Source organism: Myxocyprinus asiaticus, chromosome 38 (assembly GCF_019703515.2).
Source record: "Myxocyprinus asiaticus isolate MX2 ecotype Aquarium Trade chromosome 38, UBuf_Myxa_2, whole genome shotgun sequence".
NCBI classification, from domain to species: Eukaryota; Metazoa; Chordata; class Actinopteri; order Cypriniformes; family Catostomidae; genus Myxocyprinus; species Myxocyprinus asiaticus.
The window spans coordinates 3,252,884-3,324,972 of NC_059381.1; the positions used below are offsets into that span (position 1 = coordinate 3,252,884).

At 38.2% G+C, this 72,089-nt stretch overlaps 2 protein-coding genes across 3 annotated transcripts in view; both read right to left on the reverse strand.

Moving 5' to 3' along the window:
• Positions 1 to 5,608: 5,608 nt before the first annotated feature.
• LOC127429262 (mothers against decapentaplegic homolog 7-like) lies at positions 5,609 to 26,770 on the reverse strand. The gene is made up of 4 exons (XM_051678202.1): positions 25,647 to 26,770; positions 24,267 to 24,320; positions 18,581 to 18,652; positions 5,609 to 6,514 (listed from the first exon to the last, which is right to left on the reverse strand). Exons 1-4 carry the CDS (start codon positions 26,110 to 26,112, stop codon positions 5,976 to 5,978), a joined length of 1,131 nt encoding a protein of 376 aa, XP_051534162.1. The 5' UTR covers positions 26,113 to 26,770; the 3' UTR covers positions 5,609 to 5,975.
• Positions 26,771 to 43,295: 16,525 nt separating this feature from the next.
• LOC127429243 (dymeclin-like) overlaps positions 43,296 to 72,089 on the reverse strand; it is an 88,215-nt gene continuing 59,421 nt past the window's right edge. The window contains exons 14-17 of one of the 2 annotated variants that reach the window (XM_051678164.1): positions 70,888 to 70,993; positions 62,748 to 62,930; positions 60,934 to 61,047; positions 43,296 to 45,653 (exon numbers count right to left, since the gene is read on the reverse strand). In XM_051678164.1, coding sequence (XP_051534124.1) covers positions 45,504 to 45,653; positions 60,934 to 61,047; positions 62,748 to 62,930; positions 70,888 to 70,993 — 553 coding nt within the window. In that variant the 3' untranslated portion in view covers positions 43,296 to 45,503. Of the gene's footprint in view, positions 45,674 to 60,933; positions 61,048 to 62,747; positions 62,931 to 70,887; positions 70,994 to 72,089 lie in introns of both variants that reach the window. The other variant, XM_051678165.1, reaches the window with a different exon arrangement.

A 72,089-nucleotide genomic window follows, 5' to 3' on the forward strand; every position in this document is an offset into this window, starting at 1 on the left:
ACATGGGTCATGCTCTGAAATCCATAAAACCATGTCCATCTTTTTTATTGCCTATATTACATCATATAGACTATATTAAGATACAGTGTCTATAAAATGTTTCAGAAAGTACAAAAACGTTTTCTTTAGTGTGTACCGAGCTATCAATGTTTTGTTCCCTAAACATTTTGGGAATGTTATATTATGGTTCCTAGAACATTCCCAGAATGATAACGAAATATTCCGATATCGATTCTGCTGTACATCAATAATAAATCTCCAATCCATGTCTTGTTCTGATCCATTGTTTAATTAATCATTAAAATAACTTAAGTGCATCATCACACATAATATGGAGGATTAAATCCATTAATATGTAAGATTTGCTGACCAGAACATGTTTTTTTTTTTATTTTATTTTTTTATCCATCATTATACCACAAATGTAATGCTACAATATAAACTAAGCCTTGATTTTATGTTTCCTAAAATGCTGCAGCATCAGGACATTAATCAATTATTCCAAATAACCAATGGTTTAATTTGTGGATTAAAAATAAAATGAAACAAAATGTATTAAAAATTATAAACTAGCAGACATTAAAAACTGAATAAACATTTCATTAAGTTAATTTGTATAAAAATAACCATTTAAGAATGTTCTGTATAAGTTCTTATTAGGTTGTCACACAAAAACGTCCCTGCAACATTCAGGGAACGTATGTTTATGGTTATTAAAAAATAAAACTTAAAGAGATGGATTCCTAGAACTTGAGGAATTGGTTCCCAAAAAATAACCAAATGGGAACGATATGCTAATGTTGCTTTTTATAAATAGAAGGAGGGATGAGTTTAAATACATTTTTGAGGCAATCAACATTATGGCACATATGCTATCGGTTGAGCTTGTATTGAACCCGGAATATTCCTTTAAAACAAGATGAATTTAGAGTATCTTGAACATAAGTGGATTTAGTCTCAGTCCATTGGCAGATTATCTTTAGTTTCTAGCATAAAACTCATTAAATGTATTATTCCATTTCTTAGTTTTTATCAGACATTCTTTGCATTGTGGGACTAAGCGTAGAGAAAACAGAAGCTGCGTTTGGTTTTTAAAAGATATTATGCTTTCCTCCACGTTGTATTTTATGAGCAAGTATTCCCTGCTAATTAGTTTTTGGGAAAGTGACTGTTCAAACATGTAATCTGTCACCATTTCTATGGAAACAGAAGTTTGCAAGTTTAAAATGGTTTTGTTGTTAAGAGAGAAAGCCAAATGAAGAGAGAACAAGATCTCGGCACAATAGGTGGTGTTTGTCTGTGTGTATCCTCATTGTAATTTATGGCACATGAGGAATTCACACAACTCAGCTTTTCCCCCACAACCGCCAGAGAACACAACTCTCTCGCTTTCTTGCTCTCTTCTTCCAAAAAAACAAATGCATCTCAGATTTCTCAGCCCAGCTGAATATCAGTGAAAGTGAAAGGTGACTGGGACTAACATTCTGCCTAACATATCCTCTTGTGTTCCGTAGAAGTAAGTCATATGGGATTGGAACAACATGAGGGTGAGTAAATTATGACAGAAATTGTAATTTTCTGGTGAGAGAGGAGGTGTAACTGACGCTACAGACAGTTGGGCTCCACGTTGGAGTCAGTAGCAGTTTGCAGTCTCCTGGTCGTGGCGTGTGAAGAGTGAATAGAAAATGTTCCAGCTCATGAGGGCAGCACAGTTATCTGATTTATGAGGAAGAAGAAAAAAAAATGTAATCAGATAAACTCTCAAGGTTTCCTGCAGCAGGTTTTGGCATGTGTGGTGTCAGGTCAGGTTAAGTCAGGTGAGGGTTGACCCCTGGTCACAGTCACGTGATGCTGCATGAATGAAATAATAAAACGTCTGACATGATTCCAAGATGAGTCCGTTTACTTGTGAGTTGCCCAAGGTAAAAGTGTAAATCGAAGAAATGTCCAGGTCATATTTCACCATTTGGCAATGTGTTTTGTAGCCCCCTTCAGCTAATTGCTGCCCCGTTTCACGGCCGGCCCACTAGGAAAAGTCCCGGTTCTCCCGATGGCCTGTCCGCCACTGATGGGGGTGTAATTGATGTAAAAATAATGTCAATGCAAAAAAATTGAATGCTCCTAAAAATAAGCCTCATTTTTGTTCTTCACATTTTTGGTCGGAAATGGACTGGACCAAAGAGTGTCAATTTACAAATATAAAAGTATTAATAACAACCAAAGAATTGTATCCGAATAGCCTATTTTGGGCTCAATACCCAGTTCAACACCTTTAACAAAAATTTAAGCTCAGTCGACACCATTTGTGGCATAATGTTGATTACAAGAAAGATAAAAAGCGAAAATTGAGATTACGGTGATGCACTTACAATGGAAGTCAATGGGGCCAGTTTTTGGAAGGTTTAAAGACAGAAATGTGAAGCTTATAATTTTATAAAAGCATTTACATCACCATTTCGATTAATGGTCCCAACCCATTTCAGAGCACAACCAATCATCATATAGAGAAGGCGGGCTTCCAGGCGGGACAAAAATACATTGATTGAGACCAATGTCCATGCTTTTCACATTCTCCAAATAGTGCTCATGAAGCTCCCATACACTGCTGGAGAAGCCCAGCATCCATGCGGGACCCAAAATGATGTGTTTAGAGCCTCTCGTCCAATCTTTACTCTCCTGAAATCTAATGGTGCAGGTATCTGCCTTAGTAGGGCATTATTGACTGTATGTTCTATGGACATTTTCATGTAGAAGAAAATGCAGATTACATTACTTAAATGAACAGCGTGATAGTGATGTGTGATTTCGAACACTGAAATATGAAAATAACTTTGGTAAAATTTCCAATTAAATTTTAGCCATGTTTTCTGTGCAATCTAAAGCATTGTCACTGAACGATGAAAGAATTTTTATTTTTGGATGAACTATTCCTTACAAAAAATAACAATAAAAAAAAGTACCAAATTAGCAAGAGTAGTACCAAAAGTAAGCCAAATTACATTTATTTTTACTAAGTAAAAAAATTATGTAAAAAACGCGGATTACGAAACTTGAACAACGCAATGGTGATGTGTGATTTTTAAAATGATATTTTCCAAAATATTGAAATAACTTAGCTAATTTGCATGTAATATATTAAAAATTTAACTGACGCATTTGCAATTACATTTTTGCGGAAGCCATGTTTACCGTGCAGTCTTAAAGCAATCAAGACTGAATAAAGAAGAATTTTCATTTTTGGGTTAACTATTTCTTAACCAAAAAAACTAAATAAATTACCACCAAATTACCAAGAGTAGTACCATAAGTATACATTAATGTGTATTTTTACAAAGTAAATAATTGAATGAAATTCCTTTTTATTCATTCATTTGTCCTTGTTTACTTGAATGGTCTAATTAGCTGATGTTGAGCTCATAGTTGCATGTCTTTGTGTAGTTTGTTGTTTATCAGAAGGGTATAAAGAAGCTCGCCATGTTCGTGTCGTGACATCTGTCCGGGTTTCCTGGCCAGCACAATTTTTAGATGCATTAGCAGAGTTTGGATTACAGCGACCAGGACAGCATCATGACACTAATACCCCAGAATACCCTTCAGACCACAACACACTCCAAACTGACCCGAGAGACAGACAGAGAGAAACAAACTAAAAATTGTGTTTTGTAACATATAAAATGTTTTTTTTATTTTTTTTTTTTTATCACGAAATAATCGCTGAACTTCAGGTCCATCTGCTCCATGGCTGTCGGGTTTGCCTTGTGAATTTAGGTCTCTCTCAGAGCTAGTCGGGTCAGAACAGGCTTACGGCCGTAATCCCTCCAGCAGACGGCCATATCAGGAGGAGCAGGAGGAGGTGTGGCGGTAGTCTAGACGGGGCCGTAGACTGTCCCCTTACACAAACGGCTGACGGGGCATTTGATTTAGACTGGAGGAATTTGCTCTCACAGAAACGTACTCGCATTCGTGTCATTTATAAAGCAGCCATATATTGAAATACTTGACAAAGGTGGTAGTACAATGTGAAACTGATTCAGTCACATTTATCTTGTCTATTCATTAAAATATATGAACAATTTTTTTTTTAAAGAATTTTTTAATCTGGGTTAATTATTAAAAAATTACATTGCTAGTTCATTTTTATAAAGTACATATTTAACATTAACCAAGACTAATAAGTGCTGTAAACGTATAGTTTCTTAACTAATGTTAATGAATACAACCTATTGTTACCATCGATTCTGAGAGTAAGAGTTATAAATTATGAGATTAGAAACTGATGTTCTGTCAGATTAAAACATCAGGTTTCATTTAGATTTTGACCAATGAGTTTCATGAACTTTTCAAGTCATAAATGATTGCTCGGGTGTTCAAATATCAGGACATTTAAAAAAAAAAAAGTTCAACGAGTCAACGAATCAGTCAAACCGGTTTACAAATTGGTCTAAATAATTCATTAGCAAATTGATCTGAATCAAAATTAATTTTTACAAATCATTATCCAGTAATCACACAGGAAACGTCATGGAAAAGTCATGGAAACTCGTAGGAACCCTGATTACTGGATAAGCATAAAACAAATAATCATAAACATTTTTTAATACATATTTCACTCACAAATATCAATCGAGATTAAAAAAAATTACAATACCGATTAAAAGTTTGGACACACCTACACAATGTTTATTACTATTTTCCATGTTTTAGAGTTACAGTAAACTCAAATCTATAAAATAACACAAAGGGAAGTAACAAAAAAAGTACATAAATCAAAATTCTTATATTTTATGTAATTTATATTTTTTTGAAGCTGTACTGAAGGAGTTCCCATGTATACAAGACACTTGTTGGCTGTTTTTCCACCACTAACAGGTTCAACTCATTAAATTAACTAAACTTACATGAAAAGACATTCATACATGGGCACAGTTTATATGTGTCTAAAAAATTAAGAATAAGCCTTTAATCAAAAGCTTTCTAAAAACATGAGAAAAATGAGGTTAAGTGTGTCCAGACTTTTGAAAGGTAGTATAAAGCTACTAAGGAAATTCGCATGGCATTTCCAAGTATGAAAATCCCAACTTTAAAATCGTCATTAAAAATGACCGGGGGAATCCCGTTAAAATAACATCTCTGTTGTCTTAATCAGTGTATTAAACTAAACAGTCAAATTGATTTTGTGTGTGTGTGATTGTTTATCACAGGGGCAGTGGTGGCTCAGCGGCTAAGGCTCTGGGTTACTGATCAGAAGGTCGGGGGTTCAAGCCCCAGCACTGCCAAGTTGCCACTGTTGGGCCCTTGAGCAAGGCCCTTGACCCTATCTGCTCCAGGGGCACCGTATCATAGCGGACCCTGCACTCTGACCCCAGCTTAGCTGGGATATGTGAAAAAAAAAAAAGAATTTCACTGTATATGTGCAAATGTATAATGTGTGATAAATAAAGAAAATTATAATAAAAAAATTATAATTAAAAATTTTAAAAAATTACATGTTCATATGTGTCTGTTTTTCCTTTCTCTCTTTCTTGCCTCAATTTCAGTTACTTTGCATTCATAAGCTACTTACAAAACAAGACTAACATTGTATAAGCAAAACCAGCACAAACTCATGTATTTGGTATTTTTTGTTTTATTTTGGCATGTCTTTGTTTGCATTTATATTAAGCAAAGTGCATCTTCTCTTTTTCTCATCAACACATTGCACAATACATAAATAACAATGCATATAAAACTTCATATTTACACGTAATAATATATTTATATTTAACATAAAATACATTTTAGCTTTTATTTCACTTAATTATATCTTAGTCATTTATTAAACACGTCAATGTGAGTTTTCTTTCGTAAAACATCCTCTGGAGAACTCTTCCGCTTCTCATGAAAACGGGAAAAAAAGTAGTCCATAAAAGGTAAGGGCTAGTCCATCTTCATAGCGATAAAGGAATGGGGGGCGTGGTAAAGGGCGGGACTTGCTGTTATCGGTTGTTAAATATGACCTCGAGCCAGCAGGGGCAGCTACTGATGAACTGTCTCGTGTAGCATTGCCCCCAGCCCTTTACGAAACTGATCTGTACGGTAAAACCCGTCCGCGGCTGTTGGCTAAACTCGTGGTCATTGGGTCGCTGCAGGCTTCCCGCCTTCTCAAAGTCGAAGGCCTTTATGGAAAATCCGGGGAATACTTTATGCACTAGCAGCGTACGTGAGTCCGGGTTGTCCAGAGTGGCTGACTTGATGAATATCGGATAGGAACTCCGGTTGTACACCCAAACACCGTCAGCTTCGCGGCTGAGCTGGATGCCATAGCCGATCTTGGCCCGAACCATTTGCACAAGTTGACTTTTGTTGTCGGAAGTGAGCTGGCCCAGGCAAAAGCCCGTGCCTTGAGGTAGGTCATAGAAAATGTCCAGAGATGACTCCTGGACAGAGTAGAGGCGTCCAACGCGGGTCTTCTCCTCCCAGTATGCCACTACACACCAGTGAGGGTGTTCTCCACGCTCTTGAAGAGCCAGGGAATCTGAGGAGAGACAAAGAGACAGTTTTTAATTGATGTCAGTTTATCCAACAGAACTGAATAAATGACTCAAATGAGCTTAATTGTATTCCTGCTGGAAAATACAGGTCTTAAAGTGGTCAAATTGGTTTTTGGAACATGGTAGCTAGAAACATGATGGTCCAAGGTGGTTTACAAGCTCTAGCTAGCTTTACCAAGATGGTTGACCAGGTTGAAAACAAGTCCACCAACTAGTAGTCCAGCTGATCAACCATCTAGACAAGCTTATGGTAATGAAAGACCAACTTGGACCAACCTGATCAAAATGGTCACGCAAGTAGAAACAGGTCCACCAGCTGGTTGTTGAGCTGATCAACCATATAGACAAACTAAAGACCATAAAAGACCAAGCTTGACCAAGATGGTCTACCAGGTTGAAACCAGGTTCACATGCTGGTAGTCCACATGCTGGTAATCCAGCTGATCAACCTTCTAGACATGCTTGGAACAACAAATGACCAACTTGGACTAGTAAGAAACCATGTAAAACCAACTAGCTTAAAAAAAAAAATAATTTAAAGTTGGAATTTCCAGCAGGGTAAAACTGAATAAAAACAGTTGTTTAGAAAGAAAAGAGATGGACGAGAAGACTTGAGCTTAAGCAATGGAGATAAAACTATAATAAATGATGAGATAAGAAAGGAGCTCTTAAGTACAAAAAGGTAAACACAGACAAGTTCACACACACAACTTCATGCATGCCTTCAGCCCAGAAAATCTGTCCTGAGCTCTGCCAAGCATATCTTACTTCCTTAATTTCAGTGTTCTGGAGCGACGGCGCCGGAATGCCAGGAATCTGCCGCCCCGCACAGAGCAGCGCCACTGGCCTCCATCGTCTGTTTACATTAGCAGTGCTGCTTATCATCTGTCTGACCGCCTCAGTTCCTTATGCTAGCCTGAACAATGTTCTGACGTCAACGGTACAATAAATCTGCCCCAATCACTGTGATTTGCCTCGCCTCCAACAACCAACTCTAGTTCTGAAACTGAGGATAGATTTCCTCTGTCAATGCCCATTCTGAGTGCTTGAATTGTGATGTCACAATGCCCTTTAATACAACACAAAAGATCTCTCTCTCTCTCTCACGGATCTGATTGCTTTTAGATTTAAGAAAGGGCTATAAGTTGTACATGTTGTAGCCTACAACATGTCCTGCCCAAAGGTGAAGCAATAATACAAGTATAGCATTTTCGCTTTCAGTGAGCACACAAAAATAACTTGGACACACTTTTACGCAAAAGACGGCAGTTACAACCCTCTGTACTCAAAGGGGAGATAGAATAACCTTGTCTAAGCTATTAATCAAGATTAGTTATTATTCAGGTATCTACATATAAACAGGTTGACAGTTTAACTAACTTGCACAACAAACTACTTGATGCAGTTGTGTCTGGTTAGGACACACTTTTATGCAAAAGATGGGGAAAAGGAGTCCAACTCCCAGTATCCTTTAGACATTTGGACTCTTTCTGCCAACCCTACCGCTCTTTAATCTCAGATAGGGCGAGTAGGCAGTAATTTAGCAGCACAGTTAATTACGCGTTAGCCCAGACTTACTCTATGACTGAAGTATAGCCTTCATTACAACCCTTACAAACATAGCTGTTTGGATATGGTACCATGGTAACACCGTGTTTTTGGAGACTGCTATGAAGGTTTAACCATTAAATGCTTTGAAGTGCTTACAGTGCCATTAAAGTACTATGGTATATGCATATGGTAAACAGTACCATAATATTTAACAAAATACCTTTGAATTATTGTCTGATACCATTGAAAATCCCATGGTATAAGAATATGGCATTCAAACCGTATTGTGGTATATGCCAATATGATACCATTACAGGACTGTGATACTTTTATGTAAAGGAAATAAAAGTATCATGGTATTACCATCTGAAGCATCACTATACCATGGTACTTTTTGTAAAAGGATCCAGAAGAAAAGGCCCATGTTGTATGACTATGACAATCAAATGGTGGTGGTGGCGTAGTGGGCTAAAACACAGAACTGGTAAGCAGAAGGTTGCCGGTTCAATCCCTACAGCCACCACCATTCTGTCCTTGAGCAAGGCACTTAACTCCAGGTTGCTCCGGGAGGAATTGTGCCTGTAATAAGTGCACTGTAAGACACTTTGGATAAAAGCGTCTGCCAAATGCATAAAAGTTAATGTAAATAATACCATGATATATCCCAAAATACCATAATATTACAATCGTATACCATAACTGAACCAAAGTATGCAAAGGCATAGGATAGAATAGAATAGTGTTTACCAATGTGTCAACATCCTGTTTTATTATATGTGGTATTCAGTTTGAACAACAGGCCCCAGACCTGCTCATGGATGCTTTTTAAGAAGATTTTACACTGGGACACTGATCTTAAATCAATCTTTAAGTAAAACTTCACTCAATTTTAGTGAAGTGTGTGTCTTCCGTTGCTATGTGTCAAACTGATGCTATTTTTGTCTTGATAGTCGACTAGTTTCAGTGACGACACCATGAACAGTGAGCAAACCTGAGTAACTCGCACTCGTGAAGACAAATGTGTTGTTCTGATAACCATATGTGTCCCGGTCAAACGGAGAGAGCAATACACACTGATAACTATAGATCACACATAGATTACTGAAGAGGTAGGTGTGTATATAGGTTATGGATTTACTACCGTATGTGTGAGGCGTCTGTGTGTTGGTCGGTTGTGTGACGACAGTGTCACCCCGTCTGACATGGTGACAGTTAGACGCAGAGAGTGTACCGAAATAGAGTGTGCAATATGACACATACACAGTCCTGGTTCATGTCTTCTGTAGCCTGTAGCTTTCAATGGACATCCTGAATTTTGTTCTCTCCGACTGTCTTTCCTATACTGCCTCTTCCGTCTCTGTCTATCTGTCTCTACTAGGCATGGGAATCGTAAGGAAATTAACAATTCTGGTCCCTAACGATGACTCCTTTCGGTCTTTTCCCTCTCCCTGAGAAGTTTCTTTGAGTCTTTCTCTTCTTAAAGGGGACAAAAAGAGACTCACACTCGTGCCTTTGTTTTGTAGCTGAGCTAAAGTCAAATCTCCATTTAGAGCTTTACTGCCTCAGGTAACAAACCATCAAACCGTCCTTCCTCTGTCCACACTGGCTCCTTTTGGTCTGAGCGCTCAAATACCAAACACACACACTCACACACAACACTCTGGCTAACGTTTTCGGAGTACGTTGGGGCAAAGTTTTCCATTTTAAGGAGACTTAGCTTTTTAAACAGACAATTTGTAAAAAAAAAAAAAAAAAAACTCGACAAAAGCGTCTGGACATCTAATGGAATCACACACATACACATACTGAGGCTTAGAGTCACTCAGCAGTCTGGAAAAGTTAATGATTATTTCTGTCTGTCTCCACACACACACACACACACTCGAGGAAAGTCAATGTTTTTATTGATCGGTTCGAGTCTGGCTGAGTTCATGGGAGGCGTCGGTCTCTTTTACAACCGGGCAGCGTTCTTATCCTCAGAGAGAGAGAGTGTGTTTGTGTGTACGTGGCTTCGGGTCCACGCAAGCGACACGCCTGCTGGAGGACGCGTGAGGTCAGGGGTCATAGGTCGGGTTTAGTTTAGTTCCTTGATGACATCCACAAGTTATTTAAACTTAAATACCACTAAGTCAGGACAATGTTGCAAATGTTAGGAATACACATTACAAGCGTGCGGTCCTGTTTGTGCGTTACTATGGCGGTAACAAACCTCAGTACTCAAGCGGGCGATAGAGTTATTTTCAAATGTTTGTGTCACTAAACTTGGATGTGTTATTATTCAGGTTTCTTGTTATAAAACTGTCTACAGTTTTACAAACTTTTACTAATTTTCTCTTCAAGCTGTTGCACTGCCATGATAGTAGTTGACCTGAAAGAGAAAACTGACGGTATAGACAATTTACAATATTGATCGCTATAGCGATTGTTGGGACAATGCTGACGGTTGTCTCGTTGCCATTTAATTTATGCACAAAATCAGAGTATCACAAAAACAATTAGCGAATAAATAGCATTTCCATCCCATGTGTTTTAGAGACACTTTTTAGCGCAAAATAAAAACGAAACTGTCTCTTTTTAAATTTAATGAATTTCTTGGGATTTAGAGCACGCAGATTCTAGCTATGCAAGCTCGCTTTTATGTCATTGTGCTCCAAAATGCGTCCGAATGCAATTTGTAACGCAACACAACTTACGTTTTACATTAGCTGGGTTTTTCATCCACAAATTTGTTTTGCGAATTTTAGGATATCACATTAAAAATACTGGATGGACACACCAAGATGATTATAAAATAAATAAATTCTATAGGAATACATTTGGTTTCCGTTGTTGTTTATTTAACCACCTCAAGTGAGCATATACGGTTTTTTCTTTATGTGCATTTTAGAGATTTTTTTCACATCTTGTTGATTCCATTAAGCATTTCTTAATGTGGAAACCCAGCTAAAGTTGTTCTAACTCATTTTGAAACACGATGCATGAAATCGAGTTTGCATAGCTAGAATCGATTGTGTTCATGTAACTGTCTAAAGTATTTGTGCATCGAATGGAGTGCTTTCATGCATCCACCAAGACATTTATAATTCGTCATGCAAACTTTCCAACTAAACAAACACATTTAAGGCAAAGCCTTTTGATGTGCATGTCAGTTATGGCTGTATAAATATTATCTTTTTCCTCAGGCATCAATATCTTAGACATCACAATCTCACATTCAACAGAGAGACATGCAGATAGACGGAGACAGACGGACAGAATGTTTGGCTGAGCTTCTCTGTTTGGAAGTCAAAGGAAAACTGAGCGAGAACCTTACATACACACACACACGGAAAACTCGCAATACACAGGAAATACTTTGTCCTCCATTGTGCACTAACACAATTATCAGACATTAGACTCGTGGTCGACCGATATATCGCAGAGGCAGATAAATCAGCAGATATTCTGAATTTTTTAATTATCGCATTGGCCGATATATTTTCCACCTTTGGCCGATTTGTTTCTGAGGGCACTGAGAATCACCTGCTTGCATGTGAAGCGACTGAGACATGTAAACAACCATTCACGGTTCATTTTGTTGTTACGTGCCATCGTGTTACTACAATTAATAAACCGGTGTGCAACACAGTGTCATTTAAACAGTCTGCATATCAGAGCCACGGCAGACACGTTTGAGCTCATAATGTTAAAGTGCTCGCCTGTTTCATTCTCCCTCTCACTCCTCAACAGTTCCCTGTCTTGTCTAATGATAAAAAGGCAAATATCAATAAAACTAATATCAAATACCGTCTGCAAATATGCGCATCTCTCGTTTAAACAGATGTAATAAACCAACCTCACAAAACTTCAGCAGATCCAGCATCCTGTGGAATGCTCATAAATCTTCCTCTGAAGCACTTATTCTAGCAGTCTCTCCTCAACAGTTCCCTTTAACCTTTCTAATGATAAAAGGCAAATATCAATAAAACTTCTATTACATACCGTCAGCAAATATGCATATATCTCGTTTAAAAAGATGTAATTCAAGAACCTCACGAAAATCCAGCGTTCTCATCCCATTGAGTGCTTGCGTGTATTCTATCAGCCAGAATCAAAACTTCAGGATCAAAAGTTCCTCTGATTCACAAATCAAGATGGTCAGTCCGTGACAATCCAAGCAGGCGATCCACGCTGTTTAAACTGTCAGGAGATTGCTGCTCACGCTGGATCCGCACAAGTGCGTGAGAGCAACTTCAAAGTAAAAGCACTTCATGTGCGCTATGAGTAAATGTCTTATTCACTATACACTGTATGTGCAATTGGTCTGATTTGATCTTTTTTGAGTAAATCCGATTGTTAATGCACACATGCCATCCATGGTTGCTGGACTACTGTGTGTGCTGTTATTTCCTACTTCCTAATATATGCACAATTTCTTCATGTGCAAATAAATTACAAAAATTACAGAAATCAGAAGAAATGTCTATCTACCATTTAAAATACAATATTATTTTTTTAGATTCTTTTTTACAAAGTTAAAGTTTAGTGTGAAATTGAGTACATATAGTGCTAAATAAGAGTTTATAAATTTTTTAGCAACTTTATGTTTATGTTATTTACTATATTAAATTGTGCGATATATCTGCACCGTATCAGCCACCTTGCTCTCTGGATATCAGCATCTGCCATTAAAAAACCCATATCGGTCGATCACTAAATTAGACCGCTCAAATTTTGTATTGGTTGTTTTTCATACCCATGCCTACTATATAGGTGTGTCAGCACAAAAATCAAACAAAAAAACATCTGTTTATGAAATCATTGAGCATACTGAGGTCAAAGGTCGGAGACACAACTCTCTCCACCAATAAAAAGACATTGTGTCTTCTCATGGATAATCATGCAACAAACAAAAATTAGCATTCGTCTCTAGTATCACAACTACTAATGATATCCTCAATGTTTGCCCGCTCACGGAGGTCAAAATGGAATAACTACCTCCATTGTTCCGAATCCAGTATGTTACCAATCGCCGTGGGAACCAAATCATTGCGCTTGTGTGTGTGTGTGTGACTTTAGACAGCCAGTTAGGCCAGTTGAGCAGAGACACCTTTGTTGTGGTTTTTTGTTGTGTTTTTTCTTGTTTAGATGGCAATTAATTAGAATCTAAATTTCAATCGCTCACACACCGGCAAACATGACATAAGCAGCCAGTCAGACCGGGGCAGACCTCCTGAGCGTTGATATTGTTTCTGAATGAAAAGATCACGTGTATGCATGAGAAAACGTCCCGCCTGTCTGTCTCTCTGTTAAGGTAAGCAATTAGATGTAGTTTAAGAACATTTTTGCGGTTTGAGGTGTCTGTGTCTAACATGTACGCTGGCAACTTTGTAGTGTTCATCGTTATTGCCATTTTATACTTCCATGTTCCTCTTCCAGCTGATTTGTACCTTTGTTTTTAACCTTTTTTTCCATTTCTCTTGGTGAAATGGATGGAGAGAAGCCAAACTGACCATAGCGTTGTTAGGGGAAGTAGTTTGAAATGACTAACTTCACCTATGCTTAAAATATGTCATCAAACAAAGTTGTTCTAGGCTGTTTTGGACGTTTAAGTAGCTGCTTTGTGTCGTTTTCTTGAAATGTTTTCTTTTCCGCTTCACGGAGGCGACCGGGAGGCCCTACCCATGGCTCAAGGAATGATGTAATTTCCTGTGCTGCCCTTTCCTTCTTGGCTAACCCAAACAACCCCGGAATGAGGCGGGAGGTTGTCACGGTAACAGCAAACTTTTTGGCTGCCTGTAGGCCACTTGCGGGGGGGGATTATATCTGTTGAGGAACCTACAGCCCTGGTTGGGTCTTTCAGCTCAAACAATAAATCAAGCAACGTTTATAAAGGGCCTGATTGTGGATTGGCGGAAATGTTTCGAGAACAGCGAAACGGCAGGCGTGACACGACAAGTTTCCAGTGTCGTAATTTTCCTGTCTTTTCTGAAAGTGAAATATAGCGCAAAACGGCAAAATCACAGCCAATTACAACTGATTGATGTGTAATATACAACTATGAAGAGCAGGTTTTGGACCAGTGATGTTTTAATGTAGGCAGAAATACCGAGTACGACACAACGGAAACAGAAACAAACTAAATGTTGTTGGGGTAAAGTCAAAACTCAGATTAAGAAGGCCACTTTTTATTGTGCAAATGGCGTTTCAATGTGTATCACGACACCGAGTGTGACATGAAAACACCGTTGCACATCACTTTTTGCATCTTGTTAGGACAAAATTCAGATTACGAAAAACTATATGTTGATTGGCATGTTTTACTGCGCAAATAACGTTTCAATGTGTGCAGAGATTCTGTGTACCAAAATAAGGTTGCACATCACTTGACAATTGATTAGGACAAAACTTAGACTAAGAAAAACTATTTATGTTGATCGTCACTTTTTATTTGCTCAAACTTTCACTGTGTGCAGTTATTTCGAGTATGACACGATAAAATGCCGTTGCACATCACTTGATGCACTTGGTTTGGACAAAACTCAGATTAACAACTTTTCAGTGTGTGCAGATATATAAAGTACGACACGATGAAAACAGAAACAAAGCATCCGACAAAATAAGGTTGCACGTCACAGCTCAGATTAAAAAAAACAATGAAGAGAGAAACCAAGTGATCGACAAAATGTTGTTGCATTTCGCAGCTGGTTGGGACAAAACTCAGATTAAGAAATATGATTTATATTGATTGTCACTTTTATTGCATGAAAAACGAAAAAACACAAATAAAAAAAAAACTAGGTACCATGCTCACGGTATAGATGGCTTACTGTTTATAATGCGAGTGTTGCTTGTCGTGGCTGGTTAAGACAAAAAAAACTGCAACATGGAAGACAAGTGATTTATCGTTTGTCGTGACAATAAGCAGGTTTACATGCACACAAATACACTGATTGCTGCCAAAAATCTACTTATTTAAAAAAACAAATCGGACAATCTGAGATTTAAAGTAATCGTGTTATTCTCTGCTTTTGACGTCAAACTGTGAAGAGACATGCGCTCAACATGTGCGCACATTGGATAAGCCGGTGAGAACACCGGTAAAGGTGTTTACATGCCACGCAAAATCGGCATAATGGGCAAAAATCTACCTGTTGACTGGTTTATTCTCACGGCGTTTATGACCTTGCACCGATAAAGGAACAAAGTTTATTGCGTTTACATGACCACACGCATTGTCGGCATATTAGGCATACTCGGCGTAGGAACGTGCATGTAAACACGCTCAGTGTTACCTATTTTCTACACTACAACTTAAACTGCGCGATTGCAGTGTAGACAGCTTCGTTGATTCAAACGAAACCGTTCTAGTGCTGTTGTGTCGTGACAGTGTTACGCTGAGGTGCTCTTTGAAATGTCTGTGTGACTGAGAGGTTAATAAATTTACTCATGGATGTCAGGCCTGTGTTTGTGACCGCAGACAGAGGCCAAGGGGGCTACACGGGTCAATTCAGGGGTGGCTGAAAGCATAGAGAGCCGACCAGACCCCCTACTGCACACTTCCTGCAAACATGAAGACACAGGACGCCCTGTCTTGTATTGAGTCACTGTACATGACATTAAATATGACCGTGTGAGCAGTTTCACAAACACAAACATCTTTTGATCTACTGAAAAACACATGATCCTTAAGTATGCACAATATATGAGTTATCAGACAATATTAGTGTTGTTCTTAATGAATTATATTGGTCTGATTAGGCACATTAAGAGACTGTACTACTTTATTAGGCCAAAGATTGACAAAAAATAGAACACAGAAATGTAAGCCAAAACTAATAGTCTCTCTACCTGTCTGTCTAGTTTAGTTCTATTAGGGTTAACTCTTAATAACTTTAGACAAACCAGGACAAACAATGCTCAGAGACTCTCATCCAATAATCCCACACACACACACACCCACACACTGGGGGAGGGTCTCTCTCATTTGCTTTCTTAAATATTGAACTAATGTTAATTATAATAATGAGTCCATGTACAAAATTGTGACTTTTCACGTGACTACCCAGTTTTAATACATAGTTTTAAGCTAAATAATTTTTTTTAGTTTTTGCCACAAGTAAACAGGCAGGGCATTGGTTTATATTCCGAACATGCGGTGAATAAAACGCAGGCTTTGTGTTCAGCGTTTTCCACTCACACAGCAACACGACCTCTGGCTAAACAAATCGGTAACACACTGTTTTGTTTGTGGTCACTCTGTTATAACTGAGGAATTTAATCATGCTTTGTTACATGTTTTTGGGTCAATGACATGACGCCAATTTTTTGTTGTTGACTAGATCTATTAAATCACACAAAAATGCATTAAAAATGCAATTCACACAAAACAATGACTTGACTACACCTCTTCTATAATGAACATGTTTTCACTTACTGACTGATTTTCAAGTCATTTAGATCATTTTTCTGGGGCTTAAAGTCAAAACTGTCAAGTGGTGTAACCATCCAAAGACAGAAAAAAATAAGCAACATATAAATTGTTTTAAAATATGAATAATATATGAAAAACTTTTGTCCACTGAATCAAAGTCATGTGGCGTAACCAACATGTTGGTAGCCATTTTGCCGTCATGTGCCAAAAAATCAAAATAATAAAAATACAGAGAAGATTTTTGCACATTATCTTGTGTAGAGAAAAACTGACTACAATGAATAAATATGATGTATTGACATTTTTACTCAATTTATACAACCATCAAAACACAAAATTGTGATTAAAGCAAAAACTGTAAAAATCAAGTTTATACCTGTCTATCTCACTCTGCCTGACTTTCTTTCACTTCATGACAAGATCAGAGAGACAGTTTCAATGGAAGCATGTTTCCTGTGTGTGTGATCAGACTTTTCTTCCACTGCCATAAAAACCTTTTGTACCCCTCCTCCTCTCCTTTGCACTCCTCCCTCATTCCTCCTCTCTCTTCCCTCACTTCAACAGGAAACACACACCTCAGTAGGAGAGCTGACAAACGAGTGAACGAAAGTAAAAAATGTGTGTATGGAGAAACGAGGAGCTGTTTGTTTGCAGTATGTTGAATAGGAGCAATCGTTCTTTCATCCTGCACACACACACACACACACACACACACACACACACACACACACACACACACAAACATAAAACAAATGCTGGCACACCTTCACACTGGAGGCCACTGAAGGGGAGCTACATACACACAGTCTCTGACTAACCCATGGCACGCACTCCGCTCTGAGCGCTGTCCATTTAACATGTGTTTATGTAAAGCTTCCATCATTTAACTGTTCTTATCTGAAAACCCATCTAAAGACCCCTCACACACACGCACACTCCACCCAGCACTGAATTAAACACCGTCATAAAAACCCTTTAAAGTCCCCATAATGAGAAACATCTGTATGAAGGAACCAGCCCAGACCAAACTAACATCCTCCCTCTCTCGCTCGGCTTCTCTCGTAAACACATTTGTCTCTGTTTGTGCGTCTTCAGAACTCAGAATCAGAAAAGACCATGGATAAACACACACACACACACACACACACACTTACACACATTTCCATTTTAAAGTCAACATAAAATAGTGTTCGCAACTCATTTTACTTCCATATTGTGCCAACGACAAAAAGGTAGGTTTGGGGCTTGATTGGATGGTGAAAAGTGGGCGTCTCATAGCAGAATGGAGCCAGAACTGAGGCAACGCCCACATTCATTCACAAACACATTAATTTCTCTATGTTCATGCCTTTCATCCACACTAGAACGCATATTCCTCCTCCAACAATGGAGCGTTTTGAAAACGCACGCCAAAGCAGTCGAACGCATTCATATTCACTCGCAGTCAGAAGAGTATAATCTGAAAGCCAACACAATCGACCGGGCGCAATCCTATCTGGAACGCAGAAAAACAAAGTATATTCGGACCTTAAAATGCCTACATAGCTAGTTGGCTATTGCTTAAAATTAATCAACAGACCACACAGCCTAGATGACATCAGCCAAAAAGTAAAGTTGTTTCTAGAAAGTTACAAGACATTACTTTTCTTGGAATGCCATGAATAAACTCATTTTTATTTCATGATGACTTTCATTCCCTTTGTCACTGTTTACTGGATTCAAAACAACAAATTAAAGTGCAGAGGCTCGGTTAAAGCAAATTTCCTCTCTCAACCTCCGTTTTTGTCTGTTTAGATTAAACAAATGCATAAGACCAGGAACATGAAGTTAAGAAGTAAATGGGGTACATTTTGAATTCATGCCGACTTCTTTGTCGCCGTTTATTACATTCAAAACAACAAATAAAAGTGCAGCGACTCCCTTAAAACTCATCTCCTTCTTCACAGTCCGTCTTAACCAAACAACTCCGTTTTGTCTGTTTGGATTGAATGAATCAGGACAGAGGGGTTTGCTCAAAGACCTCACATGCAGAGAACACACAGGAAGTGATAAAGAGGAGAAGATGAAGATGGTATTGAGCTCATACCTGAGAACCCCACAGGGGCCGAATACGTTGATCCCCCAGTTTCAGTGGAAGCAGGCACAGAACCTGGAGAATCTACGGAGAAAGAGAGTGACATCTGTCAATCACAGGATTAAGAGACCCGATTGGCCCATCTAACATGATGACACTAAAACAGATTGTTCTCCTTTTGGATAAAACGTTTAAAACCCGACGGACATTAAAATTTCCTGCTGCTTATACTTTTCTGTCATGCAAAATAAATAAACCATTTTTGAGGTTTAAGTCATTGCCAAGAAAGCAGTGGAGAAGGAGAGGGAGCGAGAGTGCTCTAACAGGAATATAGCGTTTAGTTTAACAGGATACACTTCATCATGTCAAAAACAACGAGGTAGACAGGAAATTGCTTCAGCCTTGAAGACCGTGTACAGTACATTTTCTAATTGCCGTTCAAGCACACAGGAAAAACACTGGCTTTCATGTTAACCCTTTCATCGACACTTCTGTCAGAATATTTTTGCTGTATACTCATGACAGTTCTACTTTTGGAAGAGAAATCAAGTCGTATAAGACAGCTGAAAGAAACAGTTCTTCCAATATGTTTTTTTTTTTTTTAATAGAACAATGTGTAGTTGCCATGCTGATTTATGGCAAAAATAACTAGATAGGTAAAGTTGATGTTGGCTTGATAGACTGTCCAATAGACTGTCAGATAAACAGACAGATAGAACGAGAACTTTCAACATAACAAGATGGAAAAACATTGCAACCCTGTTCCAAAACCTAGCATACTGCCTACATAGACTACTACCTTCTAAAGGCCCCAATATACTTCCATAGAAGTTCTTATTCGCTCTTCTTTCAGGGGTAAAAAGAAGTTCTAAACAGTCGAGCAACGGTATACTTTTGGCGAACATTCAGACACCTGTGGGAGGTGTTTAGAGGTACATTTAAATATGAGGATGCTACATGTAAAACATTAACTACTGTGATATTCAAATGCGTTATCAATGACTTTATGCCTCATTCTATGAGTAGAATTCACATGAGGTCAGTAAAAAGTTGTTTTAACCACTCGATGACAATTTAAAGTAATATAAATGCCGTAGAAAACATTTTATTTGTCTTGGTTACATGACTAATTCATGATGCGAACATGCTATATGTGGCCATAATATGTGCCGATTTCACTCTGTTATTGTAATTTATGATGACACTGATACTACTGCAAAGATGAGCGTATTAAAGTGTTAATGTGCAGAATAAAGACAAAAGAATGATGACAGAGGCATATCTTTGGGCAGATGTGTGAATGGCTTTCACTGCAGATGGAGTGAATGGACACTTGAGGGAATTTGAGTAGATTTGATTCCTTTTATAGACTAATAAAACAAACAAAAATCGCATGACATGGTCTTGGAAAATGTCTCTAAGCGAACGATTGTACAGATGTAGGCAAATATGCACCAGCTCGCTAATAACTCTACTCACCAATTGACCGATTTTGACTGACTAAACAACATAAACAAAATCAGCTGTTGGCCTCAAAGTTGGTGGAGTTCCAGGTCACACCTACCGATGACGTGGACCAATGGCAGTAAGTAGGTGTTCAGAAGCCGGGAAGAATTTTTCCTAAAAGTTTGCCCAGGCGCACTGTTACGAACCACCAAAACGAACGCAAAAACGCCTTTTTGGCTAGATTTTGTTCTAAATGACTTCACACCAGTTCGTTCTTCAATTCCATTGGAAGTATATCTGGGCCTTTAGGCAGCATCTTGACTGAAATAATAATAAGTGATTGGTTTGGAACGCTCTGTATAGGCAACAATACAGTGCACATACAAATAATTATGTATGAATAACTTCAACACTTCAACACTTCTCTGGACCCCACCCCCCTCGATTCGTTGCTTTATTCATTATTTGCAATGCAATCTGCGATTACCTTATCAGTGAAGGATACATGCAATGCTGCCTTAGAATTTGGCCTTAGAAGGCAGCATAATAATTTTAATATGCTGTCTATGTAGGTAGCTCACTAGGTTTTGGGACAGAGCCTTTAAGTTTGTTAACGACTGATATTTCTCAATCAAACATGTCTTTGTCATTTCAAGGGCGTTAGCTATTAGCATGAGCATTCTAGAATAGCACAGCCTATTGTCTTTCTTTTTCTCATTTGTGTCTCTTTGATTAAGAGCTTAAAGTAAACTATATGCAAATATGTTTCCATCAACGACTCGGCTCCTTGCGCCTTACCATCAACAATGTGTGAACGTGTGTGAGTTACTACGGTGACAGACACACGTGTGACAGTCACTGACAGACTTGACGTTATCGCTGAGACGCAGTTACTCAGCTTTAATGAACGTATCCTACACACACACACGTGCGTGCAAACGTCCTCGTAGAATCATGTCTGAGAGCGACAAATAACTTCCTCTGAGTGTTGAGCATCACTCTCTCTTTTAGTCCGGCCGCTATTGTTCTCTGTCGCTCGTCTAAGAGCCATCCACGGCTAATGGAAGTGTTTGTGCGCGCAGGAAATGTCCTCCCCAAATTGGCTTTCCTGTCCTCTACCACGGCGCCTCTCTTTAACTCATACCCTCTCTCTCGATCACTCGCTCTGAAAACCCCAAAACTGATTCATAAAACAAGAATGACTCAAATAGTGAGAGCCAATTCAGTCAAAGCTGTTCCCACACACACACTTTTTTATTATTATTCCTGCTATAAACATTACCAGGTGCACAAAAATTAGGGGTGGGCAGTATGACCAAAATCACGGTTCGAGTAATTTTATATCATGACTAATCACGATACAGTTCACTGTTAAAACTTAACATGCTTTTTTTCAGTAACATACTGCCAACACTGTTAAAACCTGATTACAGTAAGCTACTGCAGTTGCAATCTACAGTTATTTACCATTTACCGTAATTGAGTTACATTACTGAAAAAATTGAAATTGCACAGTAATTAGCTGTAATTATCATGGATTTAGAACAAAGAAGAAAAAAAGATTATGACTACAGAAAGACAAACACTTAACGCACCTATATAAAATTACAGTAATTTGCTGTAATGAATTAGATTAAAAGTAATGTGCTGTAATTGAGTGGTTAATTACAGAATATTTGCATATTAGAGTTAAATACTGTTTGATGATATTATAGTAATTATCTGTGCATTTTACAGTTATTTATATATAAACTACAGGAAGAGTTAACAGTGTCACTTTTTGCTGGAAATTTAACCCAGTAATGTTTATATATTAAATAACTATGTGGTAATAATTTTCTTTTTCTTTTTTTTCTTTTTTTTGGGGGGGGGGGGGATAATCCAGTGAATTTTGAAATTTACAATTGCATTTGATCTTTTTTACAAATTAAACCATATAAATTATGAATTGTGTAAATATGATTGGATGAGCCACATTTGTAAATATTTTAACCTTTAAACAACCATAAACAACCTTTAAAACAAATAACGCAACCCATTTTAAAATGCACCCATTATTATTATTATTAAAAAAACGTTCTAATCTGAAAGAGCCATCTGCAACATTAGCAGAGTAGGTGGTAGCATATATAAAACGTATATAAAAGTTTAAACATTATAAGAAAATGTCTACCATAGTGCCACAGTATATACAGTCATACAGGCCAGTCCCGGTCCAAATCTATACTGAGTGAATTTCAAGCAGTTCAAGCATTCTGGACTAAATTTCTCAAGTACGTTCTCGGTAACTGATACTGTTTGAGTGAAATGGTGTGAGGAGTTTTGGCCTGGATAAAGTAGGATTTTTACTCGAGTGATCAGCAGGAAACTTAGTCCAGGACTCTGCCAAAAACAATACACTCTCGACACTGCTTTTCTGAAGTGAATATACAAGACGCACTTATGCAGCAAACAGCATTATGGGTAGAGAGACAGAAAACTCAGAGGAAAGACGAAAAGCGTCACTCCCAAAACCGCAGATTAATTTGGCAGATAAATCAAGCTTTTCCTTTATGTGATCCATGTTTCCCAGTTAAGCATGTTTCCGAGTTTCGGCTCAACCCTGCAGCCAAACATTCAGGCAGACTAATCTTCCCCTCTCCAAAAGTGGCATTTGGCATCAAGCCATCTTATGACAGGGCACGGGCATGACAACTTCATTCTATCTAAACTAAATCACAACATTTCCCAGACCGAGTCCATCACACATGTGTTACGGTAATGAGAGTTGGGGGGTCCTGAAAATTATGTCATAATGCAACAAAATCTTGAGTCCTCAAAGTAGGCTTTATGACAAATATAATTTAATATATTTGACGTTTTGATATTTGGGTTAAATATGACCAGGACATTGTCTTGGCCATGCACCAAGGTTTTTACATCATACTTAAGGTACCTAAAAGAATACCATATTATCACCATACTACCATGCCTTTTACATTAGCCGCATTTCCACTATCTGGCCAAATGAGGGTGAGCTGGTGCATGCCAGGGCCAGTTGCGTGCCCACTGCCACTTCCGGGACTTCTTCGTGCCTCCGTGGAGCTTACTTAAAACCAGAGCTCCAAATAATAGTATATAATGAATATACTGAAGTATTAACTACTCTTTAGAAGTGAGTCTGCTGTATTCTGAATTGTTCATGCTTTAGAGACTGTAATGTTCTGCGTTTAGCCAGTTTAGGAAATTGCATTACGTGTGTTTTTACAGAAACAGCGTTATATATTATGACTAGCGTGTAATTCACCTGTTCATTCGCTTCATTGTCTGTGCAAATATGTAAGTTGTAATATTATATGTTGTGGATAGCGTGATTAATAGCATGTATAATTAGGATATGTTTGAGTGAGGTTATTAACCCGTTTTAAAGCGGTTCATTTTGCCGGTGTTCTGCACGTTCAACTCACGCAGGGAAATCACTAACATACTGGATTAATAGATCAGATGAATCCATACCTAAACCTAATATCTTCTTTTATAAACACATTTCGATTGATGTTTAATCTTTTGTTTGTCTTGCACAGTTAATATCTTGCAGTAATATTATTTTTCTTGTCATATTTTCATCAACGGTATGCTTTAATAAAATGTTTTAATTATCATGGTGATGCATCTTTTTCGTCTCGTAATGTTAAAGTTCTTGTTAATGTTGACGAAATCACACACGTATACACACAAAAAACACTTCGTCAGTGATTTCGCTGACGAGATTAACACTGCTGCCGAACAAAGACGTGATTAAGTCTACTGGCGCTGAACTTGTCAAGCTGTGTATCCATCGCACAACGGTACAGGGTCAGGAAAAAATAAAAACATTGCGGGCACAGTAAAAATCCATGTTTATATCAAGGGCTAGCTAATCTCCTCTCCAGAGTCTGATACCTCAGCTGAGTTTCCCTCTTGCTTGTGAAATGGGCGGGGTGTGTGACATTGGCACCAGGGTGGCGTATTAAGGGCAGGTTTTAGGGCAACGAGGTAGGGCTATTGGCCCGATGGTGGGAACGCAGAATGATTTTGGTCTCGAGGTCCGAGGCTATTGGCCCCGGCTGGCCAGTTGATAGCCCTGACTCACACTGGCCCAATAGTGGAAAAGCAGCCATTCAGTGGACAAAAACGCATGTGCATATTTTGACATCATCAGAACAAAACTACATAAAGTATGACTGTGTTCAGCTCAATATGTGCTTAAATTTAATATGAAACTTCAACTTACCAGGTGGTTTAAGAAAATCGGTGGGATATCTTGAGTACGGGGGTGGGGGGGATTCTGGAGGAGAGAGAGAGAGAGAGAGAGAGGCAGTGAGCGAGTGAAGTGGGCTAATGATAAGAGCTGGCATTCTCTGGGAAAAGTGTTTGTGTAGTACTGAGGGTTACAGGCAGGACAGCTCTGATAAACACAGGGCTGCCTGGCGCCAGACTCCACACACACACACACACACACACACACACACAGATCACTGCAAACTAACTTCAGTGGAAACACACAGGGGCCTCCGGTGGGTTTCACATGAACAAGCACAGGCTGGAGGAACAGCTGAAAAATCGGTCATTTTGAAAGCACAGAGACAGAACTTCTATCACTGTGTAAGAAATTCTCACAACTAAGCCTAAAACTACAATAAAAAACCAATGCAAACAGACAATAATCAGGTTAAAATATTCATTCTAATGTTACAAAATAACATTTTTTCTCAGTATACATGATCTTACACTACAGTATAATCTGGATTATATAACATAACAATTATGTAACAATTATGTATAGTTTTATATGTAGTCATAATAAAAAAAAATAGCTTATTCTTGACCCTTTAGGACTACAAGCACACTTTGTTTTTATTTCATGAGTCACATTGAGGATTTAGGACTAGTTAGTGAACAACCAATGCAAATAGACCAATATATGATATTATATTCCTGATATAATACTGCAAAACCTATCTGCCCTTTTATTTGTCAAATCTTATATTCTTGTAAACAAACATTGTTTTAGTGTACATAATCTTACACTATAATGTATTATGTTATGCATAAGTCCAAATATTGTTTAGTTCTATATTCTACTCTATTTTTACTGTCTATTATTAAAAAGTAATGTTAATTATGTCACGAGATAAAAAACAGCACTATATAAGCACTAAGTAGGGTATTGTGGAGTAAGAGCCAAAATGATGTTTACTTCCAAAATGTAATTCTTTTCTACTCTATTTTATTCGTTTATTACTAAGCTGTAAATGCATGTCACAAAAACCCACTGTTACACTGCAAGTGTTATTATAGTTGTATATATATATATATAATCACTATATAGGGGACATTTTGGAGCACAGATACAGTACTGATCTCAAGTATGCAAGAGCCAACGTATTCTTTTCTCATCTGTTATTCTATTCCATGAGTGTTTTATAGTACTGTATAAATACTATTTAGGATACTAGATATGATCTTTAGTATGCAAGAGGCAAAATAATGACGTTTAGTCCTATTTTAAAACTATAATTTGTGTATATTTGGAAACAAACCTAAAATCCCACTGATTTACCATATGGCTATTATTATATAATGAGTATATCAAATATAGAGGATCACATACCGAGCTCACAGAGTCTGCTCATATGATGCGGGTTGCAGCACACGAGCTCTGGGTTGATTTTCCCGTAAGATTCACAGCACGAGAGTCTTTTTAATTCCGAGGAATGCCGGAGGTCCGGCCACCGGAACACCTTAAAGAGCAGCAGCGGGAGCGGGTACGACTGTTGACCCAGTCTGGCGTCCACTTTCCCGGGCATATAGAGGCAGGGGCTCCGCGCTCCCCCCTTGGACTCCACCGCCTGCAGGAGCACCTCCAACTGCTTTTCTTTAATCTTTTTCAGGATGGAGTAGGTCAAGGCTTTCAGTTCGGCCTCGGTGCCGAGGTTCGGCTTAACGCCGCTCGATTTCCCGAGGCAGCAGCCCGCGTTGCTCCCGCGCGTCCCGGTATCCGCGTCCCCGTCGCCCACCACGGGCGCACGGCTCCTCCAGAGTCGCCGGACGAGCCCCGATCGTTTGGTCCTGAACATGCGGGACGACAAAAGGGTACCCCGGCTAAAAAACGGCCATTTTGTCCGCAAATCATGAAGATCCCGGGGTCCGAATCCACAACCGGAGAGGAGACGGCGGAGAATCGGCGAGCAGGAGAAGCACAGGCAATCTGTTTCATACGCCAGTCTTTAATATTTCACTAGACAAACCGACACAGAATTAAAAAAATACCCCTTCGAGATCCAGAACACCTTCAGACTGTCTGTTGATCACAAGCGCCGCTACATTCGCGTTTAATTCCTTACAAATGACACATTAACACTGATGTCACTGTAACGTGCAACAATGTAACATCGATAAAAGCGTTCGATCTTAATCCACACGTAACATCAAGCGTCTAATATAAAAGGTTCCTCCGGATACAATAATGCGGCTGATACATTTGAAACCAAATCTGAAGCTCTGATCCAAATGGCACCAGTATAAATCCACCTCTGACCGGACAGAAAAGACGAAAAACTATCTTAAACGCGTGTGTTTCCTGATGAATACACGCTGTAACATATGATAACGCTCGGAATTATCCACGAATATCCGTATTCAGATCGTTCCCGAACCATAAAGGCGTTCAGTTTCCGAGCATGGGAGACAACAAGCGAGTCGATCGCTACTAAACAGACTGCAAATGAGCAGAAGATCAGGCGCCTCTCTCTCTCTCTCTCTCTCTCTCTCTCTCTCTCTATGTGTGTGTGTATCTCGCTCTGTCTCTGTCATTGGCGCGCCGCGGGTCATGTGGTTGTCTAGACACCCTGTCGCTTTAAAAAAAAAAAAAAAAAAAAGTACAGGCAGGGGGGAAAAAAGTGATTGTGTTGCGCAAACATGAAACAAAGTAACATCAGACTGGATACATTTGTCAAAGAGTTTACAAAGTTACAATGTTGCAGACGGCGAGAGATGGAAATGGGTTTTGGTGCTGGATGTATTAGAGATATAAAGTCTAATATGAACCCAGTGTGTCTCTCTCTCTCTCTCTCACACACACACACACACACACACACACACACACACACACACACACACAGGTAAGCTCATGAACATTTCAAGACGCTTTTGGATTAGAACACAGAACAAACCACGTGAGTTCTTGTGGGTACATTTGTATAAGATTATGGTACAAATATAAATATTTAATAAAACATGAAATATAACACTTTTATTATATAAATACAAACTATATTATTATTATTATTAGTGTGTTTCTGAATGAGTGAACATGTTAGGTAGCTAAATAATGTAAATGTAAATAATTATATATACATTATTTTAGTTTTTTATTATATAATAACATTAATTTTTATTATAGATTATATTATTATTTTATTATATAAATACTTTTATGATTATATTTACAAAACTATTATTATTACTGGTGTGTTTGTGAATGAGTGAACATGTTAGGTTGTGAAATTTTCATACAGAATTTTGTACTAATAACATCAGATGAATTAAGGCAGAACACTATTATTAAAGTGGGAAGGGAACAAATATAGTTATTTAATACCAATGCAAATAATTATGTATAATGTATATTTTTATATAATAAATTAATATTTATTCTATATTATATTCATATTTTTATATGAATACTTTTATGATTATATTTATAAAAATGTAATTACTGGTGTGTTTGTGAATGAGTGAATATGTTTTGGTCTATGCATTAGGACACATGAACTGCTGCCGCCTACTGGTGAGGAATATAATACTTCTAAAATACAACAGCCAACAATAGGCTTATTTTCAGTTTTAATCTGCTTTACTGGCCTGCCCATTTTTTTTTATTTTTTTATTATTATTATTTTTTTTAACATTTTTCTGGCCAAAGCATTTATAGCTTAGCTATATCCAAATGAAATACTAAAAAAATAAAATAAGAAAGAAGATAAATTATTGTGATTAACAAAGAAAGACAAACAAGAGATTAAATGACTTTAGAAATAATAACAGGATAGAATAATAAAAAATGTATAAGGAAGAGACAGGGATGCTTTAACTGGACATTCACTCTAAAAGTCAAAACATCCATCAACCGCAAAAAGAAAAATAGTTATGCAGGGTTTGTAAAGAGACGAGAGGGGTTGCGCCCTCTGATACACAATGGCACGCACCTGGTGACTCCAGGGTGACAGACGGGCTGCGCGTGGACACTCTGTCTCGCCTCATGTCACAATGACCATTATGATGCAATAAAGGAATGCAGATCTGTGTGGCCTGACACTCCATGAGCACTTTAATGATGGAATGACATTATGACATCATCTCTGACAGTGAAACAGCTGCCATTCCAGAGTAAATTGTGAATGAATGAATATGATAAAGTGAATGACAACTAAAATAAATATGAATAAAAATAAGTGAATACAGTGGCAAGAAAAAGTATCTTAACCTTTTGGAATTAACTGGTTTTCTACATTAATTGCTCATAAAATGTGATCTCATCTTAATCAACACCACAAGTATAGACAAACACAATGTGCTTAAGCTAACAAGACACAAACAATTATAATCTTTCATGTCTTTATTGAACACATCTCATTAAAATTTAACAGTGCTGTGGAAAAAGTAAGTGAAACCCTAAGCTAAATATGACAAAAAAAGCTAATTAGAGTCAGGAGTTGGCAAACCTGCCATCCAGTTAATGAAACGAGATTGGATGTGAGGGTTAGAGCTACTTTGACTTATTAAAAGCACTCAAACATTTTGAGTTTGCTATTCACAAGAAGCATCTGCTGGCGTGGACCATGCATCGCAAAAAGAGAGATTTCAGAAGACCTACGATCAAGAATTGTTGCTTTGCATAAAGCTGGAAAGGGTTACAAAGTTATCTCGAAGAGCTTAGATATTCATCTGTCCACAGTTAGACAAACTGTCTATAAATGGAGGTGATTTAGTACTATGGGTACAGAATGCTCAATGGGGTAAAAAAAATATCCCTAGAGTGACAGATAAAGACTTGAAGGAATCATTGGAACTGGTTAACATCTCTGTTCATGACTCAACAATATGGAAAACATTAAACAGGCATGGTGTTCATGGCAGGACACCACAAAGGAAGCCGCTGCTTTCCAACAAAAAACATTGCAGCATGACTGAAATTTGCCAAAGACCACCTTGACACTCCACAACGCTACTGGGAAAATTATTTGTGGACTGATGACACTAAGGTTGAATCGTTTGGGAAGAACACGCAGCACTACGCATGGCATAAAAAGGTCACCGCATACCAACATGAAAACATCATCCCAACGGTGAAGTACGGTGGAGGGTGCATCATGATTTCGGGCTGCTTTGGGGCTTGGACCGCTTGCCATCATCAAGGGAAAAATGAATTCCCAAGTTTATCAAGATTGTCTACAGGACAATGTCAGGGTGGCTGTGTGCCAGCTGAAGCTCAGTAGATGTTGGGTGATGCAGCAGGACAATGAACCTAAACATCAAAGTAAATCCACTACAGAATGATTCAAAAAATAAAATCCACCTTTTGGAGTGTCCCAGTCAGAGCCCAGACCTTAACCCAATAGAGATGCTGTGGAATGACCTCAAGAGAACCGTTCACACCAGACATCCTAATAATATGTCTGAGCTGAAGCAGTTCTGTAAGGAAGAATGGTACAAAATTTCTTATGAACGTTGTGCAGGTCTAATCCGCAGCTACAGGAAATGCTTGGTTGAGGTTATTGCTGTAACAGGAGGATCGACCAGTTATTAAATCCAAGGGTTCAGTTACTTTTTCCACAGCACTGTGAATGTTTAATGGGATGTGTGCAATAAGGACATGAAAGATTATAATTGTTTGTGTGTTGTTAGCTTAAACACATTGTGTTTGTCTATACTTGTGACTTTGATGAAGATCTCATTTTATGACCAATTAATGCAAAAACCAGCTAATTCACATATGTTTTCTTGCCACTGTGCAGCACGCACATTGCAAGTGTGAAATTTCACAAAAATACATACAGGTAAAATATAATAATTATGCTGTAAGTTTTAGCGAGTTGATGTTTGGCACATTATGTCAGAAATGATGCAGTGATTGACAGAGGCTCAGGACCCAAGCACAGAGTTAAAAATAAAGATAATCAACATAAAATCTCACAAGGGGGAAAACAACAAACTACCCCGTAGGGGAAAAAGGTAATCCAGCGCTGGGGCAGAGGGTAAATGGAGCACAGGACCGACCAAGCTGGGACAAAACAGGGATGACTAACAGGACCGACATGGGAGAACAAACAAGAACGACTGATTACACAAGACGAACTGGCACTGGACAGCACACATGAGGAGACTAAAATAGGGAGAGAAATCAACAGGTTAACAAGACAGGGCAGGTGTGACTAATATACTAATAATGGGCAAACAATGAGGTGGGGTATGACGTAAGACAGAGAGACATGCGGCGATACAGAAAGAAAGCCACGTGTTCTTACAAGACAACAAAACACCCAAATGGCATGAGCACACATCGCAATAAGGCAATATACGCTCATGCCAACCTACAGAACAGATGAGAGAATGTGTAGCAACACCAAACAAAGCGATGCCACGCATTCCCACACTAAACAAAACCTGAGCGTACATCATGAGGCTAACGCCACGCGATGCACGCAACAGGCGACAAAAACAAGACAGGACACCTGTGTGAGAGTTAGGCCATACAGAAACCCGAAACCACAGACTGAAGTGACCGAACCTCAGCACAGTGTGAAGACAGCTCGTACCCTGGGCACGCAGCACAAAGTGTGTGCAACATGCGGTTGTGGGAGACAGACACAAAGACAGACAGAACATGGAGCATGAGTGTCCGGATCCCGATACAGACCGAAACTGAACCAGACAGGGAAGTCAGGATCCAGACACCATGCTCCGGACATGAAACACAAGACAGACCGAAGAGCACACGGCAGGGAAAAAAACCAAAGTTGTGCGCTCACACGAAGACAGACAATGAAACAAGACAGACATGGGACGATGATGCCATGGTCCAGTCAGACAAAAACTTAATATAATCAAAGAAGACTTGTGACTCGACTTAGACAACAATTACTTGTGACTTAACTTGAACTCGAGCCCTCTGACTTGGAAAGACTTGATACCTTCTACAACAAAATATCAGTGTTGCACATTTAAAAATGTGCAACAAATCAATGATTCATTTTGCCCAATAAACAATTAATTTGATTTTCAAATCTGCATTTCCACGCTCTTCATTCAACCAATCAGACAACCAACCAATCAACTTACACGTGAGTAGGACCAAGTTTGAAGATCACGCATTCAAGGACGACACCAAAATGATACCAAAGGTAATTTCATTTGGTATAAAGAATACAATATCAAAGGCAACAAAAGGATTGCAACATGTAGAACCTGTGGTTACAAAATTACAGATGCTTTATCAACAACGTCCAATTTTGTGAGGCATCTGAAAACCCACAGACTGAGATATGTTGGGATTGTCAGCTATTGTTCAGTAGCATTTAACTTATCATGTTAGCTGGGTTAGCTAGCTAGCTAATAGGGATGGGTCAATATCCCCCAGACACCACCTCGATGATACGAACAATTTTTGAACGTTAAAATACGAACTGTTTCAAAAGTATAGCAACAAGACTTAAACAATGTGTTTTAGTGCGATTAAAATCGCTTAAGATTTTCTGTTATAGCCAATAGTTATAGCCAACTTTACAACATCGTTGCCATGATGATGTAATGTGAACAAACCCTAAAACCCTAACGCCGGGTTTACACATCCTCCATGAGCGAGGCATGAGCGGCAAATAAGCGGGGCGGTTGCGTTGGACATTCACATTGGCCGCGTTCCTTCCGCGAGAAACAGCAGCGCCTCTGCGCAGGAAATAATGTTATATAAGGGGTCCTACGCCAAATCTGTTCTTTAATAAGGTCATGAGCTGAGGTTATTGCTGCTTCAAGGACAACAGTAGGCAGTCATGTGCACTTCATCTTTATCAGCACACTTGGTAGTGATTGGTTAATGTTGTATCTATACTGTACACCTATATACACAGAATGGCAAAAGGTCCGGCAGTTTATTAATTCTTTCCTTTGTTATGTTATTTTATTGAGTTTACTTGCATGCAGACATATATATTGTAGTGTACTATAGGTTCGGTTTGAATCATTTTGATTTGCTTTTGTGTCTTTTCTATAATCTCTTGATTATTTTAGTGTTATACTGCACCCAGAGCCGCTGAGCTCAGCGTTAGCCGCGTGGCAAAAATAGGCTCAACGCCAAAACTATCCGCTCATAGTCGTGTATGGGACACTTCTGGGATGCGTCAACTTGCGACTTACGCTTGCAGTGGGAACTGTGTAATCTGTTAATATGGGCGCCAAAACGAAAACGCACCGCTCATGCCTCGCTCACGGAGGATGTGTGAACCGGGTGTAACATGATAATTTAAACAAAATTTACACGATAATAATACACAAGTTTTAACAGAAGGATTTAAGTGCTTTTATAAAATTATTAGATTCACTTTTCTGTTTAAACCCTTCAAAAATTCACCCCAATCACTTCCATTGTAAGTGCCTCACTTTAACCACGATTTTGTCTTTTTTTTTTCTTTTTTTTTTTTAAAGAAAATGTGGGATGAGTCGGAATTTATTTTTGTGGTCATCAATTGACATTATGCCACAAATGCTGTCGACTGAGCTTAACTTGTACTGAACCTGGAATATTCCTTTAAGACACACTTATAACTTTCAAGCACATCCCTAGGCGGACAAATTGAACAGAGATAGATTGGTGCCCTTAGTGAAAATATACATTATATCTCATAAGAAATTGAACTGGGAAGTAATGAACATTAAAAGCCTTTCTGATATAAATGAATATAAATGTAATATAGTAATTAGTACTCGGACACTAATTTGGGCAAAGAGCACTAATGACTTGTTTATGACTTGAAGCTTAACGTTGAGGACTTGGGACTTACTTGTGACTTGTAAAACAATGACTTGGTCCAACCTCTTTAAATCAGCATATTTACACTGCTTCATCAGATGGTTTCTCTTTGGTATTGGTCTCTTTACACCATCACAAACACTACTAAATGAAGAAACACTATTCATTTCAGATCTGTAAACAAGAACGTCTTGGTAGTTATGCGTGTGTGAGAACGGTTACCTTCATAAATCACTGGAAACAATCTGTGACGGCTCTAGTCATTACTGAAAAGATTAAAAAAGACAGATGATCTAGAAATAACAGCTCTCACAGAACTAAAAACACATTATCTTTCATAAATGTTAGAATGTACATAGATGGATTTATTTGCGAGATCCACCAGCAAATTAGATTATAACTGACCAGCTGTGGTGCTGCAGGTGAAGGCAGATCCCAGTCTTGTCCCAGCTTTAGTGGTCAAACTGTACTGGAGGAAATATAAGTAGTTGTTTATATAGATTGTATTATCTATATATTGTAGTTTTACCAGCCTCAAATTCACATACAGCTTCTCTAAAGAGTAAAATACCAACATAAGGACAAGAATATATCTTATTTTGTCTATATAATAAGATATAATCTTAAAGCTGTAAAGTATAATTTCTGCACTACTATCATCATCAAACGGAGTTGCACAAATAATGACTGTTTTCAAACAGGTTTCCATTGAAAGTATTTTAACCTTGATAAAATTACACACTTATAACTGCACAACATTAAAATGATGTGGTTCCTGCATGCAAACTGTATTAATAATGTGTCAAGCGTATTTAATCAGTTGCCTTTTCACACTGAGGCAGATCAATTGACTGTGAGCTGCCTAGACAAGACCTAAACAGACCACAGGAAGCTGAGCCTGTTGATGAGTTTAGAGGTAACGCTGGCGCGTTGGTAGAATAAAAACAGACCTTGCAGACAAACATTTCAGTGAGAACACTAAAGTCAATTAAATGATGAAAACACTGTCAATAAAGCAAGACAGATTAGAATAATATTGACATGGTAAAAAAAAAAAAAGATTCAAAATAGTTCAAAGAACTTTATGCAAGTACACAAGCATAGATTTAAAGCTTGGCAAACGCATTGCAATTACGCAGTTCTGTTATATTACACCTTCTTGCACTAGTTAGGTTCACACTGTACGATTTTTGTCATCTAAGACAAATTTTGGGGATTGTAAAAGATTTTTGTCGGCAGACTTTGATCGCTTGTGACATGTTCACCAACAAGGAAATGCTGGCAGTGTAAGAAATTTTGCGTCACAGTCATGCAGTGCGACTTCAATGTATGTCGTAAACACCCAGTCAACGATACAACACCTAAACAACGCTGTCAGTCGGCAGTGTTGGGTCAGTTACTACTAATTAAAAAAGTAATCCACTACTTTAGGGGTCTGGGTAGCTCAGTGGTAAAAATGCTGGCTACCACCCCTGGGATTCACTAGTTCGAGTGACTCCAGCCAGGTCTCCTAAGCAACCAAATTGGCCCGGTTGCTAGGAAGGGTAGAGTCACATGGGGTAACCTCCTCCTGGTCACTATAATGTGGTTCGTTCTCGGTGGGGCGCATGGTGAGTTGAGCACGGATGCCACGAACAACGGGCAACGTGGTCAACAAGCCACATGATAAGATGCGCAGGTTGACGGTCTCAGACGTGGAGGCAGCCGGGATTCGTCCTCCGCCACCTGGATTGAGGTGAATCACTACGCTATCACGTGGACTTAAAGCATATTGGGAATTGGGCATTCCAAATTGGGAGAAAAAAAAGTAGTAATCCACTACAAATTATTATTCTTTTTTTCTTTTTTTTTTGATTTTTCCCCCTTTTCTCCCAATTTGGAATGCCCAATTCCCAATGTGCTTTTAAGTCCTCCTGGTGGCTGAGTGACCCAGGTCTCCTAAGCAACCAAATTGGCCCTGTTGCTAGGGAGGGTAGAGTCACATGGGGTAAACTCCTCGTGGTCGCTATAAAGTGGTTCGCTCTCGGTGGGGCGCGTGGTGAGTTGAGCGTGGTTGCCACGGTGGATGGCGTGAAGCCTCCACACGCGCTATGTCTCCGTGGCAAGCATTCAACAAGCCACGTGATAATGTGGTTCGTTCTCGGTGGGGCGTGTGGTGACCTGAGTCACTGGGGACCTGAGTCACTCAGCACACCCTGGGATTCGAACTCCAGAAGCAAGCTAGCGAACTCCAGGGGTGGTAGCCAGTGTATTTTGCCACTGAGCTACCCAGGCCCCCTACAAATTATTATTTAAAATTCAATTAATAATGAAATAACTGATTATACAGTAATAAAGTAATCACATGACTAATTACTTAACTTTTAAGTTACTTTCTAAAACACAGAATAATTTTTTTCTGTAAAACGAGTTTAAAATTATTTCTATATTTCCCTTTAGCTGTCACAGAAATGCAAACAGATGTACATATGAACAGAATTCATATTTAAACGAGGGATGCACTGATAAGAAAATGTTTGGCTGATACAGATAACAATTTTAACAAAAACTATAGGTCGATAATGATACTGATATCTTGCAACTTACGCTATTATTTTTATTTATTTTTATCAGATCACGTTTTTACTTAGGAAATGCTTTTAAAGCCTTTTCACTGTTCTAACAATAAATCATTTCTATTAATCATTGGATCTGTTGAACACATGACAGGCTAAAATATTAAAGACAGCCACAGTGAAAAATAAACAGAAAATAAAAAGATTAAAAAAAGATTAAAAAAATGACTAAATATGATAACACGTTGATTGATATGAAAAAAGGTTATTTTGTACTTTTAAAACATTTGTGCACTTCTGTTTTTGCAGTTTAAAACGCAGCCTTTTAAGGTTTAGTAATTGCGCAAAGCCGTATAGTGATTTCAATCTTAATTCAATCAATCGTGCAGCATTAATGGATATCATACCGATATCCCAGAAGTCCAAGTCTGCTGGTTTTAAAGCATTTTGTATGGTTTCCCTCACCATGTAGCCAATATGTAAGTGCCGCTTCCACAACCATCACGTCCGTTTTTTTCCGCATTAATGTGAGAACGAAACAGAATAAAAATTAAACATTACATGTTCTTAGGAGTGCCAACCCTTCTACATATTTTGGCTGTTTTATATTTCTGGATTGTGCATTTGAATTCACAGAGTTTTTAAAACCGGCGGTTTTAATTTGGTCAATAATTGGCCGATAGATATCAGCAGCCGATACATCGGCGCATCCCTAATTTAAATGTATGTATTATACATAATTGTAAATTTGAAATATGTGTAATGCAAATAATGTACTTAAAAGTTATTACCTTAATTGAAAGTCGGTAACGGTAATCTGATTACTAGAATTTAAAAAGTAATGTTACTCTTTATGTTTTGTTTATTGGTTTTTGTAGATGGAAATCAATAAAAATGTTAATAACAAAAAAAAGTAATGTTACTCTACTATTTTTCACTAAAACATATTCGGTTAGATTCGGTTTTTAAATTGCTTCTTATGGAGACCAGAACCAGAAAACAGTGAACGAACTTGTGAATGAACTTTCTACCTCCCATCTGTGTTTATAATTTGCAGTTACACATACATCAGAGCAATGCAACACTGGTTTACAGTGACTATTCATCTGTCCTTCATTCAAATTCCATAAGAGTTCAGTGCTGTCAGTGTAAGAAGCTCTTACTGTAAATGACAGGCATGTTAAAGACAGGGGCCTCCCTTCAAAATCACTACAGCACTTTCATGTTTTCAAGCTCGGAGTATGTATGTAATTACCTCATATAATTACCCTGCTGTATATAAGCTTTAGAATGACTGAATAGAAGCTATGTGAAAATACCACTAATGGAACTGCTATAAGGGCCGACACAGCCCCTATACCTCAAAAAATAAAGACTGATCGAGAGAGCGAGAGAGAAAGAGAGAGAGACATGTACGGGTAATAAACTTGAAAGCAAAGGAGAAAAAACATGGGTAGAAAATTACATCCTTAAAGGAATAGGAATAAAATGACCTTTATTTCATGTGGTTTCAAACCCGTATGACTTTCTTTCTTCATGAATCACTAAATGAGATGTTGCTCAGGCTGCTCTTTTCCATACAATAAAGGTGAATGGTGACTGAGGCTGTCAAGCTCCAAAAATGACAAAAAGTGCCATTAAAGTACCATAAAGGTGGTCCATACAACAGGTGTGCTATATTCAAAGTCTTATGATAAAATATGTGATTGGGCGGAACAACAGACTAAAATTCAAGTCGTTATTTGCTGGTAATCTTCCCCATGCTTGTACGAAATGTTGCCTGTCTAAACATGTATTTTTACGTGAAATGAATTTTACGAGGCTCGTTGAACGGCAGTGTCCTGGTGACTCCACCTCTCTCCAAAAAGTCTTGTTTTAGTCCAATAGAAGTACTAGGAAAATGTTTTCCATCACAAAATGCCTGAAATGTAGGTGGCGCATTTTAGCCCTCGTCCATAGACATTCAGTCTAATTTTCAGTTCAAGCACCACCCTCATTGTTTCATTGAATATCTCGGCCTCTGAGTGGACTAGAAGCTCAATCTATATGTCATTAGAGAGCTGAGATCCTCCCCTTTGTGATGATGTATAACATTTTATCATAGTTCATAAAATTTATTTCTGATGATTTGTTTTGCATGCTTTTCTTGCTGGACCACATATTTTGTTCTGGACATCTAAAATATAACATTGGATTATTCACACAAGCAAGCTCACAGACAAGTAAACAATGGCTCATTTTTTAGAAAACTGCCTAATGTAAAAGCAGATTATTGGGGTTTCCAGCAGCAGTGATCGCCACATAAGAGACATTTGCAATTGTTGTCTTACAAAAATCATATTTCACTTTGTGATACTTTTCAAAATCTTTCGAACTGTGGTATTAGGACAACAAAATACGGTCTGTACAGTCGCATTCCCGAGAATGAGAGCTTTCATTTGATATATGATTTGTCTGTTTAAGGGCTATTTGAAAAACTTTTATATTCATAGTAATATTTCTACCAGATGACCTCTAGGTGGCGCTGATTTGCGACGTGAATGTTTTCAGGCCTTATTTTGTTATTTTATGTAACAAATGCAGAAGTGATGGTTATCTCTGAAATGTTCAGATTCTAAGCTGTCAAACGATTCCACTTATTCCTGACTTGTGTATTCTTAGACTTGAACATTTTAAGCGTAACCTTTTTCACGACATAGCGCTCCCTTTTGGACCCACCGGCGAGTCCGCAGAGTTGAAGAGGTTAAAACTCGATAGAGCATTACCCTTGAAAATCTCAGCTGTTTGGGAGAACATTTAACTCTCTTTTAGCACCACACAGTACAATTTCACTTCAGAACTGAATCTAAGGAGCCGCATAATATTATTTTGCCACAGTCACGTAATTTTTATAAGATCAGAATGACACGAGGGTGAGTAAATTAAGTACGAATTTTCATTTTTGGGTCTACTATCCCTTTAAAAATGTAGTGGTCTGATGGAGAGACTGACATGCAGTTAAAATGAAAGGAAACGGTGCGGATACAACAGAAGGAAAGTATACACAGTCAATGTTGTCTTGTCTAGTGACTTAAATTGACTCCTGTGGAAGCAGAAAACAGAACATAAACCCCCATCCCACTCTCTGTTTGGTGTTGCAGATGGGATGCCATATGCCCGGCTCTATCTGCATGTCTCAAAGAAGGTATTGTAAAGACTCAAACCGCTTTATGACAGTCAGTTGAACTCTAGACCTCAGTTTTATGAGCCTTATATGACATTGAATTGCTCTGTAAAACTTTGGGCCGTCCACTCAAGTGGTTTGGGGAGAAATGCAACCTGCTTATGACACTGAGGGGTCAGCAATCCCCACGAACACTAAAGGAGATACTGTAATAGTTATAGAAGGAAACCGCAGCGTAAAATGAAGTTTGCACTGATTTGCAATGGCTCTTGTTTGTGGGTTGCAGTCAAAACTTATACTACATTTTCTTTAAGAAAATATGAGTGGGGCTTGCCCATGCAAAACTCGCCAATGTGATGCCAGGGGTGTTTTCAATTACATTTTTTTGTCAGGCATTCTTTGCGGCCAGGTAACCATGCCCCTTTCACCACATAGGGCAAACGGCGAGGGTTGAGTGCATGAAGTGCCCAACATCGTTTGGACGGCCAAACTTTCAAGGGGGACACAAAATTCAGTATTTAGGGCTTGAATTGAAATGGAATGGTCTAAGAGGACAAAAGAGAACGCAAAATGTTCCCGAGGCTGTGTGTGGTGGCACCCTTAAGAATCTTTCTGTGTCTACGTCCATTGAAAAATGCCAATAGCATTACAGTTGTCGTGGTGATGCCCCAGACGTGGCGGCACTGAAGTGGTGGGCGGAGCCTTAGTCGAGACCGACCCAGACGCTTGAACTGCTGTCTGACACCTCCACCGCATGTCCCGGGAAATACCCAAGCACACAGAGGAACATTCTGACATTTGTGCACAGATCTGCGGTGCTGGTAATCCATTATTACAGAACAGCTACAGCACAAGTAAATAATTCATCAAGAGACACACATCATTCGTATAAGACACCTAACAACAAAATTATTAAGCTTCTAAATCATAACAACTTGAGAAAATGAAATAGCCTAAGGTGAAACAAAGAATTTCATCAAACTTTGCTCTGATCTCCATGTTTGTAATAAACAAATTAATAATAATATTATTAAACACAACTGACCCATAGGCATAAATAACCAGAGTGTGCATAAAATCCCTTTTTTTTTACCAAAGCAAATATGAGATGCCCACAGAAACTTCACAGACATACTTGATAGACAAAGACACAAATCCTTAAAAAATATTTAAGTATATTTTTAAGATGTATGCTTTCCAATCGTATGACAATTTTCCATTTAACTGAATCAAGTCATCTTATTTATTATAATTGAGTAATATACTATGTAATTATATACTTATTCATTACATACTTAAAATAATTATAATGTAGTAAAATAAAGGTATATATATTTAAAAGTATGCATTCCAATTATTTGACAATTTTCCATTAAATGAAGTAATCTTATTTATTATTGAGTATAATATTATATAATACGTATCAGTTATATACCTACAATAATTATAATGGAGTAAAAAAAGTATATTTTTAAGATTTATGTATTCCAATCATATGACAGTTTTCCATTAAACATTATTGAGTAATCTAATTATAATTGCGTATATTATACTTAAATCAATTTATTAGTTATATACCTTCAATAATTATGACTTTAAAAAGTCTATTTTTTTATTTTTTATAAAAAAAATGTATCCCCTTTTCTCCCAATTTGGAATGCCCAATTCCCACTACTTAGTAGGTCCTCGTGGTGGCGCGGTTACTCACCTCAATCCGGGTGGCGGAGGACGAATCTCAGTTGCCTCCGCTTCTAAGACCGTCAATCCGTGCATCTTATCACGTGACTCGCTGTGCATGACACCGCGGAGACTCACAGTATGTGGAGGCTCATGCTACTCTCCACGATCCACGCACAACTTACCACACGCCCCACTGAGAGCAAGAACCACTAATCATGACCACGAGGAGGTTACCCCACGTGACTCTACCCTCCCTAGCAACCGGGCCAATTTGGTTGCTTAGGAGACCTGGCTGGAGTCACTCACGACTTCAGTGGTAGTCAGCGTAAAAAGTCTATTTTTAAGATTTATGCATTCCAATCGTTTGACAATTTTCCATTAAAAATGGAATTGAGTCATCTTATTTATTATAATAGAATATAATATTATATATTCTTATATACTTTATTAATTACATACTTGCAATAATTATAATTGAGTAATCATAATCATTATAAAATCAGCATAAATGCGACGTATTTAAGTTAAATACTTTACATTATGCTTAATTTATAATATGTAAAGCTTGTTAAAGATTACTTAATTCATTTTGATGGGTCAAAAATTAAATAATAATAATAATAATAATAATAATAATAATAAATTCATCACATTAATAAAAAAAAAAAAAAATATGATAAAGAACTTGCCAAAGTTTCTGAGGTTCATGACGCAGATAGTTGCAGTCTGATGAGATATTCTTGACAAAATGTATATTATATTAGAAAAATGCTAAATAAAGGCATTTTCACTTGTGGACTTAAATATTTCTGCTTTGTTATATATTATAACATGTCTGTTTTATTATTATTATTTTTGAATCCTAAAACTTTATTTGCCAGTTTTAATGTGATTTAATATCCCAGAGTTTCAATATACCCCAGTGTACATGTTCATCAAGACAAGTGATGCTAAAATGAATCCTTATATTCTGTGGTGGAAAGTGACTGACCCCCTGCACGCTGTTGATAAAGACCATTCAGATAAATGAAGAAAACACCACAGTCTGCTTGAAATACAATACCCACAATCCCTCAGTGTGTTCATCTACTGTGGCCATCTGAAAGACAGCGCAAAGAACAGAGAAGGTGACCTCACAGATAACACAACAGAGTCACTGCGGCAAAATCTCCACCATCTGCTGCTTATGCTGAAGCACACAACAACTTACTGCATTTGTGTCCATGTTCCAAAATCTATAAATATACGCTTCTGTTTTAAACGCTGAATACAGCATCTTGTACCTTTCATTAAAACGGCTGTGAATGTCAAAAGAATAGTTCACCTAAAAATGAAAATTCTGTAATCATTTACACACCCTCATGTTGTTCCAAACCTATATGGCTTGCTTTCTTCTGTGGAACACAAAGATATTTGAAAGAATATTCACACTGCTCTTTTCCACACAATGACGCATAGGAAGCCAAACTCCAAAAGCACAAAAACATTGTTACAGTGCCATAAAAATAGTCCATGTGACTCGTGTGCTATATTCCGGGTCTTTTGAAGCCATTTGATAGCTTTGTGTGAGGAACAGTCAAGACAACAAATTTACAAGAAAATAATACCATGTACGTGTGCGTTTTTTCGCACATTCAAACTTCAAACTTGACACTTCAAGACGCATCACGCACATCATTGATTCTCATGTGTCTCGTAAACACTCAAATTGGGAAGTTACACTATAAAAAAGCGTGAATGAAATGTGAGATTTTCAGTTAATAATACATTGGTTTAGTGAGGAAAACAATGACAATTTTGGCAAGTTTGGCAACTGGTGAAAAATGGGAAATTACAAAACATAACTGCAAATGTGCAACCTGAACACAACAAAGACTAAACATGGAAAATGGGATGACATTTGTGAACCTTAAACACACAAACTCTGTTTCTGATTGAGCTGAAGTGTGCCTTCACACAAATGTTTCTCTCTCTAATGGAAGCATTTCTCTGTGAGCTATAATTACAGTAAGTACTGGCTTCCTGTACATTCATCAAGAGCTGGAGCCTCAATAGAAGAACCAGCAGGAAGAAAACTGCTGTCAGCTTTTTTCTCTTAAATGACTAATTTTAATGGCAACAGACACAAAAAACAAACATGAAATCTTGCAGTATGCTACACGTCCTCATATGGGGACAGCAGGACTAAGTTGTGAAATTTTAAATAAAACCTGGGTATAGAAAAAGCACAAATTAAAATTATTTGGCCACCAGTATTGTCCAATCACTGCCAACCATGTTTAAATAAAATAAAATGATGCATTATAAATTGTGAATCTATGTACTGATTATCATTGTCTCATGTCTGCCAAACATGTTGAGTGATCCAAATATCATCTGCAGCATGAAACTGAACTTTTGATCAGAAGTTTGGATTGAATGCACTTAGCTTCATAGGAAAGCTAAGTCCATGTAAGTGGACATCATGTTTATAAGCACACTGACATGCAAACAATGAACGCATTTTTTTAAAAAGCGGCATATCAAATGAAATTAGAGATGCTACTCTTTACACCCAAATGGGTTTCAATGAAATAACTTTAAGAAATTTCTTACCAGAGGCACTTTTGTTGGCGCTGCGCCCGTAGAAGCGCTTCACGGAAATCGACGTAATATTGACTTGGTGTGGCAGAGGTTTAACACTTAAATGACAGTCTAAAGTCTCGTGCACAGGAATACAGTCGGTTTAAATTGTGTTGTGTATAGAGAAGCCAAAATATAACGTCCACGCATGTGGACTCTGGGTCGCACGAGGTTAAATGACTCTTTATAACGGCAACAAACACTCAGAAAACACAAAAACAAAACATGAAATCTTGCATTATGCTAGATTTCACCAAGAAAAATTCATGCACACAAATAATGGGGTAGTTTGTTCAAGATACAGATTTATTTTCAGTTCTAAAGAATCACAAGAATGTCCCAAATTGTGGCTGGGATTTTGTGTTTTTATTGGTGGTGGTTCACACTGTAGCGACTTAATCTAACAGAAGCAAAATAAAGATCTCAGATCCGTTCACATCCACACCAGCAGTAATTCAGATTCAAATCTTAATTTCATGTAGATTAAGTGATGCATCTTCACATCAAGTGTGGAATTACTGGTCGATCTGAAACGCATCCTGAAGTCCTGGGGCTGGATTCATAAAACTATTTACTTCTTATTTTCTAACTTAAGGTATATATTATTATAAGAACTTTATCTTGAGTAGATTTTCGTGAATCCGGCGGCAGATCGCTTTTCATTAGTTCTATCAATGCAACCAGACAGCATGAGAAAACATTCGTCAATTAATTTTCACTAACCTAAACTTGCTTTTCATATAGTGTTTCTTATTGTTTTTACATAAATATGCTTCTGTTTATGTAAAAATCAAACAAAAATGTTCAAGAGTCTATTAACTTAACTAATACAACATACTACTCAATATTAAATATAAAAATACAAAAACGGCAAATTTCACAACAAGGTTGTATTCGTAAGCACTTTAGTTGAGATGAAAAATACTTTTACCGGGATTTATTAATCTTGGTTAATGATGATTTCAACATATACTTATTTTTATTTATTTTTTAAATGAAACATTGTGCATGTTCAAATTAGTTGATCGAACAATTTACATTGGAATTAACAATTACATTTTGATTATATTTAATTGTATTAAATTATTAATTGTAAATTAACAAATCAACCAAGATTCACAAACACTGTAAAAAATATTATTTCATGATTCCTTATGCATTAACTTATGTTAACAAATGCAACCTTATTGTACAGTGTAAACAAAAAAAAATCACTCCAACACAACAAATTCTGTTCCTGTTGATACCTGTGGAGTTTTACGTCACATAAAAATAAACAAACCGAAAGACAAATTGAGGAAAAGAAAAACGTGGACTCTGAGTTTGTGCTGTGTAACAGGGGCCTTCAATAATCAGTAATATCTACTCTATACACTATAAATTATATATGCAATGAGTCTTCACACAGGTATCACTTTCACTGCTGTACCTAAAAATGGGCGAACACAAATTATTACAAAAATGTGGTTTCTAAGGGAATAAACGGTTTGTATTTGTCTATACAATAATATCCATGCAATTTTCCCAATCATACACAAGTCTGAATTTACATATCAAAGCTGCTTATTTTATTACATTTAAGTAACTAAATATGTATTATTATTATTAATATAATTAGAAAACCACCTAATTTGAATATTTTTCCCCAACTGAGCAGCAAACGTAAGGAAAGAAATGTATATAATTTTTTTTTTTTGGTTTTTCCATGTGGCAACGCTCATATGAAGATTATATAAGGGTGGTAAATTAGGTACAGAGAACAAAATATAGTGGCAATAAATAAATTTAAAATAGCAAAGCGTCCTATAAAACAACCCCCAAAAATATGCATATATAACATACTGTATCACTATATAGCTGGCTGATGTGTGATTAAGTTGTGCAAAATAATTAGCTCATTAATAGTCAGTCTTAAAAAGAAAAAGTATTATAAACAAAAATCATTCCTGTTAACCTTCAGTCTATAAATGACTGGAAAGAACTGTTTTGGTTTTACATTGATTTCCCTGACCTCAAAAGTGCCCCATGACCTCATCTCCACATACAAACAAACAAAAAACATGATCAACACAAGCGTTTTAAGCTACATTAAAGCCATGAACAAAACCCCAATTTGTACCATTCCTAGAATTCAGTGCAGCCATTGGGGCGGCCGTGCGTATGTGTATGTTAGCGGAGCAGAGGCTGTTTCTCGACGTGCCCTTTGAATCGTGTGTTGAGAGCGGAAGCCCGGGAGTCATATGTCGACGATGCATGAGATATGGATGACGGAGGCACTTAAGCATCCAACCCGAAAAAAAAAAACTCCCAAAAACGACTGACGTTTGCATATATACACCCGCACACGCTCAAACACACACTCAAGACACCTGAAGACAATTCATGGTGATTCGTCCTCTGTCCTTACACACGGTACAAACAGATCTACGATGAGTCCATGCTGAACAGCTCGATGCCCTGAGAGTTCCAGTAAAGTCCGACTCCAGAGTTGAAGACCAGAGACCAGACGTACGGGATGAAGAAATCCTCCGGCTGCTCTTCCTCAACGTATTTAAACTTCAGCTCGGGGAATTTCTGCAGGGGAGAGACAGACACTGAAAACAGTCTTTAACAAACTGAGCTTAAGGTCTATTTAAAAAGAGAGTGATTTTTTGTTGTTTTGCTCTTCACACTGACCAATAAAATACAAGCTTTTAATTTAATGTGTCCAGATCCAGCATTCAAGACTTTAAACGGCTATTATTGTTGGTATCCGATTAAAAGGAACATTAAAAAAGTGATGGCGCAAAGCAGAGCGAAAAGAGATGATATCGCAAGCACTTAAATTTAGCATTAAACGTTTATTTTTGTTCAGAAACTGAAAACAGTACGAAAACATTTCTTAGAGACACCAAAAATGTGCATCATGCTCGGTGTGATACTTTTGTATTTTGCACTTTTAAACCTTGTTTATGGGACATTAGAGATGGTTGAGATTTCAGAGCAATGAGTAATAATTCAGGACTCTTTTTAGAGATTCTACAAGCAGTTTATATTGATTTTGGCATAACACTTTACAATAAGGTTGTATTTAGTTAACACAATATTTACCATGAACAAACAATGAACAATACTTTACAACACTTTCATTTTGGATTACATTAATGTCTACATATACGAATATTTTAATGCATTGAAAGTTGTAAATGTAAACATTAGTTAATGCATTATGAACTAAATGAAAATACAATGAACATTACTATACAGCCCAGGGTTTCAGACAGCCGGTAATTACTGGTTTTTGACTGTTAAAATATCCTAATGTATGACATATAGCATTAAAATTGTCGGACACAATGTCCGGTGAAAATATTAGCATGATGCATCAGCAGCCCCTTTTATTAATGCCATAGCTGTACAGTGTGACACCATGCACTGATAACAGCGCTTTGCTGCCACCAAGGTATAACTGTCCCGAAGCTTGAGGAGTCCTAATCCGCGACTATCCCGCACACTAGCATAAACAGCCTGCGTTATTCCCGTCTTGCATGTCCACAGTGAAGCTTCTCACTTCAGAATCGCATAAAAACCTTGCATTGCTCTTTTGGAGAGAAGGACACCAGGCTCATGTGAATCTCATGTTGTAGAGAAACACTGGACACATTTGACTTCACTTTGGCAGCAAAACGCTTTTGTGCTATGAAAAATCGGACGAAAATAGTCATAAAAATAAAGAGCCAAGGAAATTAGCCAAGAGAAATGTGACATAACCAAACAATTTGTTACTTTAATATTTATTTATAAATGAAAAGACATGTGGCAAATTGCTGTTTAGTTTAGTTTTGCCCCATTGTTGAATATTTGTTTTAATTAGATGCTAATACCATGACGGCAGTTTTTATTTTATTTATTTATTTATTATTTATTTTTAATTAAAAAAAAGCAGTTATAATGAACAAACGTTTATCATTCAGTTGAGTTGAATGTGTCATAATTTAGCCTGTATCGCATTATTATGCATAGTCCATCGCGTTTACATCGCAAAATAAACACCGAAATGAGATGACGAGATTTTTTCCAAATTGTCCGGCAAACTTTTTCATTCCAGGACACGTTGGCTGGCACCAAAATGTATTAGCGTAAACTCTGATACACCCTTATTAATTTTTGGTTAACATTAATTTATACATACACAAATAATTTTTTGTATTAAAAGTTGTATATGTTAACATTGTAACACTTAGGTTCCAACTTACAATAAGGTTCCATTTGTAAATGTGTTTTTTTTTTTTTCCTTTTTCACCCAATTTGGAATGCCCAATTCCCAGTGTGCTTTTTAAGTCCTTGTGGTGGCGTTGTGATTCGCCTCAATCCGGGTGGCGGAGGATGAATCCCAGTTGTCTCCTTGTCCGAGACCATCAACCCACGCATCTTATCACGTGGCTTGTTGAGCGCGTTGCCACGGAGACATAGCACGTGTGGAGGCTTCACGCCATCCACCGCGGCATCCACGCTCAACTCACCATGCGCCCCACCGAGAACAAACCACATTATAGCGACCACGAGGAGGTTACCCCATGTGATGCTAACCTCCCTAACAACCGGGCCAATTTGGTTGCTTTGGAGACTTGGCTGGAGTCACTCAGCATGCCCAAGGATTGGAACTAGTGAGCTAGCAAACTCCAGGGGTGGTAGCCAGCGTCTTTTACCACTGAGCTACCCAGGCCCCCCAATAAGGTTCCATTTGTTTACATTAGTTAATTCATCAAGTATCATGAACAAACAATTAACAAAATATTGTTTACAGCATTTATTACTCTTTGTTAATGTTAATTTATAAAAAATACTTTTCATTTGTTAGTTCATGATCACTAATGCATTAACTAATGCTAACAAATACAACCTTATATACAACTGAAGTGAATAATCATCTTGTTTTGAGTCTCTAAAACGCGGTGAATACAGCATAACCTGTCCAGGTGTGTTATCTGATTATCTGATGCCAGGTGAAGCGTTTGCAGTTTAGACGCAGGTGTAATTCCATCTACCTGTGAGGTAAATAAACTTGAGTTTGACTGATTGTATGACACACGGGAACACCTCACACGGTCCTTTTCATGTTTGAATACAACCTTCTTAACCTCTGGTAAAGCGATACGCAAGACTTCTACCTGAGATGCTAGTTTTACCATCTCCGCTGTGGTAATCAGGGTGAGAGGTGGGGTGTTTTTAACTGGAGACTGAGCCTAAGGGTTTGAGTTTCCAACAATGATCACAGATCAGGATAAACCGCAACAGTGATTGGCCACTTTTTTTTAAGCAGTCAGGGTTTCGGAAGTATTTTTTTTCCCATTCATTTTCATGTAGTTCTAAGTCCCCCCCCACCCCCCCAAAAAAAAACAACAACAACAACAGAATCACAACATTACAACATATTATTTAACAACAACAAAAAAGACCTTACCATAACAAATTAGGAAACATGTAAATCTAACGAGTCTGGTTTCTGGTATTTTTACTACATTTTCTTCCATCACTATTGCCTTTTATGTTTAAACACTACAAAATCCCATACTAACTAACGTTATGTAGGAAGATAGCTCTGTAGTTATATTCTAGGTTCAATACAAGTTAAGCTCAATCAACAGCATCTGTGGCAACATTATGCTACAGAAGCATTATCATCGCTCATGGTAGGTCTGTCTAAAAAGGTTTATGTGTTATTGCTAAAACAGATTTCTCTATCGAGAGTTTGAATTGGATTTTTACTTCCAAAACCTTACTGTTGTGATCTATTGAGTTCAAAGTTTTTAACTATCAACAGCCCAATGCTTATAGGGTTTCATGGTATAAATGACAATACAGTACCTCTAACAAACACCATGACTAATCAAGCTTTCCCATTGGACACTATCAGCTGACTTCAGGGAAGAGGGCTTTCAGAAACAGGAAGTTGTCTGTCTGTGGTAGTGGGTAACACCATTCAATCTTGGCTTTATTTTCATTACCACAGAAATCCTTTTGTAGTTCTTTTTCAGGGGAAAGAGAGTAAAAGTACTAGAAAGGGTATGAAGGAACTCCCTTCACTGGAACTATTTGGCCTGGAGCAGTTTTGCAAACAAACACTGTCATTTCAGTGTAAAGATGAAATGCTGGCGTTCAATGGTTGCTACGAATGCTTCCTTGGAAGAACTTGTCATGAGATTTGCCAAAGTTTTAGAGCTTCATTGCCTTGAAACTTTGAAAGATTTTCAAAGAGTTTTGCTTGAGACACCAAGTAAACAAGATACTCTTGATCACACCTCTATATACCACTTTGTTCTCAGAGTTACGTCCAATTTTAGATTTAACTGCCCCTAAATTAAGTCACATTAAAGGAAACTAAATGTTCTTTTCCACTTGATATGTTGGTAAGATGGCATTTCCTGTCGGCTTTTGACCAAAATAAACTGCAATGTGGACCAGACTTTGTGTGATGGTACCAATGTTATTATCATTAACAGAAACTAAAAAAATTTGCATTCACTGAAATAAAAATAAAAACTTACATGATTGGAAAACATAGAATATCATAACTTCAAAACATAAAAATGCTACTAGACAGCGGTAACAAAATACTGCCCTAAGAAATTTAAGGCTGTTAAGTTACGGAAAAGTACTGTCAGCCGGTCATTATCGCAAAATAAACCGTGTCACTGGGGTAAAGCAGAAGGGGTTTATTTTTTGATAATGACAAGCTGACTGATGATCCAGCTTATTATATGGCTAATTACCAAATTAATAATTGAACGGACATGAAATATTGATTTGAGTTTAAGTGACATTATTATGTGAGAAGAAAGAGATCGTGAAGTCTCCAGAAACAGCTGAATTCCACCGCCAGTTTGCGTCAGAGTTCTGTTGGGGTTTATATTGTAAAAATGACTGTCTGACTGCTCATTATCCAGCTTATTACACGACCACTTGATAAATAAATAAAAACATGGATATGAAAAATGTATTTGCATTGAAATTGTTATTAAGTGGGAAGAAGGAGATCGTGAAGTCTCCAGAAACAGCTGAATTCCACCGCCAGTTTGCGTCAGAGTTCTGTTGGTGTTTATATTGTAAAAATGACTGTCTGACTGCTCATTATCCAGCTTATTACACGACCACTTGATAAATAAATAAAAACATGGATATGAAAAAGGTAATTGTGTTGAAATTCTGTTATTATGTGAGAAGAAAGAGGTCAAAGTCTCCAGAAATAGCTGAATTCCACCTCAGGTTTTTCATCGCAGTTCTATTGGTAAATATAGCAAAAATAACCATCTGACTGCTCATTATCCCGCTTATTACAAGTCAAATAAATAAATAAATTGAGATGGACTATTGATTTCAGTTTAAATTATTGTATTAGCTTATTTGTAGAGATTGCAGAGTGATACAAGGTGTAGGAAAGATGACTTGCAAAACCTGGTCTGATATCACTCAATCCCGAGATGTGCGGCCATCATTCAGAAATATTAGATTGCTGGATGCCGTGATTGACTAATCAGAATTGAGTATTCCAGAGACACTTATTTCAATGATATCTGTCAAGGAGTATGAATTGTTTGGCATACTTTTCCATGAAAAAAAATACAATCTAAAATACAAGAACTAGAAAACTAGAACTAACAGACAAAGTGAAAACTAACAAAACATGTTACATTTTTTTTTTTAAAGTGACATTAGGAATAAAAAAAAAAAAGACAAATTAAAAATAAAATGGAAAACTTGAAAACTATAATAACCCTGGGTGGTTTCATCAGCTCTTTGGCTTGGAATGAAGCTTTTCAAAGTATGTTCTGAAAGACCAATTATCTTCTATGCCTACACTTTGTAAACCTTCAAAGCTCCCAAAATGTAGGACTTTCAGGAAATAGCATATATGTATGGTCAGTTTCAAAATGAAAGACGGACTACAACCAAACTACTATCAAAGGGACAGTATTCTGCTGCTTGTTTAAACAGTAGCTACAGGAATCAAGCTGTCAACACTAGCGAAACCAGATGAGCCAACACAAACCGACCCAAACCAAGATTGATCCAACACAAGAGCCTTATGATACTCTTCAAAACACATCCAGGAACCGGCCTTGCAGGGGGCCACCCCAGCCAAAACCAACAGCTGGGAGGTGCAGCATCCTTCAACAGTGATCTGACCCAACCCCAATCAACCTGAGCCGATCCACACCAATGCTCAGGTGAGCAGGAGGCCAGTCGACAGCAGGTAAGCTGCCCATCAGTGTTAATAATGCAGAAGCAGCCTATCATATTGCCCATGATTCTCATTGTGCAAGACAGGGACCGTAATGAAGCGCTTTCATATCTGAAGGGCTCAGAACTTGGCTGGACTCGCAGACTCCAGGCTTTCCTGGCTCTGCTACACTGCAGCTCTATTCACAAGCTCTAAAGGTCTGTCTGTTCCTTTCAGACGCCACGACTCACACGGATCCGGTCTGTCGCATGAGAGAGGACACGGAGCGACTCGCGTGATCAGAGACGGAGAGGTCGAAAGGTCAAAGACTTTCAGAATGGTTCATTGAAATTTTTTTTAGAAGTTTAGTCAATTCAAAGACTCTTTACTTCTATGTAATTTTTTTAATGCTTTATATGTGCTTCAAAATATTAACAAAAAAATTGAGCTGTCGAAAATTAATGCATGAAATTAATTTTGGATGAAGTATCATTACGTGGACCATGTCAGTGCTAAAAACAAAACAAGACGTTCTCTGCAAGTGCTCTCATGCGGAGTTCAAAGAGGCAAATGTAGCTTCACGACAGCTGTAGCAAAGTAAATAGCCACTATTAATACTGTGGAGGATGAGAGTTTAAGAGATTTAATGCCAACTGCAATGAAAATGCAAACTACAGGGTACTACTTGTTTCAATTAGTTAACCTTCCACTTAGACTTTGGGAAACTTTTAATGTTACTTGAATTTGAGGGCATGGGTAGCTCAGCAAGTAAAGACGCCGACTACCACACCTGGAGTCGCAAGTTCGAATCCAGGGCATGCTGAGTGACTCCAGTCAGGCTTCCTAAGCAACCAATTGGCCCAGTTGCTAGGGAGGGTAGAGTCACATTGGGTTAACCTCCTCGTGGTCGCTATAATGTGGTTCTCGCTCTCGGTGAGGTGCGTGGTGAATTGTGCGTGGATGCCGCGGAGAATTGCGTGAAGCCTCCACATGCGCTAGGTCTCCACGGTAATGCACTCAACAAGCCACGTAATAGGGGCCTGGGTAGCTCAGTGGTAAAATACGCTGGCTACCACCCCTGGAGTTCGCTAGTTCGCTAGTTCGAATCCCAGGGCATGCCGAGTGACTCCAGCCAGGTCTCCTAAGCAACCAAATTGGCCCGGTTGCTAGGGAGGGTAGAGTCAAATTTGGTAACCTCCTTGTGGTCACTATAATGTGGTTCGTTCTTGGTGGGGTGCATGGTGAGTTGAGCATGGTTGCCACGGTGGATGGCGTGAAGCCTCCACACGCGCTATGTCTCCGTGGCAACCCGCTCAACAAGCCACGTGATAAGATGCGCGGGTTGACGGTCTCCGACGCGGAGGCAACTGGGATTCGTCCTCCGCTACCTGAGGCGAATCACTACGTGACCACGAGGACTTAAAAGCGCATTGGGAATTGGGCATTCCACATTGGGAGAAAAAGGGGAAGAATCCACAAAAAAAAAAACAACAAGCCACGTAATAAGATGCACGGATTGATGGTCTCAAGACGCGGTGGCAACTGAGATTTGCCCTCTCAGCATAAAGTGACCATAAAGTGACCAGGTGCATATTAAGCAACAAAAAGTTCCAAAAAGCATAGCAAGAGATATGACTCGTGTGCTATATTATATGTCTACAAAAGTCATACAATTAGTGTTGTCATTGAGTATTAATGGAATAGTAAAATAAAATAGGGATAATATTTCCTTTAAGGCTTTAAAAATGTAGAAAGTACTGCAGAGGAGTAGAGTGACAATAAAAATAATATTTCAAAATATTTCCAAATATTACCATGCCTATTTTTGGTCTACTTTAGTCTTGGTCAACTTTACATTTGCACTGTTGTTTTTGGAACACAGCCAATAGAATATTATACTACATTATATCATATTATATTATTTTTGCATAATATTGCTCGGAGTTCATTTGGAGCACTCACATAATGCAATAACAGTGAAAAATGCAACGCTCATGGAATTTCTAGATTCACTTAAAATTCCCTTAGACAGTAAAATGTTATTGAAATCAAATAACAGTGGTTAGATCAGATAAAAGTGATTAGGTGATTGTGATAATTGTGACAGGCCTACATACAATAGCTTTGTGTGTGGAACAGACTGAACTATAGTTTAGCTCTTTAAAGGAACAGTTCAACCATAAATTAAAATTCTGTCAATTTATTCACCCTCATGTTGTTCCAAACCTGTATGACTTTAATTTGTTCGGTAACGCATCGGTAATTTGTCCGATGATGTTCGGCAGAATGTTAGCCTCAGTCACCATTCACTTTCATTGCATCTTTTTTTCTAGATATTAAAAGTGAATGGTGACTGAGGCTGTCATACCTCCTGACATCTCCTTTTGTGTTCCATGGCAAAAAGAAAGTCATACAGATTAAAAATGACACGAGTAAGTAAAGGATGAAAAGATTTTGGGTGAACTATTCCGTTACGGAAACAAAACCTATGGTGGTTTCCATATCAGAATATGTTTAAGGCCCACCGAGAGTTGCTGTAAACCCAGAACACGGCTATTAAAACTGTAAGATGTTCTCTTAACTGAAGTCCTGCTTGAAACACACACACACACACACACAGACACGGCCCCCCTGTGGGGCAACAGTGTTTCCTGGGAAGAGAAGGGCCAGACAGTGGCCGAGCAGAATTGGCTCATGGTTGGCTGGACTCCAAGGTCAGCCCAGTACACACACACAAAACACGGCTCTGGTTTGTGCCAGTCCGAGCCCCAGAGCAAAACTCAGTTCACTTGTATCATGCTCTGTTATGTCTGTTCTCACACACAGACACACACACAGGAAATGAACACAGATCATTTTATTTAAAGCCCAAAGTATACTTCGGCTGTCCAAGTGTCTGATCAATAGAGAAAAACTTATTTTGCCCAGGTCTTAAAACGGGAACAAAAATCGTACCTAGTAAAAAAAATAAAAAAATAATAATAATAAAAAATAAAAAAATGCATTAAAAGTTTCACTACACAAAAACACACAATCCATCTACTATAAACAACACAGTTTCATGACAACTCATAATAATTAGTCCAAGATAGAAAAAATCATAAGACTTTTGTATCTGCATGATTTTATGCACTGCTGCCACATGATTGGCTAATTGTTGGTGTCAGACAGGCTGGTTTGAGTATTTCTGTAACTGCTGATCTTCTGGGATTTTCACACACAACAGAATTCTCTAGAATTTACTCCGAATGCTGCCAAAAACAAAAAACATCCAGTGAGTGTCAGTTCTGTTGATGAGAGAGGTCATCAGAGAATGGCCAGACTCTGTACAATTGTGGTGAGAAGAATATAATCTCAGAATGCTATTCTGAGATGCGGGTTGGCGCTGTTTTGGCGGCAGGAGGGGGACCTACACAATATTAGGCAGGTGGTTTTAATGTTGAGGTTGATCGGTGTATTCAGGAAGATTCTCTTAAAACTGTTCTTCGACCAAGACAAAAAAAAAAAAAACTGATCGTAGAAGACGTATAGCACCCCTAGTGGCAATACTAAAACTACTTACTTTGCGCTTTAAAATGACGGAAGTGCACTCACTGCTAAACCGCGCATCTGGATAGCTGCACAACTATAATGCTAAATGTAACACGAAAATGTTCACAAATGAAATGTAAAACAAAATTTGGTTTAATTCGCTTTCTGCATGCGGAACTAGCACAACATTAATTGTACTAGGCAAACAGTGATGAGCTTTGCGAATAAGGCGCAATACATAATTAGCCTTATTTACATTGAAAGGAGGCATGTTTGGGCTGAAAAGAATAATGCTGACTTAATTTATATCTTCAAGACACAATGCAGTTTCAGTGAATGCAAGGGCGCAGATTTGGCTTCAACACTGGGGAGGTTGCAGAGTGAAGCATTTACACATATTTTCATTGATCATGGTATAAATAATGGAGGGCTTCTACATGCTTGTTTTGATTATTGGGGGTTACCTTCCCACTATCCCCACCAGAATCTATGCTCCTGAGTGAATGGATGCTTCTCACATTTCTGGGTTTAGAACGCAGAAGTAAACTATATTAGGTTGGACTTCTATAGAGGTGAATGGTAGAGCATAGCAAATATTATTTGTGTGTTCCCATTTGCTCCAACAGCAATAGAAAACACCACTATTACATTTCCACGACTTTCCAAATGAGAAAAAAAAAAGAGAGCAAGATGCCAAATTTAGTGTCACTCCCTCAGCAGCATTAAATCAATGCCAGGGTAATATATCACAAAAATAATGTGATAAATATACACTGAATAATAATAAAGAAAAAAAGAAAGTTTTCTAGATTCATAAATTATGCTGCTAAATTAGGTGGAAATGCATCATCACAGTCTGAGTCTTTTAGTGCCAGGTTAAAGTGGATAGCAGGTCATTTGTGAAAAAGGTGCAATTTTGGTCTAATTGTTTAGAGAATTCGCCCCATAAGTGAAAGTGTGTTTAAAGTCAGTGCTGTTACACTGTTTTCACCCTCCCTTATAGGAGCCACAAAGTCTCTGTCTTATCACTACACACACACACACTACAGCATGCTGGCCAAACAACAAATTCCACTGCCCCGTCACTGTCCACGTCATACACTGCGTTCTCTGTTCCTATTCAACACACAAAGAGAGCAAAAGAAAGAAAAATGACAGAGAGAATGGGGAAAAAAAGGTAGTGCTCTGGGCAGACAGACAGACTGGCTGGCCCTTGATGCCTTCTTTGTGTGTGTGTTATAATAAGGGCGTTTTGTACCAGGGATGAGGGTAGGGAACATCCCTCGAGCACACAGTTGCTCTCTTGGGACTGTGATTCTGATAAGCATTGCCCACTGCATGCTAATGTGCTAGTCTGTATGTCTAGACAAGAAATTTCCAGTCGCAGTTATGGGGACGCCCAAGTCACACAAACACACACAGATAAATAGAGAATGTATGAATACACAAGCACTTACACACAAAGGGCAGATGACTATAGAACTCTAAGGGGAGACCATCCAAAAGACAGATTGAATCCACCGAAATGACACATCTCTAGCAGAGGAAAATAGTATAGGAAGAGACAGGTCACTGGTATACTTATGAATGGAAGAGATCGTACTAGGGCAGGGTGATATGTATAAAATATTCTATCGATAATCGCCTTAAAAAATATCGTGATATCCAATTATATTGCCAACCCCCCTAAATAAATGAAATTTATTTATTGAAGCTTAAGATATTTCTAAATTGAATTTGCACTTTAAATGAAATGAAAAAAAGCAATTAAAATAACAAAATTATCAAATAATCTTACATAACTAGCCTCCCCAAATCCAAACATTTGCCACCATGCAAGTATTTGTCTACGATAGCAGGTGGGAAATTACTAATAGCCCAAAAATGAAGAACTAGTGACAATTATAAAATGTAAAGATAATCATAATAATTAAAATATAAATAAAACATTACTTATAGAAAGTTCAACACAACCCACATAATTTCTACTTTCAAAACGGCTAAAACTGTTTGTTACTTCACTTAGTCTGTGCTTAAACGAATAGAAAACCCCAGTTTTCATATTAGGTGTAAGCCTAATAAATTCTCGTGTTCCCAAAATAATGTTGGCAAATGTGTGTTCTTATTTGTGAATTTGTGTTTGTATTGTGTCTTGTTAATACAGTTAATGCTGCCTAAAGAAAATAAAATAGAACTAAATTTTAGGTTCAAGGTGAATGTGATCTTGTATTATTTTATGATTTAATAACGTTTGTCTCCGTTTCTTTAATACAAAGATATATTTGAGCAAACCTGCAGAGTTGCGTTCACAATGCATGTTAAGCGCGAACTTAACTCACAGCACCTCCTGAGATGGTCTGAGCTATTTTGCAGCATTCTCACACATGACGCTATTCTTGCAAACAGTTTTCAGATGAATGAAACAGAGAAGAGTGATAACTCTTTACATGCACATGTTCCACGAGACGCTGCCGCTGCACGCCTCTGAACCTTTCTTTTGTCTGTTCTTAAAAAAATAATAAAGGGTGTTTCTTAAAGCGTGTGTCTTTTTGTTTAACAACATTTCTTGACATGTTTTACTCAGAGACGTCTTACAGGTCGCTCACCACTGTTGCGGGCAGATGAGCAAACTTACCCGCTCATGAAATACCTACATTTGGACGAGGAGCTTGCAAATAAGGAGCTGGATTCAGCCTTGTCGCATTTCGTGGATGGTGGGTGCAAATTCCACACCCTGGGCTACTGTTTAATATGTCTGGCGACTTCCCAGATCCATGGTTTTGCCATTTACCGATTTGTCCGTCATCGTCTGTCAATGAGGGTTGTAATCGGCATCGGGAGATTTGTAAGACATTGTCAATATCTGATTACATCGTCCTATCGCCCAGCCCTAAACTGTACCGTTAAATATGGTGGCTCTAGTAAAGGAAATTCCACCTAACAGTTAAAGGAATATTCTGGGTTCAATAAGTTAAGCTTAACCGACAGCCTTTGTCGCATTATGTTGATTACCACAACTTGTCCCTCATTTATTTAAAAATTGTGATTACAGTAAGGAACTTACAATGGTAGTGAATCAGGGCATTCGATAAACAATAAAATACACATGGTTTCAAAAGTATAGCCACGAGATGTAAACAATATATGCGTTAACATGATTTTAGTGTGATAAATTCACTTAAAGGGTTTACTGGCATTGCATTGTCATGATTTAAACAACTTTACAGCTCAAATAATACACAAGTTTTAACAGAAGAATTAATGTAAGTGCTTTTATAAAATTATAAGATCCACATTTCTGTCATTAAACCCTCTAAAAATTGGCCCATTCACTTCCATTGTAAGTGCCTCACTCACTTAAATTTTTGCTTCTTTTAAAGAAAAGCAGGGATGAGTCAAAATTAATTTTGGTAATCAACATTATGCTACAAATGCTGTAGATTGAGCTTAATTTAAATCTGGAACATTCCTATTAAAAAACAGCCAATTACCTTTTTGACAGAGACATCGCCTGTCAGTTTTCATCGAGAACGTGCATGCATATCCACATTTGTAATGTTGTGATTCAACTCGGAGCTGGTTGGTTTAGTTCATGGCTTAAAACTCTTATGAAGGAGTTTTTGAAATCCCCATGTAAAAAAATGAACGGGAAAATACTTGCGAAAAAAGAGGGCGGGCACTGTTGCTCTGTATAGACAGTAAAGCTCATTTAATCGGCAGCTTGATACAGCTTGATTCTGCAGTTGAGTAGAAACATTTACCAGCAACCAAATGTAGAGTAACTTGGTCGTTTTGAATGTCCCTTCAGTCTCATTGTAGCAGCTTGGAAGTTTCCCAGAGGACCGATAAGCCCCTCGACTTATGGAAACTGCGAAAAGCTATCCGATTGAAGCTTGCCATATTGCGAAATCTCTTGCCATTTTTGTGCATGATATACACCAGACTGTCCATAAACGTCCCATTGATCTCACTGCCGTAACTGCTCTGTTTAGCAATTTCCTCTGCAGCAGCCTCAATTCATTCTCTCTTTTCTCAGCCTCATTCGTTCGGTCATAAACATGATGAATGCTGTATGTGAAATCTAAAACACTGAACATGTGAAAGGACAGGCAATTAAACGGCAGATGAACGGCACATACCGGCCACTTGTCCTCTGATTTAGGGGAAGCAATGGGAATTGTGGGTAAGGATGGGAATGTAGCGAGGCACGTGCCAGAGATTTATCTAGTCTTTTATCCCGTATATCAGTTGACAGAAATGAGTGTGTCCTGCTCTTCTGGAGATGTCATTACCCCTGTGTGTTATAAACGTTAATAAATGGCCCTGGAGGTGTCGTTTGTGATAATGAAGATTACGTTTGACCTGCGCTTAAACATGATTGCTCGTGTGTTCGCTTAATTTCTCGTTCTTGCTGCAAATCAGATGAAGCAGCTTCATTCACCTCCATGCAGGGTCTAAAATAAACCAGTAAACGCCAAATACGAGTAAAATTGCCATAAGAGTAAATAATACAATTACTAGCCAGATTTTTCAGAAATTGCAACATAATACATAGTTGAAATGGCAATGTAAGAACAATGATAGTTTTACAACGTAAACTATATGAGTGAAACAAAGAAATACAATCACAAAAACAAAACAAAAAACACTCAGTGACTGGTTGGCTGTTTTGTGTGCGTCTTCATAACAACTTTTAACTTAGTGGAAAAACTGACATCAGAAGTTGAGCTAGAAAGCCATTTTTTTTCTTTAATTATCGTAATGACGACATGTATGTGGTAATGCATTCCTGACATAAAGCCACCAAAACAAAAAGTATGAGGAACAAAATCACGGTGACCCAGGTAAAATCTGTTGACTTTCTTTTTCGCATTTTCTGCGCTCATTTTGGGGGAAAATCTGTAGAATTCTGCAGAACGAATGTAAACATGTTAAACAGGGGTACGGTAAAATGGAGCAAACACACTCATACATCATTATGAGCAGCTTAAAGCATCAAATTGACCAAAATATTTAATAAACAAACACGCAAGTGGCGGGAAATGCACAGGACTTTATGAATGGCGAGCGTTCCAATTCTGCAGCGATTTCCGTTACCCTAATGACGAGTTTTGACATTTTAGTGCTGATTAGTATATGATGATTTCATTTTCTACTGATTGGTGAATTCTGACCTATAAAATTGTCTGACAAGACGTGACCAATAGAAGATTGAAACGTCACACACTGACCTCAATAAAAGAATGAATATTTCAAAGCTGCATGTTTTTATTATTGCAGGAACGTGATATATTTTAACATTTTGAATATAATACTATTAGATATTCGTGATATATTATTGAATAAAACCAGTAGCCTGTGACATAATGTCATGTTCATTGCGGTGTCCAAAATAGTCTAGTGTGAAAGCCCCTTGGTTTTCTATAATTGTGGTATGGTCATAAACGGTTTATGCTCATTACGTTTTTGTCCATTACTCTGATTTTACGCTGCATGTAAACATAGGCGTTCTTACCAGCTCATCCAATGTGCACAAGTGTTTTGCACATGAGTCTTTACATTTTGACGTCAAAAGCAGAGAATACACAAATGATTTCAAATCTCATGTAAATGTGGTTTTCTTGCCTTGTTTGGATTTGTTGCATAAGCTGTTTTTTGTTGTTATCAGCGTATTGGTGTGCATGTAAACATGCTCAACGAAATACTAATCAAAACACAGTTTCATGGCCGGTACATTTTCTCAATTCTCCTGTCACTGGCAGATAATTACGGACCCTGTCGACATGATGTATGTGTGTGCACACAGATGGGAGTTGTGTGTATGATGCAGTCAGCTTGTAAATTATTAATCCAGTGTGTCTTAAAAGAATGTGTTTCCTCTCCCTAAAGTAAAAGCAAAATGTCACCATTCTATTCTTAGATGCAGCCAGATATTTTGGTTTGAAAATGGAACAAATATCAGAGTGGAGAGGTCAGATGGGTGGAGAGGTGCCCAGTGGACCGACGGGACCGATGACGGCAGATACCAAAGTCTGTGTTCTAATACAAAAGAGTGTTTCTGTGAATTTGAGCCTGAATCGTGACAGTGTATAATCACAAACTGATGTGTATATGTGTGTATACCTTAAGGCGGTCTTTCGGGAGAGCCACAGCACCTTTCATGATCACCTCTTGAACTCTCTCCACTGACAGGTCACTTCCTGCCTGCTCTAGTCGCTGACTGAAGAAGCCAATCACCTGTGAGACACACATTAAAACAAAATGCTGTAAAGACTGATAAAAGTTTATCATACATATCTTATAGTTCTCAAAATAAAAACATGGCATTTGTGCCTGTAATGCTTTAAAAAACGTCCATATTCGTGGAAAGTGTCATAAATCGGTCTGTGAGATGTATTTTATTCTGCGCAGTGTGTGTTTAAGGCTAGTGTGAGTCATGTAGCGTGTGTGTGTTTTAAAAAGGGAATTAACTTCCTCACTGGTACCTACTGGCACAATATCTAGTGTAAATGTTCATTTATCTATTTTAGATGAGTTTTGTTTTGAATTTTAACCATGCAGTTTAGTATCTTTTCATGACAAACTGAAGGATGTCAAGAACGATATGGACAGGGGGCCTGGGTAGCTCAGCGAGTAAAGACACTGACTACCACCACTGGAGTCGCGAGTTCGAATCCAGGGCGTGCTGAGTGACTCCAGCCAGGTCTCCTAAGCAACCAAATTGGCCCGGTTGCTAGGGAGGGTAGTGTCACATGGGGTAACCTCCTCGTGGTCGCTATAATGTGGTTCTTGCTCTCGGTGGGGCGCGTGGCGTGTTGTGCGTGGATGCCGCGAAGAATAGCGTGAAGCCTCCACACGCGCTTCGTCTCTGCGGTAACGCGCTCAACAAGCCACGTGATAAGATGCGCGGATTGACGGTCTCAGACGCGGAGGCAACTGAGATTCGTCCTCCGCCACCCGGATTGAGGCGAGTCACTACGCCACCACGAGGATTTAGAGAGCATTGGGAATTGGGCATTCCAAATTGGAAAAAAAAAAGAAAAAAAAGAAAAATGTCATTCACTGTTTACAAAATACAACTATAAAATTAATTAGCACAAGTAAACAGATATGCCTTGTTCTAAAACCAAGAGAGCTGCCTAAATAGGCAACATATTTAGCCATCATTGGCAAGGCCAAACAGTAAACAATTTTAAACACAGTACTGTTGCGGCACCATGGTTCACTGATGGTATTATCATGGAATATTGATACATAACATGGTAGTGAATGATTACCATATTCATATACCATGGTATTTACATGGTACTCCAAGGTACTTTAAAAAATGTCCAAAACAAAACAAATCAAAACATGGTATTACTATGGTAAAATGTAAATACAATGTTTTAAAATACAATTATGAATATTGTATAATAAAGTTTTGAAAATATCTTTCATGCAATGACCTCCTTGAAAATGTACATTCAAAATGGCAGATAAAGTCAAGGGAAATGTCATTTATATTTTATATTGATTAGTTCAATCCCATTAGAAATACACTACTTTATCTAATGTGTGTGTGTTGTGTATTTTTGCACTTATTAGGCTTAAAAGGACAACACCTACAGAGAAAAAACTATGTAGAATTAATTGATAAGAGTCATGAACTATATTCCAAGTCTTCTGAAGCCATACGCTCACTTTGTGCGATGAACAGAATGAAAATTTAAATCAAACCAACCATTAATAGAGAGTTAAAATAAAAATAGCACTACGCTGATAACGTCAAACCTCAAACCCATGTTTGTTCTCGATTCTCACTATTAACTGTTATTTTGGCAAAAATAAACCCTGTGAACACTTTTTCAAAATGCACCTCCACAGGGAACAGAACATCGTACGGGTTTGGAACAACATGAGGGTAAGTAAATGATGACATAATTTCAGCGTCTCACCGTGTCGAGGTTCTGCATGATGTCCTGGAATGAGGGATGAGATCGGAACTGCTCAAAGAGCTCTCGTTTATACAGCAGAGCGTAAAGCAGGTTTGGGTTGTGATGGAGCGAGTTACTCAAACATGAGTTCATGATCTCCAGCATCATTCTGATCACCTCCTCGATCACATTAAGATCCTGAGCCTGAGAAAGAGAGAATTCAGTAAGCAACGTCTATCTGTGAGAGTAGACACCGTGTAACTTCCTACCTAAAAAAGCTTTTTTTTTAGGCATCATAGACACATTTGAAGTAGGCATGCACAATATTTCAGTGACCAGTTATTCTCTTTAAAGGTGACCCTAAATAGGTAAGCATTATAATGAATTATAACTGCGGTTTCAGTTGTTGAGGACAAGATATAGTAGATTACAAGACTTAAAATGCATTTTAATGTTTTAAGAATATCTTAATAATGCTGTGGAGGTGAGGGCGTGGTCGAGCACACGTCTGGGGAGAGAGCGGTAAGGACATCCACCTGAGAGGAAGAATGGGTAGAGCCGGGGGAGAGAGGAGGAGGAGGGTTAATACACCCTCAAGGCCAGGGCACCGGTCTCGGGGGATTGTTCCACCATTTCCGGGGGAACGGGATAGGTCGGAAGGACGGAGGGGAAGGTGTGGGGGAGGGATCACAGAGAGTCAGAGAGTGGGGTGCGCCAAATGTACTGCTTCATCCAGCGATGCTGAGCGGTAGCACTGGACCCACTCCGCCGATCCTTTCGGAAGCGGGAGGTGAATTGCTCCAGCACCACGAGCTGATGAGTGAAGGCAAACGGGCGGCAGACTTCGCTCAGAGTCAGGGAACGGAACCGCTGGCGGTGCTCCTCTGGACTGTGGCCAACCTGCTGCAGGATGGCTTTCTTCGGCTCAGGGTACCTGAGGAGGTTGTCGACCAGGAGCAGTTGGGCGTCCCAAAGCAACGGTAAGAAGTGGACTGCCCATTGCACCCGCTGTCATTCCAGAGCTTGGGCCGTGCGCTAGAAGAGCTCCAGGAAGCCCTCCGGATTGTCTTGCGCCATATTAGCAAGCAACAAATGGGGGTTCGCTGCTGCCAGGGTCGTGGCATGCGCCCCTTCCTGAGGCACCAAGCTCCGCAACGCCTGTCGGTCCTCCTCTTGGCCTCGAAAGCTGTTGCTGCTCCGCCCGCAGATCCATGAGGGCCTGGTGTTGAGCCTGGTGGATGCTGGCGAGGGATCGGAACACTTCCTCCAGCAGCAAAGATGACTCCATAGCAGCGTACTCTTCCTCTTTCTCCCAGTTTTCGGCACCAGTGTGGCAAAGGTTCTTGTTTGGGGCAGATAAAGGAGGAAGTGGGAGCCGGTTTCCACAGTCCATGTGAGTTACGTTTATTACAAACAAAACAGAAATCGCTTTTCAGCATAAACAAAACCAAAATACTGCTTTTCAGCATAAACACACAGGATCTTGCTTTTCAGCGTAAACACTCTATGAAACTGGTGTGTGCCACTCTCCCTCTTTCAGTGGACTGGGCAGTCTTTTATCTCCCTCGACTCTCACTGTGAACATAGAAACAGTAATTAGTAATAATTCATCTCAGGTGGATGTCCTTACCGCTTTCTCTCTCCCCAGACAGGCGCTTGACCACGCCCTCACCTTCACAAATGCATTATATAAACAGGATTGAAGTGTCACAAATGTTTTTCACTGATCAAGATTTCCATTTGTCATGCACTGAAGCACTTCATGTCTCCTAAGAGCTGACATTCAGCCTTCAGTCTCTGTGACCTCTGACCTTCTAATTTCCTATTCTCCCACAGTCCATCTCTCTGGTAATACTGAGCCTGCAGTCATCTCTTCTCTTCACATACTCTTTATTTTATTCTTACATTCCTTATTCTGAGGAGTTTGTTTCTGAGTCACAAATCTCTCTGGACAAAAGTAAGTCAATGAAATAGAATCTGCAGTGCAGTTTCCATAGAAACACATACACACATATGCAGTTACCTCATCAAATGCTGTTTGGGGGTTTTAGGAGATAACAGCTCAAGGAAGTTTTAGTGCGTTTAGAGAAACACATGAGACCGAGAACATTCAAAAACACTTATCTTAATTTCAAAAGAAATACATTTAGCTTTAATGACTTTAGAATTACACACAATCACACGAACACAAATCAATACCTGGGGAAATATACCAAGAAAACAACGAACGAATGAACAAACAAATGAAAGAAAGAAATACTTATATCTATAAGAAAGACAGATAGACAGACAGAAAGACAAATAAAAAAGAAAAAGATAGAAAGACTGACAGAAAGAGAGACAGAAAGACAAAGATGGACAGACAAAGAAAGAGAGACAGACAGACAGACAGAAAGGCAGAAAAACAGAGACAAATAAGGAAAGACAGGCAGACAGAAAAAATACAGAAAGACCAAAAGAGGAAGACAGACAGAAAGACAGAAAAACAAAGACAGACAGACTGAAAAAAGACCAAATAAAAAAAAAAATGAAAGAGGAAGACAGAAAGAAAAAGACAGAAAGACCAACAGACAGACAGACAAAATGAAAGCAAGAAAGACAGAAAACCAGAAAGAAAGGCAAATAGACAGACAGAAAAAAATACAGAAAGACAGAAATAGGAAGACAGACAGAAAGCAAGCAAGAAAGATAAACGTAAAGACAAAGAAAGACAGACCGAAAAAAGACATAAGAAAAACTAAAAGAGGAAGACAAACAGAAAGAAAAAAGACAGAAAGACCGATCAACAGACAGACAGACAGACAGACAGAAAGAGGAAGACAGACAGAAAGCAAGCAAGATAAACAAACAGAAAAACAGAAAGACAAAGAAAGACAGACCGAAAAAAGACAAAAGAAAAACTGAAAGAGGAAGACATTCACTTTCACTGTATGAAAAAAAGATGTGATGAAAGTGAATGGTGACTGAGACTTTCTTTCTGTCTAACATCTCCTCTTTTGTTCCACTAGAAGTCAGTCAATCAGTCTTGGGTTTGAAACAACATGAGGGTGAGTAAATGATGACAATTTTCATTTTTGGATGAACTATCCCTTTAAAATTACAGTTGTGTAGCAGAAGCTCAAATTGTCACCATGGAAATGTTTAGGCAGTAATTTCTGATCTAATTTGGTTTCATTTCATTTTTTATATTATTGAAGATCACCACCACTATTTAAAGCACAGTTAAATGAATTAAGCCCAGTTGAAGCCCTTCGCTCTGGATCTCGTTCCTCACACCTTCCCCTGCCACCAGATGGAGGAAATTCCTGCCCTCTGTTCCCATGACGACCCCCTACACGTCGGAAAAGATCTGCGGACGCAGCAGTCGAGAATATTAACGGGGTGGGAGACTGTCGCCATCGTTATTAACAAAATTAAAGTTGATATGTACTAAACCTTTACACTAATAACAAAAGTGCAGGCAGGACGGGATTATACAAGACTTAGGAAATACTTGTCTAGACCAGTGATTCTCAATAATGGGTCACAGGTCTGCTTTAAAGCGTTTGCAGAGAGCAGGTAAAAAAACAATGCTAAATGCAAATAATAAAAAGCAAGTAAACATATAATAGTGCATAGCACAGCAAAATAAATAGGCGTATCAATGTTTAAGAGGAGGAGAAAACACTAGGCCATTCGTCCAATCCAACGGTATTATGGCTCTATCTAAAAATCACACTTCTGCTGTTTATGCATTTACACTGTCAATTTTCCAATTCAGCCTATATTCATCCTATTTTATGCATATTGTCAAACACATGCAGATCATTGGTGATTCTCATGAAACCCATCAAGGAAATATTTTGGTCATTTTTAACCCCAAATCAGTACAAAACAAATGATTAAACAATATTTTGCATAAAGAAAATAAAGCCTACATTGAGGACCACAGAGATGTTTTGCATTGTGACATTATTTTCAGGACAATTTTACCTCTTCATTCTCATTATCATAACTTGTAAAGATGCTTTACATTTACTATTCCCATTGTTTTCAAAGATGCATCTCATTACTGTAACACAGACATTGTTTTACTGTATTAGAGTAAAAAGATGCTGTTGTACAATTATTAAAATCAGCAGGCAAAGGCAGTACCAAGGCAGTACTAGTATGATCTATAACAACTTTACAATTGAAATAATATCATTTTTTTATATTGCGGTACTGAGGATATAATAACGACCATCTTTTTCCGCATTGCTGTAATGAGATTTGGGGGTTAAATTGTCATGAAAACAATGCCACAAATGTAAAAAAATTTTATGTAATCTCTTATTTGTTTCATTTGATTTTGGAGTAAAATAGGACCAGGACATTTTCTTTAAAGGTTTCGAGAGAATCACTCTCATAGAAAGATTGAATTTTCAATATTTGTTTGACTTTTCAAGAAACAATTTTGGGTCTCTACTTGATGTCCAGAATAAAATCTAGAACCAGAATCAGTTAGACTGGCCAGGACTTCTGGGATGCCGGATCAAGCTACTACTTGGAATGCTGGCAGTGTCTAGCATCACTCAGAGAGAGAAAAAGGGAGCGATAATTAAAGGAGAACAACGTAGGAGTGAATCAGGAATGAGAGAGCTGTTTTACAGCAAAGACTAATGAGATTATACACACAGCGAGAGAGAGGCGAATTCAGGTCAGATGTTAATGTGTGAATAGAACTAGAGTGTTTTATAACAAATCAAACCCTTTGCTTTCACTGCATCTTTTTTCCATAATGAAAGTGAATGGATTTAGTGTTCATACAGGTTTGAAAAAAACAAAAATGGTGAAAATTTTTAGGTGAACTTTCCCTTTAAGTAGAAACAGAATAAAAAAACGGAACCAGAAAAGTTACAATTCTGAGAGAGAATGGAAGTGAAAATAAAATCTTCTGCCAGACAGTCATTAGTCACACGGTGACGGAACTGTCTGTGTGCATACGTGCATGATCGGCTAATGACTGTGATGTCAATACCATCTAAGCCAGTAAGAGGCAAGCTCCTGTCTCTATGGTTACAGACCCTTAGGCTCCCAGGCAAAGGTCAGATGACAAAGGTCAGGTCTCACAGTCTCTCAGGTCACAAGCTTACAGTGACGCTGAGAGGAAGACATACTGTTACCATGACAACAGCCAGGTAATCATCAACATGAAGCAAGACTGAACAAATATAAATTCATCTTCAAGGTTAATAATACAGTTTGGGTCTATTTGTGCTTGTGTCACCAAGAAGACACATTTTTTATAAAAATACTGGGCCTTGTTCATGAAACACAAGCCAAACGAATTTCAGTGTTAGAAATTGATGTGCAGACACAGCTGTGTTTGTGTATATAGGCTATTTTTCAATTAATACATTTAGCAAAATGTATTCGATCAAAAAACAATTATTCTAAAAAGTAATATTTCATTATCTTAACTGAGGTCTGTTTATGGTTGCGAAGCAACATAACTAAAGGTAGACAGATAAATCGATTTTACCAATTAATTGGTGCCGAAAGTTGCTTTTTGGAACTATTATTATCTGCAAAAATCTATGCAGATAGTTGCCAATAGTATTTTTTATTACTTTGTGTTCCTCTGATTATTAAGAGGTAGACTGATATATCGGTTTTACAATAGTGTGCCGATAGTTGCTTTCTGGAACTATCGGTTATCAGCAAAAATCTATGCCGATTGTATTTTTTATTCCTCTGTGTTACTCTGATAATTAAGAGGTAAACCGATATATATCGGTTTTAAGATTAATTGGTGCCGATAGGTACTTTTTGGAACTATCGGTTATCAGCAAAAATCTATGTGGATAGTATTTTTTATTCTTCCGTGTAACTCTGTTAATTAAGAGGTAAACCGATATATCGGTTTTACGATTGACTGGTGCCGATAGGTACTTTTTGGAACTATCGGTTATCAGCAAAAATCTATGCCAATAGTTGCCGATTTTTTTTCTTATTCCTCCGTGTTCCTCTGATAATTAAGAGGTAGACGATATATCGGTGTTACGATTAATCAGTGCCGATAGTTGCTTTTTGGAACTATAGGTTATCGACAAAAAATGTATGCCCATAGTTTACAGATAGTTTTTTCTCTTCCGTGTTCCTCTGATAAGCAAGAGCATGCAAAGAAAAATGCGACTATATGGAAATGTCCCTCGTAAACTGATACAATGCGTCTCCAACTTCAGATATTGTGAATAATAATAATAATAATATAAAGGCTATAAAAAGCTTAATTTGGTAAACATTAAAAATAAAGCATTGTAACGGAGCCAAGTCTTCATTTCAAAATAAGAGTCCCTGGTATGTTTCAGGCTTGTTTAGTCTTAAATGTTACACACCCAATCTTCTTTTTTCTGATTATTATTGGGATTTTGGTTGAAAAATAAACAAACATCTGGGATTTTATTCATTTTTTACTCTGGCCTCTATGTCTGTGCCGACTAAGAAAATGTTGTAACATTCTATGAATCAATTTTAAAAGCTAATTAATCGGTTATCTTCCTTTTCCACCACTGGAGTTATCATATTGGCAAAATCCACTATCGGTCGACCTCTAAACATAACAAAATCAAAGATCATTCTATGAATAAGTGATTGGTGCAATAATGAAGTATTAAATTGATGTCATGGCTTTAAATGCTCATTCAATCAGATTTTACAGCCAGAATGATCCATTTCTAATAAAGTGCTTTAAAATCTCCATATGTACAGACATGCAGTCTTAACATCACAAACTGTTTGTCTGTTCCCATAGAACAAAGGAAATCCCATGGTGATAATAGTGACAGCAGACAAAAACAGTGTGTCAATGTCGTTTATCTTATAAGATATGACACAAGAAAAGCTTGCAAAATCAAGTGTAGTCTAAACTCTTGCTTGATAAATGTGGTTTAGGAAATCCTTCCCACAAATCCACTCTGAGAAACTGACAGTTTGGAAACTGTTTGGGTGATGCTACAAGAGGCAGTTTTGTCTCTCATCCACTCTGGAACAGCGCTTTCCTCCACCGGAAACATGGATTTTCGAAAATGCTCCCTAGCAGTGATGCATGCTGTGGAAAACAATGACATCAGGAAATGGAAAACAAAAGTGTGTAACCAAATACATATTAGTGTGTGCATATTAAGCTGGGATATGGGAAAAAAATCTTGGCATCACACATCATCTTTAAGGGTGAACATTTTCAGGTGGAACGAGGCAGATGGACAGACAGACAGGAATAGACATGAATGGAAGGAGGGAGAGAGACAGACACAAAGGAGGCGTGCAAGGTTTAATCAGGACAGCAGACAGCAGTCTGACCCACCCAGACACACAGCAGACATCTGCAAGCCACTGGCCTCGGGCTGTTTGTGGAACATGCACACGGTAACACTCCCCGAGTCATCTCACACACACTCCATTTGCATCCCAATTGTCCCAGACACCTCACCCCCCCTCTCTAGGGGACAGAAGAGCAGGTTGGCTACTGCCTTCTAGGGTTGAACCCTCTTGACCTAGGTGACCTCCTGAAACAGCCCCTCCCCCTATTCCTTCCAATAGGAGGTGACTGCCAGCTAAGCCCCACCCCCCTTTATGTCTATTACATCTCTTTATGTCTAGCCAGGACTCTCTGCAGTCTGGAGACACCTCTGCTGATTAAATACACACGTTGGTGCTGCTATCATTATGAAGACTCTCCATAGACATAATGATTTTTATACTGTACAAACTATAGATTCTGTCCCCTAAAACCTAACCTAACCCTACCCCTAAACCTAACCCTCAAAAAAAAATTTACATTTTCAAAAAAACATCGTTTAGTGTGTTTTAAGCAATTTGAATTATGGGGACACTAAAAAATGTCCTCATAAGCCACATTTATAGCATAATACCCTTGTAATTACCAGTTTGTAACCTAAAAAAAAATGTCCTCGTAAACCACCCAAACTCGCCCACACACACACACACACACACACAATAACAGACTATACCTAATTCTCTAAGATCGTGTCATGGTCCCATTTACACCTGAGAATGTGAAGGATTTTCATCAATGTATTTTATTGTAATGCTTCTGAGAGATCTATACATCTATCTCTCAGTCTCTCATTTTATATCATATAAAAATCCTATCTCCCTAGGGATAGAGGTGACTCACATAGTCGGGCAGGACGGTCGCGTCGTCTGCTCCCAGAGGCCCATGCAAGGACTGCGTCGCTTGCTCCAAAACCTTATTGTGCTTCTTTGACAGCAGAGCAAACAAGCTGAGAGAGAGAAACAGACAGACACAGAGAAAGATGCTTAGAATCACTGAAACAATTCATTAAGTCTTTCTTGAAAACATTTAGAGAGGTTGTGTTTGTCTAATTGTGTCCCGTCTGTCACAGTATTAGCAGAAAACAAAAACAGCATGTCACTTTGATGAATGACATTGTCATATTACAGCTTTGTTTGTTTTGCCAATCACATTCTCATAGACGAGCAAGATCGTAATCTACATGTCTGGCTACAAGATGCAGTGGTTCTTCCACAGCCTTTTAATCCAGCGGCTCTTAACTGGTTTTGCTTACTGACCCAGATTGTGGTGACCCATAAATGTACAAAAACTACTGAATCGTACCAAAGTGACAAAATTGTTATTAAAATCAAATATAAACAGCATGCACCCAACAATTTGCTAAATTATTTACATGACAATCGATAAAAAGTCAAAATTCTCAACTGTTACATACAAATACATACATACAAAATATGGCCAAATGTTTGTGGACACCCCCTTCTAATTAACGAATTTGGTTACTCCATTAAATCCAGTAAAGAAAATCGTAATGTTTCTTTATGTAACGGCTTGGGCTTTGTGTGCTTCCAAATTTGTGGCAACTGTTTGGGGATAGCCCTTTTCTGTTCCAGCATGAACAGAATGCCCCTGTGAACAAAGTGAGGTCCATAAAGAAATGGTTTACTGTGTCTGGCATGGAAGAAATTGACTGGCCTGCACAAAGCCCAGACCTGAACCCCACTGATCACTTTTGGGGTGAACTGGAACAGTCAGGCCCCATCGACCAACATCGGTTCCTGACCTCACTGATAGCAAATCCCTGCAGCCATGTTACTACATACAGTATAGTGGAAAGCCTTCCCAAAAGAGTGGAAGCTGTTATTACAGCAAAGGGGGAAATTGATGCCTAAGGTTTTGAAATCAAATGTTCATCAAGCACATATGGTGTCCACAAACTTTTGGCCATATAGTGTATATACCAGGGCTGGGTATTGCCAGCCAACTCAGGATACATATCAAGATACTGTAAATAGGTCACGATTCAATATATCACAATATCATTGTTCGATTTCCTTATGATT

Excerpts from the sequence above, each read along its gene's own strand:
- LOC127429262 (XM_051678202.1), bottom strand. The coding sequence starts at position 26,112 with ATGTTCAGGACCAAACGATCGGGGCTCGTCCGGCGACTCTGGAGGAGC. Across the intron at positions 24,321-25,646 it reads GAGCAGACTCTGTGAGCTCG|AATCCCCCCCACCCCCGTAC; the intron begins GTATGTGATCCT and ends TCTCTCCTCCAG. Across the intron at positions 6,515-18,580 it reads GGCCCCTGTGGGGTTCTCAG|ATTCCCTGGCTCTTCAAGAG; the intron begins GTATGAGCTCAA and ends GTCTCTCCTCAG.